The sequence below is a fragment of the Nicrophorus vespilloides genome, unplaced genomic scaffold (assembly GCF_001412225.1).
Source record: "Nicrophorus vespilloides isolate i.1.1-1 unplaced genomic scaffold, Nicve_v1.0, whole genome shotgun sequence".
Taxonomy (NCBI): Eukaryota; Metazoa; Arthropoda; class Insecta; order Coleoptera; family Silphidae; genus Nicrophorus; species Nicrophorus vespilloides.
In genome coordinates this window covers 1-68,690 of record NW_017095776.1, presented here as the reverse complement: position 1 = coordinate 68,690, position 68,690 = coordinate 1, and the positions used below count along the sequence as shown (strand labels likewise).

Genomic DNA, 68,690 nt, shown 5'->3' with positions numbered 1-68,690 from the left:
AGCCTTGTTCAAAAAGGTAGGTTGTTGCAAATGGCAGCAATTTTTTTACCGCCTCCTCGTGTGCAATTTTGAAAGCCTTTGCAGCCTTCGACAACCAAAAAAACGACTTTGCTTTGGTCTCAAATTTAATACAGTATTGGATGGAAGTTCAAGAATTGCCTCTGCCAAACCTGGAGGTTCTGCTGGTATGTTAGTAATTTCACATTTAAAAGGATCTACAACCCAAATCACAGTTTGCACATCAAGATCTGAAAAGTAGTCAGAGAACCGCTCTCTGAGTTTGGAAAGATGAAATTAGAAAAATTTCCATATTACCCAAAAAAATTTTTACCAAATTTTGGGTAATTTACCCCGGTTCCCCGACCGCTGCCTTATACCAACAGCTATTGCTATATCAGTGATTCCCAAATTGTGCCAAATTGACTTGGGGTGTCAAAATTCTGATATATTAAGGGCGCCGTTTGGGAACCACTGCCTTACATCATTTGGATTCAGTGACATTGCAGTCCCGATCATCTGCACATATCAGTTGGTACGATTGACACGAAATTTATGTCTCATGTCACGTATAGTGCGGATGCAACTTAACAGTTACACTTTGTGCACGGATCGAAAGTCGATTTGAATTGTACAGTTAACGTCCACCACACACTCTCGAAAACATGCACACTATATACTTATTGCTACCTTCCTTCCTCCCTCTTCTGTGTCGCCGTGCTCGCAAGTTTTCGCTCGATGGAACTTGAAACGGGTTTGGCCTGCCTGATTCAGATCTTGGTGCTTGCTGCCTTCTCCGACCGTGCTTCTTCGTGCTTTCCACTCCAACGAGGCTCGAGCAGAGCAAAGAAAGCAAAAAAAAAAAACAACAAAAGACCGCATCTTCCACCTCCTCTTCATCCACACGACCGACTACGCTTGTAACCAGTATTTGAAAGAGATTTCCGCAAAAGTTTAAAACAAATTGTAATATGTTTAGTTTAACACTATAAAAGTATTGAACGAATTATTATGATCGATATTATAATTGCATGGCGTTTATTTTGGAGAAATCGCGTGCGAAATTCAGCTCTCTTTATTGATTCATTTCTATTTTAAATATTCGCGGATTTTTCGTCTACCTTTATCCGTCGTCTCCTTCTCTTACACACACACACACACATCGCTTGTGTGCAAATGGATCTAGAAAACGGTGACCGAAGGTCGATTTATTTAGATCGGCTTAGTGAGTAAATGTATGGACTCTGACAACAGGATAAAGGGGGACAACGATTCGAAGGAACGTTCTATTTCCACGCCGCAGACAGGATACGTCGAATAATTCAGGACTAGACGCACACATTAACGAAATGACAAACAAACAAATAACAATACAGTAGGCATCGACGATCAAAGAGTGCAAGTGCTAAAAGAAATATAATAATATTGCATAATTTGAAGATTAGAAATAGTCCTTTAGAAAACGCAACATTACATCGTTTTGTTATTAATAGATTGAAGAATCATAAATAGAAATAATCGTTTATTTTGATTCTGAAAACGAAAATCGAATCGAGATACCGTTCCTAATTTTCCAAGAAACTGTTTATTTTGAAACCAAGACAACCAAAGTTCAAGCGATGTTAGTCACGATAACAAATAGAAAAAAGTCCACTAATGAAGCGTATAAATAAGTAGTACAAATACTCGCTGTTCCTTTCAACGAATGAATGCAAACACAGTGCAATGTTTATCCATTTTTTAAATTGATTATCATCACTACAAATTACAAACTAATTGCTTTATTCAATTAATTGAATTTTTTTTTTATTATTTCTACAAAGTCGAAATATTTCAGTTTACAAGTTAAATATGAAGAACATAATTTAGTTAATTTTTTGAGGCCTTTGCAGTCACTGAACTCGATCAAATTTCTACTGTTTTGTTGTTGCCCATTGAATAATGCATGATATTCTATTTGTTTTATTTTCCATTACGAATCTTTACCAGTCACGTTCGTTATTATCTAATCATTTCGCAAAACTTAATTGTTAATCATCTGAAAATTGTTAAATTTTACATACATTTAAACGAATAGATATTAATATTTAATGAAGCTGTTAAAGCTTAGCGTTTACGACCTAATGTTAACAGTTTTAATGAAGAAACGTCTATCGGCGATTACTCACTTTTACAAGTGTTTGCATTACTCACTCACGTAACTGTTGCTAAGTAATTTAATAAGTAAATGCAAGTGGGTACTCGGCAAATACTTGCGAACAATTGTGCGCAATGTCATAATTTACAAATGACGTTCAAAATTCGAAATAATCAAACGTTGGAATCTCTTCGATGCGGTCGGGAATACGAATGAAATCTCTATCTATATATCAGCGGTTCTTTGTATTGTTGTTTTCACGCATTGCGACTGCTTTTCGGTTTCCCCATTTCCTCTTTCCGCACCGGAGTAGTACCGTACATCGGTTCGCTTTTGTTTATCTGTTTCATTTTTGTTTCCGCCGCGGCGCGCGACATCCTGCTGCCACCGCTGACGCCAAATCGACGCAATTTCATCGAGACGTCGCAGTCCGAAGGTGGCGTCGCTTTGTGTATTCGTTTATTTTTTGCTCTGGCACGAACATCGATTGCGACCTTTTTTTTAGGGGGGCCGTTTTTGACCCTTGTTCATCATCGTCTTTCGTTATGTCTCACTGCAAAGTGGCCAAGTTAATTTGTGCCAATTAAGGTCGACGAAAAAGAAATGCCATCATCCTCCCATTCGCGACGCGGCGTGTGGGCTTTTTAAACTGGACTAATACTATTATATATACACTACCGAGTCACACACATATATATATAATAAAGTAAGAAGGTCTCATTGATGACCGGCGCTGCTGCACTGGTCATCATTTTTTAGTTAGTCAGTTAGTTAGTTTCTCTTTCGGTGGTTACGTGTACATCATATATCTTGTGTCCTTCTGCTGCGCGCTGTTCCGGCGAATATTATTGGAATACATCGCAGCCGATTGCCGAAGGTAAAAATAACTCGGAAATCTGGTTTCTCGTTTCCTCCAAACCGTGCCGATATTACCAATATGTACACATTAATAACTAACCGCGTCTTCTGTTTAAAATTTATCACTTATTAAACAATTACATATTATTTTCCAATTCTAATAAATTTTAAGTAGGCTGAATGTCGAATGTAATATTGCAATGAGATAATGAAACAAACGCAATCTCTTTTGTTTTTTTTTACTACTTAAGTCTTCGTTTGACTTAATAACGGACTTCTTGAGCACAGGAAGTCGGTATTTACAGCGAAAACAAGTTTGTTACGCATTTCCAAGAAGAAATACAATATAATATAGTTAAATAAAGACCATTTCTAAAAAGAAAACTACAATATATATATATAACAGTTTTCTATTCTTACAAACGCCTCATGACTCATACGACTATTAATCATTACTTAGATTAGGGGGATAAGAGACTCATTGACTGACCAAACTCCCTACTACTTAATAATAATAATATCTATATAATTCAGTATTTCCAGATAATTTTCACTTAATTAATCTAATCACAAATGAGTTTTAAAACGATAAAAATCAATAATAGCTTTTAGAATTTCAATCTTAACTGCAGTGAATTTATTTTGATGAGAGAAACACCTACAACTAGCACGAATAATTGATATAGTTGAGTTAATTAGATATCGCAGAAAGGATGTCAATTATGTCATGAGCGTTTCGTTTTATGAATATTCGCATACGGAATTAATTCCGGATTTGCATAAGCCCCGGCAATTAAATGCTGATCACATCGGAAGGCATGTTTCCGTTCGATGAGCAGTGCTCTTCAAGTCGGTGCTCCGAAAGAGAGGATAAGAGAATACTAACTATATGTACGAGCAGCTATGCGGCTTCGATTCAAATGCAATTGTCCAGAGTAGTTGTCCTTTAATGAGGAAGCTTTTTATCTGTCCCATTCCGTCGTCGTCTACCCACCTATCTCTCCATCTATCTTCCCCCCCCATCCGAACACTACCAATCGAAATTTGCGCTTTCTTGACCCAATTCACAGCAATTAATCAATAAGTCTCGTGTATCTTTTTTTTAATCCAATTAACTTATGCGACACAGACATAAAACTTAAGAACCTTTTTTCTTTTCTAAATAGTTAATAGTTAGAAGTTAATGGTAATTTTGGTATGATGGTATCCTCTGTTTATATTTATAATCATACATTCAATAGACCACGATTTTTTTTAATAACGAACATTACTCTTCGTAATTATCCATGTCTTCTAACTTTTATATTCAAATATTGAAATTGCATTGTAAGCTTACGAAACAGAAAGGCAAGGTGGTGAAATTAGATGTAAAGAAAGTCAACAATTCAAACTTATTAACAATTAAAGTAATGTATGTTTCTTAGATTCCGCATACGATTATTGAAACAGAAGTTAAGGGGTTTGCGTGACACAAAAGCGGCAGTAGAAATAATGCGCATGTCGAAGGTTTTCCCTAGATTTTCATGCGAGGGACGCATGAAAATAGTTCATTGCACTTGCGTCCGAATTCCAATCACAGATACATCCCGTTTTCCTGCACTTAAAGCCCAAGTCTACCAGATTAATTAATCCGACCGTCTGCGGCAAATCGAACAGAGCCAAAGTATTGACCTAGTTGTGCGCGCTTTTTGGCGAGGTCGCGATTTCCGCCAGCGAACCCTCCCTCCCCCTCTTTCATTTTCCATTCCGTTACAACAACAACAACACCCCCTATTGTCGAGGAAGCGCGCCGTTCTATCGATCCGACGACCGGGCGTCGCGACGACGCCGACGTCGGCTGATATCCGCCTCGACTCGGCCATCATCATCATCATCAACAAGTACCGCAGTTACACTCTTCGTGTGCTACATCCACCACCGCACAACCAACATCGACCTGCGACGAAACTCTTCCACTTCCTCCTAATACACCACCAACAAACAACCACCGTTATATAATAACAATGTGTTACGACGCGAACCACCTTGAAAAATTCTGTAAGTAGCTAACAAATCGCAACCATCATACAGTGAATCTTTTCGTTTCATCGAATTATAATTAATAAAAATCGATATTGCGGTTATCCTAGGAAGAAACTATAATAAATTTTAATACATATAGCTTTTGAATCGATTAGCGGATTGCTGCGGTCTCCGCGTTTGTTTTATTTTTTTTATGTGCAATGCGCCAATCGAAATTGTACTTTCTTTTATCCTTTTTTATGCATTGACCTACAATAAACAAATGTTAATAATTCATTTCTACTTTTAAACTTATTGTGTAATGTTCTGTTCTTATTTTAGCGTGTATATTTTTCAAATTGTTAGTGAAGCAATTGCGGTGGTCTTGATTTAATCGATAGTGCGGATGTCGAAGGTTGCACTTCAACAATTGTAACGATATTTAAAATACAAAACAAATCGGTCATTAGATGAACAAATCTAAGTTTATGTGTTCTTTTTATAAAAAAAAAATGAACAATTTCCACCTAACCAAATTGGGATGCGCAAAGAAATGACCTTAACGCAATGACCTTTTGCCCAAAAATAAAGAGTCTGAAAAGAAAACAAGCGTATTGCAGATATCGTTTGCTTCCACAATCGATTTCAGTTCAGTTTTTCGATTGTCCGATTTTAGTATTATTATATTTTAAAACTCGTTTTATAGTATTAATTAATATAAATTCTTAGAAGTGATCTCGGGACAAAAATAATAAAATTAAAAAAAAATCAAATGAATTGAAGTGGAAATAACGAACTAATCGAGGAGTCTTTGAAATCAATTGACGAACGAATCGCGCTGTCCTAGATTCTAAGTGAAAATTTACGGTTCGTCGCAACTTTACGTGTATAAGTATACTATATATATATATTTATTTCGCTGCGCTCTTTCGAAAACAACAGTTACGCAAGAGACGAAACAAAGCGGCCGCAGCCGGGAGGAGGCTGCGAAAGGTCAAAGAACCTGAAGAGAGGCCGACGCCGTTCGACGCTCGAATAACATATCGAGAGAAGAGACTAATTCGACATACATACCGACAATTGTAATTAAGATATATATGTAACAACATTACTTAATTCGTTGTCGTCTCTTTTGTAGTTGTAATAAATTTTAATTAACATTTCGTTTCTTTTTATTTGCAGGAGGCCATAAGGGCCAAATACTAGCAAAATGACAACGGACATAAGTCTCTCCCGCTGGGATCCGACTCTCCAGCAGGAGATCGTCGAAGAGTACGAATATGACGGAGGAAACTCCTCGTCCAGACTGTTCGAGAGGTCGCGTATCAAGGCTTTGGCCGATGAGCGCGAGAGCGTCCAGAAGAAGACCTTCCAGAAATGGGTCAACTCGCACCTGGTGCGGGTCAACTCACGCATCTCGGACCTCTACATCGATCTGCGCGACGGCAAACAGCTCATCAAACTCCTCGAAGTCCTCTCCGGTAAATAATTTGCACACCCACACACTCATATATAAGTCTACTACTTGTAGACAGACCGCATCACAACTTGACCTAAATATAGGACGTCAACCTATTTTATTTACATACTTTTTTTTCGTATTGATGCAACTTCTTGGAATTCAATTGTTGTTTCTTTATTTAGGTGAGAGACTTCCTAGGCCGACGAAAGGAAAAATGAGGATTCATTGTTTGGAAAACGTAGACAAAGCGTTGCAGTTCTTGAGGGATCAACGCGTGCATCTGGAGAACATGGGATCGCACGACATCGTCGACGGAAACTCCCGTCTATCCCTTGGTCTCATCTGGACCATCATCTTGCGTTTCCAAATCCAAGACATCACCATTGAAGAATCACCAAACCAAGAGACTAAATCCGCCAAGGACGCTCTTTTACTTTGGTAAGTTATTTCTTGAGATCTTTTACATAATTTATATTTTTGTACGATGAGTGCAGGTGCCAGATGAAAACGGCTGGTTATCATAATGTGAACGTGAGGAACTTTACGACTTCGTGGAGGGACGGTCTGGCCTTCAACGCCATCATCCACAAACACCGAGCCGACTTGATACAATTCGACAAATTGACGAAATCGAACGCCATGTTCAACCTGAACAACGCTTTTAACGTGGCCGAGGATAAGCTCGGTCTGACGAAGCTGCTTGATGCGGAGGACGTGTTCGTCGAGCAGCCGGACGAAAAGTCGATCATCACATACGTGGTCACGTACTACCACTACTTCAGCAAGATGAAGCAGGAGACTGTGCAGGGCAAGAGGATCGGCAAGGTGGTGGGCATCGCCATGGACAACGATAGGATGATCAGGGAGTACGAGTCGCTGACGAGCGACCTCCTCGCCTGGATCGAAAGCACCATCGCCACCCTGGGTAACAGGACGTTCGCGAACAGTTTGATCGGAGTGCAGCAGGAGCTGACCCAGTTCAGCACGTACAGAACTGTGGAGAAGCCGCCCAAGTTCGACGAAAAGGGCAACCTGGAGATCCTGCTCTTCACGCTTCAGTCGAAGATGCGCGCCAACAATCAGCGCGTGTACACGCCCAAGGAGGGCAAGATGATCGCCGACATCAACAAGGCATGGGACAGGCTGGAGAAGGCCGAGCACGAGCGGGAATTGGCTTTGCGCGAGGAATTGATCAGGCAGGAGAAACTCGAACAGCTGGCGGCCAGATTCAACAGGAAGGCCTCCATGCGCGAGACCTGGCTCAGCGAAAACCAAAGGTTGGTCTCTCAGGACAATTTCGGTCACGATTTGGCTGCCGTCGAGGCCGCTGCCAAGAAGCACGAGGCCATCGAAACGGACATCTTCGCTTACGAGGAGCGCGTCCAGGCAGTGGTTGCAGTCGCCTCGGAACTGTCCGCGGAGAACTACCACGACATGGAGCGCATCGGTCAGAGGAAGGACAACGTGCTCAGGTTGTGGAACTATCTATTGGAATTGCTGAGGGCCAGGAGGATGCGCTTGGAGTTGAGCCTCCAGTTGCAGCAAACCTTCCAGGAGATGCTGCACATCCTCGACTCCATGGACGAATTGAAGGCTCGTCTGCTCACCGACGACTACGGAAAGCATTTGATGGGAGTGGAAGACTTACTGCAAAAGCACAATCTGCTCGAAGCGGACATCAACATCTTGGGCGAGCGCGTCAAGGGCGTAGCCAGTCAATCTCAGCGCTTCCTCGACCTAGAGACCAACGAAGGTTACAAACCGTGCGAACCTAGCCTTGTGATCGATCGTGTCCAACAGCTGGAAGATGCCTACGGTGGACTCGTGCGTCTCGCTTTGGAGAGAAGAGCTCGTTTGGAAGAGTCCAAGACCTTGTGGCAGTTCTACTGGGATATGGCTGATGAGGACAACTGGATCAAGGAGAAGAGGGAAATCGTTTCGACCGCTGACATTGGTCACGATCTCACTACTGTTCATCTCCTACTCGTCAAGCACAAGGCGCTGGAGAACGAGATCTTAGCGCACGAGCCCCAATACAAGGCAGTTCTTACTGTTGGAGAGGAATTGATAGAACGCAATCACTTCGGAAGGGACCGCGTTCAACAACAATTGACCGATACCAAGCATTCCTGGAATCAGCTTCAAGACGCTACAGCGAACCGCAGGAAATGCCTCGAGGAGGCGGTAGACTTCCACCAATTGTTCGCCGATGCCGACGACATCGACATCTGGATGTTGGATACACTTCGTTTGGTGTCCAGCGAGGACGTGGGTAGAGATGAGGCCAACGCTCAGTCCCTGCTCAAGAAACACAAGGACGTTACCGAGGAGCTCAAGAATTACTCGTCGGTCATCAACGCGCTCCATCAACAAGCGCAGCAATTGGGATCAGAGTTATCGAACTCACCCGAAGTACAACAGAGATTGGAGTCGATCGATAACCGTTACAAGGAACTGATCGAATTGGCGAAATTGCGTAAACAACGTCTGTTGGATGCTCTTTCCCTCTACAAGCTCCTCTCGGAGAGCGACGGAGTCGAGCAATGGATCAGCGAGAAGGACAGGATGCTCCAGACGATGGTCCCAGCCAGGGACATCGAAGACGTGGAGATCATGAAGCATCGTTACGATGGTTTCGAGAAGGAGATGAATGCGAACGCCTCGAGGGTGGCCGTCGTCAACCAGTTGGCTCGCCAGCTGTTGCACGTCGAGCATCCGGACAGCGAACAGATCACTCAACGCCAGAACCAACTCAATCAGAAGTGGGCAGAACTCTGTGAAAAGGCCGAGAACAAGAAGGAGGAACTGAACCAGGCCCATGGCTTGCAGACATTCCACATCGAGTGTCGCGAGACGGTCACGTGGATCGAAGACAAGAAGAGAATTCTTCAGAGCACCGACAGCCTCGAAATGGATCTTACTGGTATCATGACATTGCAGAGGAGACTGTCTGGAATGGAACGCGACTTGGCCGCCATCCAGGCCAAACTAACTTCTTTACAGAAGGAAGCCGACGACATGGAGAAGGATCATCCAGAGGAGGCAGCCGTCATTCGCGAAAGGATCGTACAAATTCAAGTGAGCATACTAAAACAGCACAACTAACCAGTTGTTATATTGTTCATATATTTATATTCTCCTCTTTTTCATAGGTGATCTGGGAACAATTGACGCAAATGCTGAAAGAACGCGACGCCAAACTGGAAGAAGCCGGTGACCTTCACAGGTTCTTGCGCGATTTGGATCACTTCCAGGCATGGTTGTCCCGCACCCAAACCGACGTGGCCTCCGAAGACACTCCGGCCTCGCTTGCTGAAGCCGAGAAACTGTTGTCGCAACACCAGAGCATCCGCGAGGAGATCGACAACTACACCGATGATTACACAAAGATGATGGAGTATGGCGAAAGGATCACCGCTGAACCGGGAACCCAGGATGATCCTCAGTACATGTTCTTGAGGGAGCGTTTGAAGGCACTCAAGGACGGATGGGAAGAACTCACACAGATGTGGGAGAACAGGCAACAACTGCTCTCGCAATCGCTGAGCCTTCAACTGTTGAATCGCGATGCCAAGCAGGCTGAGGTCATCCTCACCCAACAGGAACACGCTCTCAACAAGGACGAAGTACCGGCCAATCTGGAACAGGCCGAGAACTTGCTGAAACGTCACGAAGCCTTCCTGACGACGATGGAAGCCAACGACGACAAGATCAACGGCGTCGTCCAATTCTCCAGAAGGTTGTGCGAGGAGAACCACTTTGCCGCTGACAGGATAGGCAAGAGGGCGGATGGTATCGACGAGCGCCGTCAGAATAACAAGGAACGCGCCATGGCCTTAATGGAGAAGCTCAAGGATCAACTGGACTTGCAGCAATACTTGCGCGACTGCGAGGAACTCAACGAATGGATCCAGGAGAAGCACATCACCGCTCAAGATGAGACATACAGATCCGCAAAGACCGTCCACTCGAAATGGACTCGCCATCAAGCGTTCGAAGCAGAAATCGCCGCCAACAAGGAGCGTTTGAACAATCTGCAAAAGGCCGGCCAAGAATTGGCCAAGGATAAACCAGAGTACGCCAGTGAAATCCAACCAAAGATACACGAGTTGGGTGACCAATTCCAGGTCTTGGAGACGACAACGCACGATAAGGGCGAGCGTCTGTTCGATGCCAACCGCGAAGTACTCATCCACCAGACCTGCGATGATATCGACTCCTGGATGAACGAGCTCGAGAAGCAGATCGAATCCGATGATACCGGAAACGATCTCGCATCGGTGAACATCCTCATGCAGAAGCAGCAGATGATCGAGACTCAAATGACCGTCAAGGCTAAGCAGGTGGGTGAGTTGGAGACCCAAGCCAAGCATTTGGAGAAGACGGTACCCGATGAAAAATTGGAGAGCATCAAATCGAAAAAGACTCACGTCGAGATGAGGTTCGAGCTATTGAAACAACCGCTCGTGGAGAGGCAACGCGCCCTGGAGAAGAAGAAAGAAGCATTCCAGTTCAGGCGCGACGTCGAGGATGAACTCTTGTGGAGTAGCGAGAAGATGCCGCAAGCGTTGTCCGACGAATACGGAACCAGTCTGTTCCACGTGAACATGCTCATCAAGAAGAACCAGAGTTTGCGCACGGAGATCGACAACCACGAGCCGAGGATCCACACCGTCTGCAACAATGGACAGAAACTTGTTGACGAGGGTCACGAGAGCGCCGACGAATTCAGCAAGTTGATCACCGAACTGCTGACAGCTTGGCAGCAGTTGAAGGACGCCCTGGAGAAGAGGCGCGAAAACTTGGTTCGCAACGAACGTGCCCAACAGTACCTCTTCGATGCAAGCGAAGCAGAGGCGTGGATGAGCGAACAGGAACTGTACATGATGGTTGAAGACAGAGGCAAGGATGAAACATCCGCCAGGAATCTGATGAAGAAACACGAAGGTCTTGAGGTCGCCGTCGAACAATACGCAGACACGATAAGGGCTCTGGGAGAGACGGTGAGGACTTTGGCAGCGGAAGGACATCCATTGGCCGAGCAGGTGGCAGTGAAACAATCGCAATTGGATAAATTGTATGCCGGACTCAAGGACTTGGCTGGTGAACGCAGGGCCAAGTTGGATGAAGCGTTGCAACTCTTCCTGTTGAACAGAGATGTCGGTGATTTGGAGCAATGGATCGCCGACAGAGAAGTGGTGGCTTCCTCTCACGAACTTGGACAGGACTACGACCACGTCACGCTCCTGTGGGAGAGGTTCAAGGAGTTCGCGAAGGACACCGAATCCGTTGGCAGGGAAAGAGTTGCGACAGCAAACGACGTCGCTGATCACCTAATCGCAACCGGCCACTCTGATTCCGCCACCGTTGCCGAATGGAAGGATGGTTTGAACGAGGCCTGGCAAGATTTGCTCGAGCTCATCGAAACACGTACCCAGATGTTGGCTGCTAGCAGAGAATTGCACAAGTTCTTCCACGACTGCAAGGATGTGTTAGGTCGCATCGTGGAGAAACATGTGGCGATGAGCGACGAGCTCGGCAGGGACGCCGGATCCGTGTCGGCACTCGTTAGGAAACACCAGAACTTCATGCAGGATCTGCAAACACTTCAGAGCCAAGTGCAACAGATTCAGGAAGAGAGCAGGAAGTTGCAGTCCGCGTACGCCGGAGATCGTGCCAGGGAAATCACGAACCGCGAGGCGGAGGTGGTCAGTGCCTGGATGAACCTTCAAGGCGCCTGCGAACAGCGAAAACTCAAGTTGGGAGACACCGGCGATCTTTTCAGGTTCTTCAACTTGGTCCGCACACTCATGCAATGGATGGACGATGTCGTAAGTGATTTTCAAATAATTCTGAAAATAAACGTAATATTAATATTAATAATAATAATCGTCTTCATAATCTCAGGTACGCCAAATGAACACCGGCGAGAAACCGAGGGATGTTAGCGGCGTGGAAACGCTGATGACAAACCACCAGAGTCTCAAGGCGGAAGTGGACGCTCGCGAAGACAACTTCACGGGATGCGTCTCGTTGGGCAAGGAATTGCTCTCGAGGGGTCACTACGCTAGCACGGAAATCAAAGAAAAATTGCTTGCCCTTAGCAATCAGAGAAACAGTCTGTTGCACAGATGGGAAGAGAGGTAATAATATTGATAACATCAAGTTCAATAATTATTAATACATCTGTTTTAAATCTTATCCTCGCAGATGGGAGAACTTGCAATTGATCTTGGAAGTGTACCAGTTCGCTCGCGATGCCGCCGTCGCTGAGGCCTGGCTCATCGCCCAAGAACCTTACCTGATGAGCACCGAATTGGGTCACACCATCGACGATGTAGAGAACCTGATCAAGAAACACGAAGCCTTCGAGAAGTCCGCCGCGGCACAGGAGGAGCGATTCGGCGCACTCGAAAAACTAACGACCGTAAGCTTTCAATATTTACAAATTGCTTTTGTTGTTTGTGTTACATAATTCTTGTAACTCTGTGTGGCTTGTTTTATTTGTAACTAATAGTTGTTTCGTGTCTTGTGACTACTTCATGTTCTGTGTTTTTGTAGTTAGAGCAGATTTCTTCCTCCAAAGGTGTTGGTAGATTAGTTTGGAAAAATTCTTCATCCCCGGTGCATGAATATGTTAACGATTGCAATGTAGACATCACACATATACCGTTCCCCTCACAACCACAAACGTTACCATCAATCAAAACAAGCAAAATCCCTATTCACAAAGTAGTGAAATCCATCATCCTAGATGTGGATCGCTTCTATAAGCCGCACGTCTCCTACCGTCGTATTTTCAACATGAAAGGTTGCAAGAAGGTAATCCCACTGAAGCACGCCAAGAAGCAGGCCAGTTTCCTCTATCCCAAGCAGAAGAACATCCCCAAATTGCGTTTGAAGAGCGACACAGACGCGAACATTAACAGTTCCAATTCCTCTAGGACGAGTAAATCTTTCCGTCGTAGCGTTTCGTGCATGGGCCACAACGACTACGAAAACTTGAAGCACTCTGCAGATTTGCGTACGATTTGCTCGAATTTCATAATCGTGGAAAAATGGGCGTGCACTGTAGAAATGGGCGGTGATAGTTTGAACCTCTTCGACTGCCTCATGTTTGATAATTCCTTCCTATCAAAATCCAACAACTTATCCATTAATCGCATGCACAATTACGGTCAGGTGAGGATTCAAGAAAAAGAATGCTTATCGCCGCTCTATATAAAAAATGTTGTATTTCGCTTACGAATTGTTTCGTGCTTATTCGTTATTCCACCACAATTTTAAATCTCGTACGATTCTACTAATATCGCTCTGATTTTCCCCACAGTTCGAATTGAAAGAAATGAAACGCCGCCGCGAAGAGGCAGAGGCCGAGGAATTGGCCAAACGTGAAGCCGAGGAGGAGGAGAAGAGGAAGGCGTTGGAGGCGGCGCAAGCTGCGGCCTCCCCAGAGGACAGACCCGACGCATCCACACCAGTTGAGGAAAGGCCAGGTAAGCCAAGAAAAAGATTGAAGCTGAAGAGGAAACTCTAGCAGTAAATTGACTATTTAATAATAATAATTATAATAATAATAATAACGAGTCGAAAAGACACAAGGAGAAAATGTTTCACAACGATTGTTCTTGCTTTTTACAAGCTGCTGTAACTACACAAAGGGTTTCGCTGAAAACCGAACCCTCCGCTGGTGAAGGTAAACAAACATTGAAAAAAAAAAGAAACGATCCTGCAAATGCGTCGATCTTATATAGATAGATCCACGTCTTTTGCAAATCCTTCTTTTCGTTTATTTATAATTTAATCGCAATATTTATGGTGATGGCTCTACTTCTCGCACACAACATTCCATTATTAATGCACCATTAATAATTTGTTTCTTTTAATTAAAAAAAAACAAACTTCCTTTCTAGCACATCTCTGATCTGCCTACACATACTAATAACTATGTGTACATATATTTCTTCCAGAATGTTCATGTTTCTCTGTATAATTATAATATAAAAATAATGCTTCTCTTATAGCGCGCACACATTTTCCATCGCCACAGCAAAAATTGCACAAGTATTTCATAAAACGTGTTATTTTGTTTACCTGTTATTCCATTTATCAAAAAAAACATTTGTTTGTAACAATTAGTTTACTGGTAAGTTATTTTCGTTGTTGTTTTTATTTTTTTGGCTATCGTAGATTTGGGAAATGTGTTTCGTTCCTGTCTATACTAGTACTTATTTTTTTTTGTTTGTTGTAACGGCACGTTTTGCATGAATAAAACTAACTACTACCCAACAATTCTTATGATAATTCACGATGAATCTCTTGCATATATCTCAATTGAGTATAGATATTTATAGTGAATTATTGGAGCTTTTGTTTCTGCGACTAATTCTTCTTATGTTCGTTGTTGTTCTTATTTACTTATCGGTTTAATTGATTGATTATCGGCGTGAAAGTGAAGAAACGTTTAAGAATTGAGTTGATTTATTGCATGATATTTGTTTGATTTGCTGCATGTGCATGCAGGTTTAGTACAAACTGGGCGGTCTCCGGCAACAACAACTACCACAACACCACAGACACAACAGACATCATCTACTACAACTACACCGAGTAGGCCGACGCAAAAGGCCCAAACTAGTGAGTAACTCGCAGCTGCAGCGAGATATTGAAAACAGTATATATTTTTAGTAGTCGTATAAGTGTGTGTTGTTGCATGATCCGTATTTTTTTTGTTTGTGTGTACCGTTGTTATTTTCGTTTTGTTTGTTTTGTTGTTGTTTTTTTTTTGCGCTTGACGTATTTTTTTCTGTTAATGTTTCTGTCTAAAGTGTCTCGCTCGACCGGGGTCGAAAAAGAACGTAGGAAGGACAGGTCACGTAGTAAGTCCCCGTTCCGTAGCTTCCGCTGGAAGAAGAGCCCCAAGGCTCATTTGGGTCACCATAGCGACGATGATGAATCACAATCAGGTAGAAAACTCACAAGAAAAGAAAACTTAATGTTCCCATTTAGAATATATTAGATGATGATGATGATGAAAGAGAGAGAAAGAAAAAAAAATGTTGTAGTGTATACCTTGCTAGAGCCATCGCTTGTATGTAAATCACATGTATTCATTTGTTCCGTTCCGTTTATGCGCGTTTGTTTTGCTGCTGCAAGAAGAGGTGGATGGATCTATTAATTTTGAATGTGTGTATGTGCGCAATGTAGAACGCAGTCCTTCGAGTGAGGAGATCACCGCTGAGGGTAACCTGGTGAGGAAGCACCAATGGGAGAGCACGACCGTCAAGGCAACCAACCGCTCCTGGGACAAGGTGTACTCCGTCCTCAAGGGCACCAACATGCATTTCTACAAGGATTCCAAGACAGCCAAGAGCACGCCCGATCAGACGTTCAAGGGAGAAGGACCGCTCTCGATGAGAGGCGCCGAAGCAGCCGTCGCTTCCGACTACAAGAAGAAGAAGCACGTCTTCAGACTGCGGTAAAATTCAACACCATCCTCCATCTTGAACCATCTTCAACTCTCTCCGTCTTTGCAGATTGGACAGCGGCGCGGAATTCCTGTTCCAAGGACACGACGACGCCGAGATGAACCAATGGATCGCCCGCATCCAGGCCGTTCAGGACAGCGACTTGGCCGGTCCATCACGCAGCCAAACGTTGCCAGCCTCCGCCCAGAAGGAGGACCCGAAGAGACGCAGCTTCTTCACACTTAAGAAGAAGTAAGTACAAACCTTAACAGTTATCATTTAAATCCAAAAATTTAATAATTTTCTTTTTCTTGCAGTTAAATTTGTTATTTAAAGAAAGAAAGAAAAAAAAACACGTAATGTAATTTAAATGAGAGATGGATAAAGCTTCTATAATATAATAAATTAAAGAGAAAAAAATATTAAATAATAAATACGAGAGATAAACAAATTAAGAATATTCTAATAATAATCGCCCTTTTTCGGATCGGAGCAGAACTTGAAGAATGTTTGATTAAGAGAAGAGGATAGTGATTGATGATGATGGTGACGATGAGAAGACGACGAAGACGTTGGAGGGCATTAATATTGAAATAACATAATATATTGATGAAGAGAAATGGAAAAAAAAGTATATGAATTAAGAAAGAGGAAGAAAAAGTTAAGGAAGTAAAGGAAAAAAGGAGAAAAAAAAGTATAATATAATATATTCACGTTCTATTTTATATATTATTTTTTAGCATATTTAATATATATTTTTATGTAGCTGCCGCACTACAGTAGTGGATGTATAGTTTTTATCAAGAGAATAATATTAACTATATACATATATTAAATATTATAAACGATGTGATTGACGCTAATTATTATTATTATTATTACTGTAATGATTATGATTATTATTATATATAAACAAAAAAAAAGAGGAAAGAAACCGAGGAAAGGAGACGAGAAGAAGAAAACAAGGAAGCGGTGGAAATTGTGTTCGCAATAATGTTTTATTTTATTAATATTATTTTTTATTTTATTTTTTTTTTGTCGTGTTTATGTAATAATATTTTCTATTTCCTTACATATATATTATATATGAATGTGTTTTTCTTTTCTGTTTTGTGTATAAGAAAAAAAAAGAAGGAATATCGAAGAAAACAAAACAAAAAAAAAAATCAAAAACAACACACAAACTGGAGATGAGAAGAAAGCTTCGCCCGCTTTTTTTTTGCTATGCTGCCAATACATAACATTTACTATTATTATTACTACATTATTATTATTGTTGTTGCTCTACTTACTCTACTACCACTACTGTCGAAACACGATACAAGAACAAAAATACACTCCCTAGTCCCGCCTTCCCAATGAATGAACTTTAAATCCAGCTCCAGAAACCCCTCTTTTTTTTTCCCTCTGCATTACGAATACAAGAGGAAAACGTGAAGAAAGCAAAACTTTCTTCATTTCTCTCTTGATTGTTTCGCTAATTTTATTATGCAGATTTTTACTTACGGCTATGATTCTTAGTGTGCTTTTATCCCTTCAAGAGAAAGCAGACAAAAGAGAGAGATCTATAAATATATATATATACATATATTAAGATATTTCAAATTAATAAACAATAACGTTTGTTTTTATTCATTACTTTGTTTCTTTTCCAAACCAAAGTAGATGATTTTTTTTTGTAGTGAAGATATTTGCAGAATGCACAGATGAAATAACTGCAGGTAAAGTATATGTAGCTTATATACGTGACGATGAACCTATTTTTGTTGCTAGATTAAAACGATAATAAAGATTCTGTAAACCTGGATTATAACAAATATAATGAAACGTAAATAACACAGTTTTGTATGGTGTACTGCAGGGAATTATACTTGGACCGATTCAATATCTCATTTACAAATAATATATCTTATCAACGTTAAAATAATTCCTTCTTATGAAGATGACCACTTTCATTTAATCTTGTGATAATCTAGAAGTGAAATTGCAAATGTAACAAACATACATACAGATCATCATGACTTTATGAGGCTCTAGGCGCAAACTGATTTGGAGGCCCCTTAATTTAAGAGGAACTATCTTACGCAATCATGAAGTGCAACAAAAGTTACACAAATTTTGGTGTAATTAAGAAAACTCGTCGGATCTCATGGAAACAGCGATTTTAAGAAAATCCAATTTCTGCAGCTCTTAGCAGGCGACTCGGCGATAGCACAAAGATGCCAGTAGGCTCGTTGGAAAAGGGAGACATTCAACTTTCATACGCGTGGTCGATGATGTAATTATCTTAAGGGGTTTTCGAGAAATTCACGAAAAACTGAAGAAAAAACGCAAAAATCGTCTATTCTCTGTTACGTAACTTTTGTTTCATAAAAAGTTGCGTAAGGATGGCGCCCATCTTACGTAATCATGAAATTAAAAAAAGTTACGACATTAAGAAAAAACGTGAAAACTCGTCGGATCTTAATGAAACAGCGATTTTAAGAAAATCCTATTCACTTTTTTCCAATTTCTGCAGCTCATAACAGGCGACTTCGCGACAACACGAAGATGCCAATAGGCTCGTTGGAAAAGTAAGGTATTCAGCTTTCAATTGACTGGTGAATCATGTAATTATCTTAAAGAGTTTGTCGAAAAAAATTACGAATATCTAAAAAAAAAACGGGAAAAACGTCGTTTTCCTGTTACGTTTTGTTTCATACAAAGTTGCGTAAGGATGGCGCAAATAATTTTTAAAAAAAATAGTATATCCGAAATTGTATTGCTGATAATTAATCTTGTTTAACATGATGATTTCATAAGAAGCAAAAAAGTGATTTTGGATATACTAGAATCATGCAATAACAAAGATATTTTGATATCAATTTTAAATGATGATTTGTTTTTATAAAATCAACAAAAGTAACGTCACTGTCACTCCAGATATCAAAAGATTAAATGAAAAAATGTACACTTCCACGAAAATATTTGTTTGTTTTCGCTTCATTGAATTGCCCAAATATTGACTTTCTACATTTGTCACTTACCGCCATAAAGATTATTATATTTTTTTTACGAGAATAGCAACAAAAATTTATAAATGTCATCATTAAATGTTTTGTTTTTTTTTTAAATTAACGATATAAACAAAAATAAGTCTACTTAAATGTACGCAAACACACTTTACAATAAAATAACGTTGCCATGGATATGTTTTAATGTTTAATTATCGCTAAGCGATTTAAAATTTTATTTTAAATATAATTAAAATAAAACCGACTAAATTTGAGGATAAGCAACAAAAAATGGAAATTCTCTTTTCCTGGTTAAATTAATTACCATGAAGACATTTCGCATTGTTTTTAATTGTTACGTGATTAAGTGCAATACACAATGGATACGATTGTTTATAATTATACTCGACGATAATCACGAACATTTCACATTATATTCTTTTGTTTTCATTTCAATGAGAGCACGCTCTGACCCCAGAATTCCATTTGTCCTTTGTAATCAGATTCAGTTCAGCAAAAAAAAAACAAAATAACGGGAACCTTCGAAGGTCAAAAACAGAATCTTTAAATAGCTTGGCGGCCCTATACAAATCATTTTGGACTTTTTTTAAAGATGAAAATCCAAGCTTTTCAACGCGCCCTTTTACAGCATCCTAGCCCTTCGGAATCCTGCGCAATCGATGTTCCAAGTTTGAAGTTTAAAATGTCAAAAACAAAATCATTGACATTCTATAGAAAAAATGTTAAAAACAAAATCACTAAATTGCTCATTTTAAAGATTGTTAGTAGTGGATTGAATAATGATAAATAGAAAACTTTCCATTAAATTCAAACCCAATCTATGCATTTAACAAGACGTTAAACAAAAACAATTCAAATAATAACAGTACATCGTTGAATATATATTCTAAAATTAAATTTTAATGAATGAATGCAAACACAAAAAAACTTTAGTGCAATTAGTGTTTAATTTTAACATTTGCCAAACATGCGATGCACTTTGGGCGCGGGTCCAAAAAGGTAGTGCACGTACGTTCGTAATTCCGTATTCCGCAAAAGTCGTATAAAATATAAATAAAGTTATGATCATGGCGGAATAAATATTTGTTTTTGAAAAAAAAGAAAACAAGGGAAAGCGAAACAAATATTTTCGTGACAATTGTGTTTGTACACTCGTCGCAGCCAATAAAATGCGCAGCGACCTAATTTCTACGTTAATTGATGACCGCAAATTGAATACAATTCACGTCAAAAACATTTTATGGATTCACCATATATCTAAATCCTAATACAATATATCGTAATTAGCTTGTTTTATAACTTGTGTTGCAGTTAATGGAACATTTGAATATATTGCTATAACAGAAGCCAAGTTTCGTGAATCCTAAATTGGACGGTTCCCTGGGGAGAAACCATACGAAAGCGAAACACGTCCTCCTCCGACGCATTGTGACCTCTCTCTCTCTGTGATATCTATATTATTATTGTCTTGGCATTGTCGCAAATATTTGTAAATAAAGATGAACAAAAGAAGTAAAAACAAGAAAAAGAAGGTCGGCGGGAAATACGAATTATCATCGAGCGATCCAAACCCATCACTAATTGTTTGTTCCCCATTGTTACGCACACCTGATAATAATTTAAAGTACGTACTTGTGTTCAATTTGTTATCAAAATCACGCGGGCAGATGCTTCCCTATTATAATGTTGTTTTTTTTTTGTATATATAGATATATATATTCGATGGTCGCAATGTGCGGATTGTCGCGTAGCGATCTAGTTATTGATTTGTTTGCGACTCGTTCAGTGTACTTTTCTTGGTGACTTACAGCTGGATAGTCGGACGGGAGGTCGTAGACTTTTAAACGGCACTTAAAAAATAAATAACTTAAAAATAGCGACGGTGCGCGCATATAAATAAAAAAAAGGAAACATTTTGAGAAGCAGAAATATATCAGTTCGACTGCAGCAGAGATGTCACGACTGGTAAAGAACTCGGTGCGTCTGTACTCGTCCTGCCTGCCGTTCCAGGTGGAGAGAGCCGGATTCTACGAGAAGGATGAGATCCTCGACCTGGTGCGAAAGAACTTAATGCGCGACGAACCGTTGATAAAATCGTTGAAAGTGGACGGAAGATCTCTGGAAGGGTTCTGCTCGAGGTTGCTTTGCGATGGGACCGTGCTGAAAGTTGAGGATCACGGGAGGATCGTAGCCGTGGGGATGTGTTCCACCAGGAGGCGCGGTGTAAGCAGTGCATTGAGCGAGGAGAGTAAGCGGGATTCGGAATTCGGGAAGATACTGCGATTACTCGCCAAGTTGGAGGTGAAGGCGGACGTGTTCGGAAAATACCCCGAGCTGGACACCTATCAGCACGGCGAGTTGGTTGCCGTCGACACGGAATACAGGGAAAGAGGTCTCTTCAAACTGATCGCGCTCAAGTTCGAGTGAGTATAAATTAAATGTATTTGTTACGCTATAACTTAATATAAATGTTTTATGTGTGTTTTTTTTTCGATAACAACAGGCAGATCGGAATCGATGACGGTTCCAAGCTGATCACCTCGGTGACCACGGGGAAGTACTCGAAGATGGGTTGTCTGCGGGTCGGTTGGCGCGAGGCCTCCACGATCCGCTACTCCGATTACACGGAAGACGGGAAGGTCGTCTTCGAGCCGGAATCCCCGCACACCGAGGCCTCCTGCATGATCAAGGTGCTTGCTTAAGCTTAAGACTCTACCTTCGACCGCTTCTCCGGCACGAAGTGCTGGTAGTAGCTGCGCGTGAAGTCCACCATCAGGTCCATCTGGCATTCGGGCACGTCGTCCACCTGCACCCCCGGATTCCCTGAGTACCTCGTGAAGGACGGCACCACCGTCTCGGGCGCCAGCACAGTGTTATCCTCGATGACGCAGCAATCCTTCAGCTGGCAACGTCGACCCTTCGACAAGCGAATAATTACTAATCCTGTGATCAGTGATTTAACATTCTACAAAGACTTGAAACGACTATATTTATAACTGTATTAACACCTTTGAGTCGCTTAAACTAATTGAAGTAGTCTGAAATATTTTTTTAAAGAAAATTTTAAATAAAAAGAAAAATTTTATACAATAGATAAAAAATTAAATATCTTTGATTGAAGATTTTCATGAAGCAATAAATAATCATTTATTTATACTTACAATTACACAATTCTTTCCAATATAAACGTAAGAGCCAACCATGGCTGCATTGACTATGGACTTCTCCCCGATGTAAACATGATCACCAATGTTTAAAGGAAAAAAGGCAACACTGCAAATAAAAAAAAAGCAATATTGTAAAAACAAAATTAAGAAATATCTAAAAAAAATCCTCACCCCTTGCTGAATTTCTTGTGGGCCGGTCGGATAACAACATCCTTACTTATAATGCAATACCTGCCAGTGCGAACATTGCCCAAATCACCTCTGATTATCGAATCCTGCTGCACGATCACCTTACCCTGAAGCACGATGTTCTGAGAACCGCACAGGATTGTTTGTCTGCTGACTTTGTTGCCCAGCGACTGAAAACAAAAACAATAATTTTAACCTAGGGTTGCGTTATTTTTTCTACGTATTAATTTCTACTTACCGTCTCCACGTACGAGCTCTTGTTGTATTCAATATCGCGCATTTCCATCGTAATTAAGGATTTATTAAAAGGGTTTTTTGATCACACGATAATCGAGGTAAGGATCAACACGATCCTTGTTTTGATGATGAAGACAAAATCCAACTGGATTCGACCAATCCCAGTTCAACAAACTGACGTTTAATGGATATGCAACACTATGTGCATCCAATCACGGAAGTTAGTGTGCTAAATGTTTCAAAGTTCAGATTAATTCAAATTCAAATATAGTTAGGACGCAATGAAACAATTTAATTAATTGAAGAAAATACATATTTATTGCCACTAATCTAGTGGTTTTATAGATTGTAACAACTAATTTTTAAAGCTATCAGCTATGTTTCAAAACATTGTTTGAAAGTTTAAGTGAAATCTAACTTAAAACATTGAAATAACATCTGTTTTTTATCATTAATTGGTGGAAATTAAGACTATAAGTTTGTAAATTCGCTACTAAGTACTAATTATTGCTTTGTGAGTGCTGAAATAAGAGTGCTGAGGGTGTTCTGACGGGGATGAGCTTGGTATCACCGTAGACGGATTTGACGACCCAATAGTCTCTTCCGTTGATGTTCTTCTTGATGCCGTTGGGGCTGTTTGCGAAGGGCGGATGGAACAACGCATGGTAAGGTGGAGGCGGCGGGTGCACGGCTCCATCCATCTCGTGCCACAATTTACCATTCACGTGGTTGTTATCTTCGAAGTTGGCAAACTCGAAGCCGGCCTTCCGGTTCCGTTTCGGTTTATTGTTGTTGTTATTGTTGTTGCTCTCTGTGAAGAGGTTCTGCAGCTTCGGTGTGCGCACCTTCAACTCGTTGGATTTGAAGTGAGCCACCGCCAATTCGATGAGGAAAACGGTCAGAGAAACAATGAAACCAGCGCCGACTATGACGTAGGTCATGAGGAGATCGGCGTTTCGCAGTTGTCTCTCATTCGAGCCGAGATCTAGAGGGCAGATCGCCGTGTTCGGCAGATCTTCGCGCAGTTTATACTTGATGATACCCGATTCAACCAAATGTTGAATACTGAAATTTAAAGCACAATCAATTGATTGATAATCAGAAAGTAAATTACGTACAGCTCGTTGAAGAGTTCGTAATATTTAAAATCCTTCTTGAAAGCGAAAGCTCGTGAAATCCTCAAGACGTCCCATTTCGTGATTACGAACGTGCATCTGTCGTTCTCTGCTATAGTTGGATCGGTGCGGTGCATGTAATCGTCGTACATCAAGTACTCAACGATCGGTTTCTCTCCGATGTACATGTAATTCCTCTTCAGAACCCAATTGGCCAGCATCTCTTCTCCAGATTCATCGGAGTATTCGCTTTTAGATCCGAGAAAAACGTTGCGAAACTCGTCGATCTGTGAAGAGAGGAAACGATTTTAGTACTCGATTGTGGTAAGAATGAAGCGAAGAAATAAACCTGCTTGATTGATTCCTCGATGGCGCTGCCTTTATGCGTGACCCAGGAATACTTCTTCGCTCCGATATCTTCAACTTTGTTCACTGGTAAAGTGAACTTGGATAAAGTCAGAAAGGCGGTAAGGTTGGCGGTGTAGAACGCCGTTAATATAGTGATGAATATCCACCAGGTTGCAAATAACAATCTCGAAGAATCTAAATTATTGAAGAATAAAGAGTTAAGGAAATTTGAAGTTGAAAAATTGTATTTTCTTACCAGTAATCGGTGAGAGTGTGCTACCCTGTTTCAGAAGAGCGCCGTACACGAACCAGACGCACGATGGTAGCGGATAGATCGGCGCTTTGTCCTCTTTGCACAGACGCGTTTGCAAAACAATGAGGAAATAGATAATAGGTCCAACGACAAGTAACGAGACGAGAATCAGAATCCACACGTCAAGGGTGAAAGGTGCCCAAAGACCTGAACCAGTCGCGGATTCCGGCGGTCTCTTCATCAGCACAACCCATTCGCCTTCATCCAATGCCCTCGAATAGTCGATGAAGTCCCAAAAAGCAGGCATCACCGGTAGAAAAGCAGCCGCAATATCAGCTTCCTACAAATACATTTAATTTACCCGCCGAAAACACAATTTTCATCATGAACAATAAGCGTTTATAACAATAATAATCATAATTTATGTCATATTTGACAGCTGTCAATTAAATAGTGTCAGTACAAATCATTAAATTGAATTTGTAAGGTATATAAAGATAACTAAATATTGAATAAACCAGGCGTATCCACAATTAATCGTACTTAAAACTTATTTTTATAATTATTTAATTAATATTTCTACATTTAATTCAATTACAAATCAATTAGTCGATCAATTTATCTGACACCTGTCAGTTAAACCGTAGCCACTTCGATAATTTTTCAGATTTAATATACGAGAAGTCTAATGAAAAACAAAAGAAGATATAAGTAATATATATATAATTATTTAACGACTGCATCCATAATTTAATATAAATATAATGAAATGAATTGTAAATGAAAACGCTTATATATTGTTTTTCTTTATCTAAACACAATGTAAATTTATCTGACACCTGTCAGTTTAGCCGTAGCCGCCTTGCTCGTTAAATTTATTATATATGAAGCATCTAATGAATAAACAAAAGAAAATACTTTTCATAGAATATTTACCCGGCGCATCCACAATTAATCATATAAATAAAAGTCGTTTCTTTATAATTATAAAATGTTTCTATAATTAAAGAAATGAATCGAAAATTTGTTATTGCTTTATCTAAAAACAATCTAAATTTATCTGACACCTATCATTTAATATACGAGAAGTCTAATGAAAAACAAAAGAAGATATAAGTAATATATATATATATAATAATTTATATATTTTTTTCTTTATCTAAACACAATGTAAATTTATCTGACATCTGTCAGTTTAGCGGTAGCCGCCTTGTCCGTTAAATTTATTATATATGAAGCATCTAATGAATAAACAAAATAAAATATTTTTTCAAATAATATTTACCCGGCGCATCCACAATTTATCATATAAATAAAAGTCATTTCTTTACGATTATAAAATGTTTCTATAATTAATGAAATGAATCGAAAAACAATGCATATTTATCTGACACCTGTCAGTTAAACCGTAGCCACCTTGCTCGTTAAATGTGAGGCGTCTAATGTAAAACAAAAGAATATTTATATAGAAAAAGCTGGAACTAACTAGACTGTAAAAGTAGAATCGAAAAACAAAACAAAAAAGAAGCAATAAATAGTTGATTGGATTCAGTTGTTTTATGGCAACGATTACCGTCGCATTATTTCCAGCGTGAAAATTACACTAAATCCTTGCCCCGCGCGTCCCTAACAATACGATTGTCGTTATGGGTATTTTTATTATATATATATCATATATCATATTTTTTTTATCATCACGGTATTTCCACTTTGAGGCTCTCGACTAATGTTCCTCGACGTTATTATACGGCCATCAATGAATTATAAATGAGGAGGCTTTGAGGCCACCGATTCCGAACGTATAAATACCAAAATTATAAAAAAAAATTAAAAAAACTAAACCAAAGGTGACAAAATTCGTAACGCGAGCGATAAACACGACTCACGTTGTGCTGGAACAATTATGCACGAAAAACAAATCAATTTTTCAACGAAAATATTCTCATTTCCCCAACGAATGTTAATGTATTTTTTTTTTCCTTCTTGTTGTTATTGTGTTACATAAATTCACGTATAATTATTTATAGGACACATACAAGCAAAGACACTCTAAAAAGGACAATAACAATAATAGAAAAAAACCTTAACGCCAAGCAGACCTGAATTATTTATGTAATATTTGTTTGAGTTAATTGCTGTTGTTGCCGAAGCCGTGGATTGCTTTGTGTTTGTATTGATGCACACGGTTTCCCGCTTACTTAAACACCAAATTATATAATAATAAATAATTTGAATCTTTGACATATGACATAATTTTGAAATGTGACAGATGTCACTGTCAAAAATCGTTGACTTTTTTATAACAATTATGTTTGTTATATTTATATATTTCTATTACCGCAGCACGCAATTCATTAATTTTGCAAAAAAATACAAACTTAAAAATACATTCCGATATATTTTAAATATTTATTAATTCTATTAAATAAATTGCGTGTTTACACCTATCATTTTTATTATCGTCAGATTGACGTTTACTTTTTTTTAACAAAATCGAAATATAATATTATTTTATTAATATTTTACTAATTTCAATCTCTCAAAATCTATGGGATTCTACTGAAACTAAAGCAAACATATTTAGATCTGTCATTTTCACAATCGTTAGAAATGTCATTAATGTTAAATTACGTGTTTACTTCTATCATTTTTATTTGAAACGTCAAATTGACGTTTACTTTTTATTATTTTTGTGTATGAAAAAAAGTTATTTGTACCGAAGCAAATATGTCCAATAATGTTAATTTGTAATATTTAATATATTTTACTAAGTTTAATCATTTAAAATCTGTTGGATTCTACTGAAATTTAAGCAAACATATTTAGATCTGTCATTTTCACAATCGTTAGAAATGTCATTAATGTTAAATTACGTCAATTTGACGTTTCAAATAGACGTTTACTTTTTATTATTTTTGTGTAAGAAAGAAAGTTATTTGTACCGAAGCAAATATGTCCAATAATATTAATTAGTAATATTTAATATATTTTACTAAGTTTAATCATTCAAAATCTATCGGTTTCTACTGAAATTTTAGATCTAACATTTTCGAAATCCTTGGAAATGTCACAATGACGTTTACAATAAAAATTACCATAGTTACATAATAAAATAATTGTTGTTTTGTACCTGACACCTGTCAGTTAAACCGTAGCCACCTTGATTATTTTTTCAAATTTAATGTATGAGGTGAATCACGTTACGAAATCTGAATTAAGGTGCGTAAATTTACGAAATCTGAAACATTGTTGCTTACCCCATGAATGAGCTGTGAGAATACCCCGTCTCCATCCTGTTCCAAGCTGTTCTGCCTAGGTTTGACCACTTCGTAGGTGAATCCGTACTTGTCCATCAAGATGTCTATGAACTGGAAAGCGGATCCGCGACCCACGAGAGTGTCATTAACGTATTCGGTGTAACTGAGTGGCTTGTTCTATACAAAAAAAAAAACAAAAAAAAAACAACAGCACTCAGAAACAATGTATTTTGCAGGCTTGATCGTTATTGTTGTTTGTAGAATCAATACCTCTGTAGTTGTGATCTTGAAATGTTCGTTCTTCAATTCCGACGCCAACTCTTTGAAGCGATCCTTCCGGGCCTGCGAAATTTCTGCCGAAAATCGAAGACACTAGATTATTAGTTACAAATTGATTTTTGTGCTTAAATAATGCAAAATATTGTGAAATTTTTATGAAATTATACAGGTTTTTTTTTTGCAATTGATATTTTATGTTTTATTTTCTTTGATTTGATTAAGAATTAGATTTTAAAAACAAAACCTTTGATTACATAATTTTAATGAACAAAATTTTAGAAAAAAAAAATCTTTATTGTTTTTGTATATACTAAAAAAAATGAGATTTTTTTTACCATTTGCTTCATCGTCCATATAATCCATATCCATGCAAGTGGCGTTCAAGCATAATCCCACCATAACCAAATCCACCAAACCCATCCTACCACCAAGAGAAGATCAACGGTTTCCTTAAGCTAATCGATTGCGAAGACCTCTTCTTCGCTGAGATTGATCTCGATGCGCGGTCTATGATAGTACTTGCGATATCCCATCATCGGAGATATGACGGTGCATACTGCAAATGACCGCTGTTGGCGATGGTTTCTGGACTGAGCCGAAGACGAGGAGGAGTTCCGAAGTTCACATGCGCTAACCACCTCATTCGCTTGCGTTTGCAACAAAAATACACACACCTACACGTATGTGACATGTGTTTGCCCGTGACCATATAACATCGAACAGAAAGAGAGGTCAGATTCAGTAAGTAAAAAAAAAATGATTGGAATATGGACGTTATATGAACAAAAAATCCATTAAAGGGCGGCTAGATTTTTCAATGACGCACCAGCACCAACAAACAAGACCTGTTATGTAATTGATGATCTAACTTGAACATTTTTCTATTATAGAATCTTGAAAACATAAATTTAATCTCGATGTTCGATTATTCACTTTTGACAGCCTAAAAAATGAAGACTTTGTATTTTTGAGTTGTTCATATATAATTGTTCAAATTTGATAGCTTATTACAAAAAAATGGTGAAAGTCACAGATCTGTCTGTACACTCATTTTAAAGTCTACAATTTTGACTTCAAGTAAAGTATCCAGTGTATTAATTAGCATTAATAGTTATTGAGTAATACTATAAAACGTAAATATATAACGATTCGAAATTATGACAGCTTATTTCAGCAAAACGATTAAAGCTACATATACATGTCTTATAGTAAATTGACTTAGACTTTAATTAGAGAATTCGATATCTAAATTAACTATAGTTGTTATCGATTAATATGATAAAATGAGAAGCTCCGCGTTAGCAATTGAGATTAATTGATCAATTCAGACAGCTTGTAACAGGAAAACGGGAATAGTTACAAATTTGACTAAAAACACATTTTAAAGCCTAAAGTTTTGGCTTTAATTACAATCAAGAACATATTAAGTAGCAATCGTGATTGTCGAGTTAATAGCAAAAAAAATGTGATAGTTTTTTTAGTATTAAAAATTAATCGTACAACTTTGACAGCTTATTACTGGAATATAAATACATCTTCATAAATACATCTTCAAGCCTAAAGTTTTAGCTTTATTTACAGTTATGAAAGTATTAAATAACATTCGTGGTTTTTGAGTAATAGCAGAAAATGTGAAGAGAATATTTCTTTGTTTTTAATAATTATTCAATTTTGACAACTTATTACTAGAAAACGAAAATAGTTACAAATTTGAATATAAACACATCTTCAAGCCTAAAGTTTTAGCTTTATTTACAGTTATGAAAGTATTAAATAACATTCGTGGTTTTTGAGTAATAGCAGAAAATGTGAAGACAATATTTCTTTGTTTTTAATAATTATTCAACTTTGACAACTTATTACTAGAAAACGAAAATAGTTACAAATTTGAATATAAATACATCTTCAATTCTAAAGTTTTAGCTTTATTTACAGTTATGAAAGTATTAAATAACATTCGTGGCTGTTGAGTAATAGCAGAAAAAGTGAAGACCATATTTTTATATTTTTAATAATCGTACAACTTTGACAGCTTATTACTGAAAAACGGCAATAGTTACAAATTTGAATATAAACACATCTTCAAGTCTAAAGATTTAGCTTTATTTACAGTTATGAAAGTAACAAATAATATTCGTGGTTGTTGAGTAATAGCAGAAAATTTGAAGACCATATTTTCATGTTTTTAATAATCATACAACTTTGATAGCTTATTACTGGAAAACGAGAAGAGCTTCAATTCATACTAAATACGCATTTTAAAGTGTTTAATTTAAGTTTTCAATATTTCAACTAACATTCGTGATTATCAAGTGATAACTTAAATCTAAGTTGTCCACACTTTAATAATACATTTAAAACTTATTAAAATCAAAGTTTTCCAACCACAAAATCCGAGTTTGTTATTTTTGAAATTTGATTACTGTGAATACAAACACACTTTCAGCTAACGAAAATTGATCGAAAATTAATGAAGAGTGGATGAAAAGCATTAGCGTTAAATGTGAATAAATATTTAATAGGACAAAGGAGGTAATTAATTGGATTATAATAACTTTAGCCATAGTGGTTCATCTAGTTGTTATATAGCCTAGAGAAGTGTTTCTCAACCTATGAGTTCGCGAAATGACAGCTGTCACCTTGTGTCAAAGCGAGGAAGTAATGAGATATTATTATCAATTGGGTTGCTATGCAACTATAAACAAATATGTTGTAAGACATTTGACGTAACCTAATACTTAACCTAATAATTTAATTTCTATGATCTAACCTAACCTAAATGCTGCTCAAATTTCGTTAAGGTTCTGACAAACTTATTTAAATATGAGAATTTGATGGATCAAACGATTAGCACCATTTGCACGTTGAATAATAGATGAAGGTACAGTGAAAATGAAACCAATTTATTACATCCACATTACGTAGAACGAATACGACGCGAGGTAATTGCGATGCAATCGTTCCGATAGAAATCTGAACGGTGTTCGGGGAGAATACACATTTTATCGGTCGAATAATTGTCCGTTTAGGGCCAATCAATCCGCAATAAAGACACAATCTAGATACCAAACGAACAATTGCGAGAATAACTGTAATTGATTTGTTTTTGTTGATAATCGTAATAGTTGTGGAATTGGATTGGGAACGGCGCGAGTGAGTCTAATGTAACCCATATTTTCGCGGCGTGCCAAGGGCGACCCAAAGGAGGGAAATCAATAAGGAAAAACGTTGTTATTATTATAATAATAAGGGTAAACAGAAGATGGAAAGTGTGTTTGCATACGATGCTCATATCGTATGCCCTTTTTTATTTCCCAACAAACGAGCTAACAATCCGACGGAGAGACAAACAAAATTCACAGATTAAACACGAATTACGTTTCGGAATTCGTTACATCCGTTACCACATATTTAACAGTCGAAGCACGTGTAATTTGTTTGTTTCTGTTTGGTTTTCACGAAAAAAAAAAACCCAATTTCAAACATTAATAAGCACATAAGATTAGAAGTTATAAAGTATTAGACTTAATCATCATTAAAAATGTAAATTTTCTTGTGTGAAATAAAACTCTTTGTTTTTGTATACAAAGAATGAATTTTAATCAATTATATATTTACCATTTTGTCCCATGTACTTCTGTCATCTTTCTGGAAACTTCATAATTTCCGTCTCATATAACTTCTGGTCATTATCAGATAAAAACTGAAGCAAATCCGATTTCAGGTCATCATAATTAGTGAAAGTTTTACCATTTAAAGAGTTTTGTAAACTTCGAAATAAATGGAAATCTGATGGTACAAGGTCAGAGCTCTATGGTTGGATGTGGCCTCACTTCCCAATCAAGTTCCAATAGGTTTTCCACGAATTACCAAAGATGTGAGAGAACTTGCATTCTTTTGATGAAACAATTCTGGCCATTTTTTTCTTTGATTGCTTCCACCAGTTTCATCAGTTGTTGACAGTAAACATGTTGTGTTCAACCATTAAGTTTGGGTGCCAATGAGGACAATGAGCAGAATAGACAGATCCCACGGAAGACAGTGACCGTTTGCAACGTTTCTTCGTATTTTCAACTAAAAACCAAACTGCAGAATAGACAGACTCCTCAAAACAGTGCCTTACTCTTTAAACTCCCATCCCGTTCGTATTAATAAGAATTAACTTTGTAAGTACAATTAGTATTTAGAAGCAGTCTCAGTAAAACCTTTAAAGATGAACATAGTCTTATAACAATCTTAATATGATGAGCATAGTCTCAGATGAATCTTAAATCTATCAAGTAACAAATAAAGTTATGTGAAACCAAACGAATTTCTTTAAATTCGCCACAACGACAACAGAAGTCCAGAAAACCATCCCTGGGACACGATAAAGATGTGAATTGTAATCACACCAGATTGATAACATGATCTTTTTTTGTTGCAATTTCGATCATCAGCTTCGTTTTGGTTTGTGATAGTTCATCACACTTGAATCATGATTATTTTCGTTTAAAAAAGTGTCGATTTCATTACATTTTATATAAATATTGCAAATATTGATTCGTTATGTTCAGTGAGACTTTTTTCAATTCATGTGAATATCAAGATTCTTAACAAATTCAAATTAATTTAAGTTCTTTTTATTTGTTGTGTGTGTGTGATACATTTAATCTATCTGCAATCTCCTACACAGTTATATAAAGATTTGATTCAGTTATGACTTTGATTTGGTCGTCGTAAACTTCAGAAAGTTGGTCAACTTTGAGTGAAAAATCTCGAAAACGGACGTTTTTAAACCAATTCTGACACGTGCATTCTGTTAAACAATTCACATATCGCTTCTTGCTTTTACGGAAATAGAAAATAAGTGGAAAATATCCGATTTTCATCTCTTGTCAAAATAACAAAATTACGCGTAGTTGGCTTCTATAGGAAGCTAAAAGTGACATTTTCACAAAAGACAAAAGAAAAAAATGATAACTTTTGACAGAAGTCATTTAAAACTAACATAATACTAAGAAGAACAACATAATACATTTGTCAACCCAATAATTAATAATTCAATATTATTTTCTATGATTCGACGTAATTTTAACGCGTAGTTGGCTTCTAAAGGAAGCTTAAAATGACATTTTCATAAATGACAAAAGAAAAAAATGATAACTTTTGACAAAAGTCGTTTAAAGCTAACATAATACTAAGAAGAACAAAATAATACATTTGTCAACCCAATAATTAAATATTATTTTCTATGATTCGACTTAAAATTACGCGTAGTTGACTTCTATAGGAAGCTAAAAGTGACATTTTCACAAATGACAAAAGAAAAAAATGATAACTTTTGACAGAAGTCATTTAAAACTAACATAATACTAAGAAGAACAACATAATACTATCTATCTGTCAATCAATAATTAACAATTATATATTATTTTCTATGATATTCGACTTATTTCGAAATAGAAACTCTGCTTGAAACTCGAGAATTGTATATTTGTATCATGATTATATAATATGATAATATTTCTTTGTGCGTTTTATGTAAAATATTGCAAAACAATGTATGTTGGTCGGCCTCAACGTCCCAGTTATAAAATACGTTGATCGTATGTAGATATGTGTCGTGAAAGAGGGAAAACGATAGTTTATTCAAGCCTCGCATGCGATATTTATGGATTCACAGGAAAACACTCATAATCTGAGTAAATACAATTTCGGATTGCATCGATGTGGGTAATAGCTTCTGAAAACGATTGATATTCTATTGAGCGCAATTAAATATTCTGTTTTCCTGTAAGATAGCTTTTACATTTTAACAAATATCTTAACAATCAACAAAGACATTTATCTCGAGAACGATTACAGCTAATTAAGAAACTAAGTATGTATTTGAAAATTGTAGCAAATAAACTAATTGTGCTGGTGTTTATGGAGCTTAATGATGCGTTACAGAGAAGATATACGAGCACATATAAATGTGCACAGTGGAGTTTTCTAAAATAAACCACAATGAAATACAAATAGTTTAGTTGATGACAGTTTAATGACTGGAACGTTTATAATTTATCAGTATGTAAATAAGGAATAGATTTCAAATAACTTTGTTAATTCAAATTCAATTAATTGTGAATTTATTGAAGGATGATTGAAATAGAAAAAGCTGAAATTTGATGGAATATCATGGTGTTAGTGAAATGAGGAATGGTTGGAATCTAGTGGGCTACGGTTTGCTATGGTAACAGCATGTATGTCTGTTTCATGTTTCTGTCGCTATCATCGCACGCACATGCATTTATGCAAATGAGCACGTGCTTGTGGTTGCATCCCAGATGCGGGCATGGCATGGCACAAACGGCACGCCGTTCGTTGCGTTTGAATGAATGATGCGACTATGATGGGAAGGAAAGAGGACTTCCTCGACGGAGATGCTCAGGTTGTTGTCGTCCTCTCGATTAACGAGCAGCAGGAGGAGGACTTTGACAGTTGTCGAGAGTGGTCACACGTGGTGGTTTATTGCACCGTTAGAGGGCCTAAAAATGTGTGCCCAGTATGTTTATAAAGTCGGCCCTTGAAGTTATTTATTTATTTATTACGGGGACGCACGTGATCGTACGGCGGCCGGAGCCACGAAGGAGTCCCCCAAGAGGAAGGAGCAGAGCTGGAGGAAGGTGCAGGAGGTACGCGCAGACGAGGAAAACCGATAATCGTAAGAGGTACACCAGTCAGAGGGAGAGCGACGAAGACGGAACGAGACGATACGACGGTGCGACGAAGACGGAACGAGACGGACGAGAGAAGAAGCAGCAACAATAATAATAATAGTTATTATCGTGGTGGTCAGGAGGAGTGAGAGAGACAGAGAGAGAGCCGTGCGAGGGGGTTGCCCGAAATTCGCCCCTATGGACGGTACAAGGATCGTCCTGCCGGACCCGAGCCCCACGTCGCATGGACCCCACACTATATTCCACAATAGACCTGCAGGAAAATAAGTAAGTCTAGCCAATAGGTCACCAATAGCAACCACCACGATTACATAAATAAACAAACAAACGCAAACGGGAAATACATGACCTACAAACATGAAAACCGTAATCCTGTTAAGGGGAAAATCGCGCTACCAGAGCCCGTAGCAGTAGTAGTAGTAGCTTCAGTTACCTTAACCCCCAAAAGCTAACGTCAAAACAGTGAAAATCTTCTTAATCGAACTCCAAAGATAACCGCAACCCTTTTCATCGAATTCTTACGTAAATCGCACGTTCAACGAAAGAGCGTTTCATGCAGTGCACCTAGTTTTTTCAAATATTTCAAAATTCTCGCGCACGTTTGGTTGCATACGTTCGTATGATCTGTCACCTTGACATGTTTACCTCGATGTGGGGAAATTCGCTGATAGCAGTCGCCTATCATTTCATAATATTTGTTTACCTCCTTGGATCCGATTTATTTACTCTATTTTCATGCACTCGCTGCAGCTGAACAAGTCATCCGCGAAGTTTGCTTGGATTTAAACCATAAGATTTCTTGTACATCATTACTGCACAATAGCATCAATTTAAAATAAATTAGATTTACTTTAACAAACGATACGTAACAACTTTAACGCAATAATAATAATATGTTTGGGATGTCCAACGAAAATCAAATAAACTATTTATTTATGCGAGGACTTGTGATTTTCAACATTTATTATTATAATAATAGAAAAATGATCCAGAAGAAGAATGCATTTTTTTTTAAATAACGTCGAATTAGTTTTGATTGTACAAATCATTGATCGGTTAGCGAATAAACCAGTTTTCTGGAAATAAACAAATTCTTGATTTTATGCGGTCGTCATTGAAACTGACCCCTTTGATCGTTTTACCAAAAAAATACATTCAATTTACATTGCAAAAGTCCAAAACGAAAACATTAGTTAATTATTTTGTACTCGTTTCAAGCTACATCTATGTTTATTGACTTCATTTCGTTAGGTAAACGTGCTTCAAATCAATTTTGTATTAGAAAATGTATGTTTTCATATGTATGTATGATTTACGTCTATATTTCAAAGAACCAGTTAAAATCATGAGTTAAATTTAATTGTCTCAGTTTAGCAATTTTACCAAAAACTAATTTGTTTGTAGGTTTTCTTTAAATTACTTTGCTTTCTGTACTTGAACAGTTCGACTTGACTTAAAGTAGTGATCTTGATTTTGTTTACTTTCGAAGTCATTAAAGTGTGTTTCATTCGGCTTGGCAATTTTCTTTGACCTAATACCTTGAGTGAGTTATAAATGCTCGTTTATTTATTGTTTTTTTTTTGTCTTTCATTCAATTTTGAATTTCGCGCGACTCGTATAAACATTTTCGTGATTGGTCGAAGGGTTCAGTGGTTGGGGTGGTGGACCGTCAGAGGGCCCCGCGATGCGTGGTGCCCAGAAGAGAGTATGTTTGTAAACTAGGGAGCCTGTGGAAATTCCTGAAAAACAAAACAAGCGCAACCGAAACGTCGAAGCTCTTCGTGCAACCTCCGCGCCTGATGCTGTTGCATAATCTGTGGAGAGAGAAAAGGGTCGGGGGGTTGCTGCTGCTGCGGCGGTGGTTGTTGGGCTGCAGCTACGGGGAGGACGTCCACGGGAAGCGCGTTTTCCCGACGGCGACGGTGGAAATGTGGAGCGCGTCAGAGTGACATGAGGGGTTAGGATTTCGACGCTGCCATCCGCACACAGAGCGAGAGGGGGCGAGTGCGTATTTGTTGTTGTCGTGTGAGACGGACAGAGGGATCTAATGCGAGAGCGAGCGAGAGGACACCAGGGATTCGGACAGTTGCCTCTCTCTCTCTCTCTCACTTCACACTCCTCATCCCCCGTTGTCATCGACGACGACGGGAAAACTTAACCTCCAAATATTCGCGTATCTGTGTTTTCCCGTTTCCGAGGTCCGAAGGAATTTTCATCAATGGACAGAGACGCTAAGTCCCGGACGCCGTGCGGCCCCGCATCCAACTGAGTCGCCCTCGCGATGCGACACCTTCCGCTCGTCTTTTTCAATGTTTTTTACTCATGTTTTTGTTTGTTTTAAATAACCTCCTGAGTGCAGTGCAGTGAGTGCGAGCGAGAAGGAGCGACGTGTAAGTTGTTTTGTTTCTGCTACAAATTTGAAATTACGCTGATTCCCATTCACCATGCATTCGCCTTATTCAGACCAATTCGAAAAGAAACGCCACCACCTGACAGAGTTGTACTCTCTCCCCCCACTTGTTCGATTCATCTCTACTGTTGTAACAACTTTACACTCCGAGTAAACAAACTTTGACAGATGTATTTAGGTTGTTTATTTCTGTAAATTAACCTCAACCAGTAATGATGTGGTGTTATACTTTTGTACTTGTTCTGATCAGACTGAGATTGTTATTGGAACGTTGTAACTTTCAGGGAATTTTCAATTGGAATAGATGCACTGCATACGAGGAGGGTCTGGATGTTAATTCGAAGAGACTCTAATTATGCAAAGCCTGGAGGCGGCATGTGAGGAGGGTGAAGCTAGCACATCGTCATCCTGCCAATGTGATCAAAAAAATAGTGCTGTTAATTTAAAAATGAATATGGTGTGCACACACTCGGTAAGGAAACTAGAAAACATATAAGATTTTATTAATTTTTATTTATTTTTGTATTACTTTTTCACATATTGATGGTTTGATTTTAGCGATCGTTTAAAAAGGCAAAAACCGCTCGTACTACCTCCCTGCCACTGCAGCCCAGCCAGGACTCTGTGCCAACGTCGAATATTCCTCCACCGAAGCCTCAATTTTGTATACACACAAAGCTGTTAGAGTTACATTTAGAAGAGTGTGCCAATGACCCAAATGCACTGAAAACTGTGAGTTTTTTTTTTCCTATTGAATTCATGCATACTGTAATGTGCGACTCCTCACGGTATAACTGTTCTTTTTATTTCTGCCCGTCCTCCTTCCATATTTTCGTAATCGTTTACAATACCTTAAACTTATTGTGAAAATGCTTTGACTTTGAAAATTCAGCTGCAAGATAAAGAAACAAGATGGGATTGTTTAATTGATTTCATGTCGCTTGCAGGGATTGAAACGGAATTCGCATCTATTGGAAAAGCTGGTAGCGAGAGAAAGACTGAATACATTAGTTCTAAACTTATATCCAGGTAATAAAGGTTACTCGCTGTCGTTTCCGATCGGACCGAACATACAGCTGAGCGCGGAGATGTGCAGCGGGGAGCCGGACACTGCCGACACGATACAAACAAAACTATGGCCTTATGAAGATGAGGAGCTGCTCAGGTACATTGACAATGAGGAACTGCCGGTGTTCTTCATCGACCTTCTGCTGCCGAACTACGGCTTCCTCTTTTACAATGGCTGCATCATTGCGGAAGTGCGTGACTATCGGCAGGCGTATCCCGCCTGCAAATGTGATATACACCACGTGCTTCTTAAACCGACACTCCAGGTAAGACTTTCACTTTCGAAAATCTATTCATTTTCATTGCGTCCTTATTTTCCAGAGCATATATGCTGATATTAACGAGATTACTGACGATAAAGTGGAATGGGGCGCGGAAGAGAAGCTGCAGCTGGAGAGTCAAATTCTTCTAGCGAGAAACCCGCAACTCTGTTTGGACCCGAAGAGCACGATAGCGTACGCAGCGACCAAGTTCAATCACAATAAGCAACTGTTGAACACGAAGCCACTGCGACGGGCGGCAAAGAGATACTCGCAGGTTGTGGTGAACAGGAAGAAGAGGCTTGTGCCGCACACACACAGGCCCGGCCTCGAACTGTACGACTTCCTGACGAGGACGCGCGGCAGGCTGAAACCGCCGAAGGCGAGAAAGCTGTTGCAGCACGAAGAGATCCGTCCCGCCCCGGTGCCGTCACTGGAACTGCCCCCTCTGAATCCGCCCACGCAGGGCGTTCACATCCCCGCCGATCGACTGGCCATGGAACAGAAGCCCTTTGACGAGAATAATGTCGTCAGCGATTGCTCGCCTAGGTTGGACGAGGTGTTCACCATAGAGCAGGACAACTACACGAAAGAGAAGGATAAGCAGATTCGTCGGATATATGTGATAAAGATTTCGATTCTGCAGCGGCCTTCTAACGAGGAATATCTGGGCGAACTGTACGTGGACCCCGATTACAAAGAGGGAGAGCGGAACGGCGTGGCGTGCACCTTCCCGCTGGGCACGCGCGTCCACGTCGAGAGATACCTGCAGCAGATCTTGGAAATTATCACCGAAGGTGGTAGGAAAATCGTGCGCGTGCATTACGTGAAGGTGGGTATCGATCGTTCTCGGGTCAGTATGATCAATCTAAAGAAGAACTGTGCTTTCCAGATGGGGAATCAACAGAATTCGCACGTGTGCTGCACTGCGTATCCGTGGGAATCGATCCGAGGTCTTCCCATACCGTTCTACAGTCCCACGCTGAATGGTACCGTTAACTCCGTGAGCATGCTGCATCAGCAACATCATCAACAGCAGCAACAACAACAACACCACCACCCACAGCAACAGCAACCACACCAAAGCACGCATCATCATGTGAACATGCAAAACTCTTCGGTTCCTCTTCTGGTTTGTATAATAATTTATTTCGATTGCTGATTGTATATTGTTTTGATTATTTGTAGCAAGCACAATTGCAATCGAACAACGCTCAAGTGAAGACAGCGGCGCAAACTCAAAACGAAGAAATAAATGCGCTAGCTACAATTCTCATGAATTCTTCACAGCAATTCCAGGCGGCGGGTAAGTGTTATTCCAATGCTTTTCCATAGCATTTCTTTTTTTTTTAATAATATTAATACTATATTTGATTTGCAGCTGCCAAACAACAGCAGGCTAAGTTGGCTGCGGCGCAGGCGGCGGCAGCGGCGGCGGCGGCTGCTGCAGCGAATAATAGTAACAATGCTGCGATCATAAACCTGTTGAATAGTTCGCCGGCGAGCAGTGTGAACAGTGAGGCGAGTGCGGTTGTTGTGAACGCCATAAACAATATGCTGCCGCAGCACGTGCAGACTATCAACCAGAAACTGCTTGGCAGGAAGATTACGTTGTCGAATGTACCGAACGCGCGAGTGATAAACCATGGGAATCTTATTGCAGTGAACAACAATAGCAGGGTGAGCCTGTCGGAACTGAATGCGCTTCAGCAGCAGCAGCAGTCGTCGCAGCAGCAACAACAACAACCTCAGACAATCACCTTGACGACAGCAAACAACGCCAACTTTGCGCATGCCATCTACTCGACGGTGCCGGTGAAGCAGCAGCAGCAGCAACAGGTGGGCGGTGGGCGTGTCATAGGGGACGGCGGCAAATCGGCTCTGTCCGCGTTGCTGGTTGGGACTCCTGCCGCCGATCGACCGGACATCATTGGGCCAAACACGAATTCTCTGCTGCTGGAGAAGCTGGCGGGTGCTAGCGCGAGCCCCAACCACGCCCAGAGCCCGCCCCAATTTATCTCCGGTTTGCAGAACGTGCAGGTGCAACTGCCCGGCTTCTCGCAACCTATCTCTCTATCCCTGAACGTCTCCTCTACGGGCAACATGGCCGGTCATCATCCCACAAGTCTTCTGGTCTCTGTGCCGGTGACAACAAGTACCTCCACGTTGACGACGGCCAGTCAACAGCCGCAGCCCAACAACGTTGCTTCCGCCTGCTCCTCGCTCACGCCCACCGTAGTCTTTGGATCCGGTAACATAGGTGAGATATTGTAGCTTGTCGAGATCGTCCTAGAAATTTCCCATTATTTCCTGAGCCATCGACATACGAATACGACGTGAACCACCTTTATAATTTGCAGCTCAATTAGTTTCGTCGGGCGTGAAGGGTCTCACGCAACAGGGGATCCGAAGCGTGTCGGCGTCCGGGGGCGGCGCATCGGTTGGATCGTCGGCAGCGGCGGGCGTGGCCATCGCACAGGGCGCTCAGTCTTTCCAGATAAAGGCGGCGCCCGTGCAACGGCCTCGAGTGCAGCAGCAGGCCGCGGCTGGCGGCGGCGGCGGCGTCGTCCAACAGAACATCGCCGCCGCCAGAACGATCCAACGGACGCCGATCACGATAAAGATGGCTGCCGCACCGCAGCCCACCCAATTCACCGATCTTCAATTGCACTTCGACAGGACATGATGTCTGCATGAGTACGCTACGTACGAAGTAAATATTTTCCCCCCTTATAAAAACTTCAATGAGAAAACAAAATCATGCATGCTTACCATCTTCATACCTTTTTTATATTCGTATATACTTATATGAAAAATAGATATATTTTTTTTTTGTTTTTCGATTATTTTAATTTTTCAAGTCAAAGATATACATATATATATTTTTTTCTTTCTGTACATACATAATACAAGTGATGCTGTGATTAGTACTATTATTACTATTAATTATTATTATTTTTGTTTTTTTTTTTATATATACATAATTTATTCATACAATTCTTTTTTTCGGGAATTCCTTGTTGCCCTCCTCTAGATATTTGAAACGCAGAAGAAACAGCAACGGTACCAACGATTATTAAGTCAGCAACTTGTGCAAAGAAGATAATAATAATAATGTAGAAACGAAGAAACAGGAACAGCTTGCTGAGAGAACTCAAACAATGCGAAATAATATTAACTATGTACATTTTTTTTTTACTATATTTTTTTATTGTTGTTTATTTCCTCTTCTCCTCCGTTCATGTAATGCTAGTCCTAGTGATTATTTGTTTTTTGTAATAATTTTATTTCTTACACACACACACACACACATTTATATATATATTATATTTGTATATTGACTATATTTATACGCATATACGTATATATATACATATGTATTTAGACAACAGTGTTAATTGGATAATTATTTTAATTAAGACATTGTAAAATAATACTGTAATATTTGTATTAGAAGAAGAATGGTCAAGAAGATGATGAAGAAAACAGAAACGATGATGATATGTAAAGAAACTGCCCTATATTAGAGTAGAGATATATATATATATTGTATTATATAATGTTGTAGCTAAATGAATTGGTAACGCCCATCGTCGTCGTGAGGTGGGCGGGGCGGAGGCGTGGCGACCCGCAACCGCCCGACGTGCACAAATCAGGGATATACAAAACTTTCTTTTAGGTATTCTATTTTGCGTGTAATAAGTTTAAAAAAAAAAACAACCGTTTCATAATATTTTCTCTCTATCTCGTTCATTTCGCGCGATTTTCATAATGTTTTTTCTTTCATTAAATATATATATATGAAATGATTACTTAAATAGCTGTAATTGTAATTATAGCGAACGTTTCATAAGACAGAGACAATTCTTAGGGTTACATAACTATAAACGATTGAGATACGGTACTTTTATCTGCAGGGAAATATATAAAAAAAAAAATGCTGAACACAATTGATATATATATATATATTCGTTGAAAACAAAAGAAAGAGAAAAAAACGCGTTTTTCGTTTGTCTTGTTTTCTTGCGCGAAGCCCGGCTCTAACTAAGTTTGGTTGAGGAAATTATTATTTTGAATCCAGTATTGTAGTGGAGAGATGCGTTTAGGTTATAAGTAGACGTTTTTTTTTTTGTTTTAAGATGTACATTTTCTTTGTTCTTGTTGTCAAGGTTACAAAGGTTATTTGGGCTTCCGGAAAGAAAACAAACGGAGGAGGAGGGCGCGAAATGAAGATGAAATCGAGATATGACGGAAAAACAGATGAAAAACGGATCGGCGGCCAACGTCGATTTTAGAGGCCTTACAATTATTATTTTCATCATCACACATAAAAAAAAACACAAATCTCCACCACCACACCCCCTCTTTTTGTACATACTGAAACACAATAATGACAAATATTAATTACGATAATTCAATAATTCTACTATTGATATAATGTGTAACGTATAATAATAACGATTAATGAAGATGTATCAATTTGATAATTCACACTGTACGAAACGCTGCGTGAATTTGCCCGAAGATGAATGGAATACTAGGAACATTTGTGATATTTTGTAGTAAATAGCACAAGAAATAAAAATAAATGAATATTCAAGAATTATGATTATATAAATGAATCCAACTTAATAGAAAGACGAAAAAGCTTTAAACTCTCAAATAATTGTAATAATCTAGTGATACAAAGTGACATTACAAAAGTTCAATTTATATTGTTGTTGTTGTTGTTCATCATTCGCGCTTCGCAACCAAAACAAAAGTTGATTTTCGTAGGGCAAATTCATTTGTTTCATTTAGCTCGGACCGTCGTTTCGATGTCGAACAGATGAAAATTAAGAAAAGAAGTCAATTTAACAAATTTTGTATTAGGATTTTTGTACTTTTATAATTCAAAAAGAAAAAAAAATTTGAAATAATCTTATTGTAAACAATTTTTAATTTGATTGTTTCGCTTCTCTTTTGTCCGCATTGTTACGTTGACCAATTGTGAATATGCAAGCGCTCGCGTAAAAGCGAATGCAAGAACTAAAGTTGTTGATAACTTTAAGCTTTAATTAAAGTTAAAACGATATTCGAAACTGCGGCCCGAAGATTTTGCCGATTTTGATGTACATTCAATATTTTTTTATTATGTTATTATGATTATGTCGAATTACGTAGGAGACGTCGCAATTGATCTCATCTGCACTATTGTCTCGTGCACTATCGTTCCTAAGGAGAAGAAAAAATAATGATGACTTTCGCATTGTGAATATGTTATAAAAACAAAACAAAAGGGGCTGCGCTTGCTAGATGTAATATGCACATTCTTCAAACAATATTAAAACAAAACACTAAGAGAAAAACGCCCACGCCTACTCGATTGATTCACGTTCAACTGAAATGAGTACAAAAAGAAATATTTTGTTTTTCTTCTTTTTTAAATATTTTATATATATATTTATAATTTCTGTTTCGTTTATTTGCAACGATCCGATTGAATTGGAAACGCAAAATTGATTGAGGAGAAACAAAATTGAGGAAATTTAGAGCAACAAAACAATGTGTGTTAGTGCAACTATTTTGTTTTTTTTTGCTATTCGATTCAAGTAATCCTTGCCAGCCGCAGCAGCAAAAAAAAAACGTTTCTTCCTTTTTCGAGTCACCAAGTGCATTGGATTCGGGTGAGAAGTCCACATCCCAAAGTTTTCTTACTGTTAAAATATTTACATATATATATATATTTAAAACAAAAAATAATAATACTTGTTTTCTTTGATCTAATGATAGTGAGTGGAAAAGAAATTGTACATAATTTGTAGTAGGTGGTGAAAAAAAAAAGAAGATAGGAAAATCATCAATCAATCAACCCCTAATCTCACCGTTAAAAGAAAAACAAACAAAACTTTGTAAAATATTTATTGATTTAGCGAAATTTGTAATAAGAGACAAGAAAAGGTAATTTAATAATTAATTAATATTAATTGCATATATATATATAATATATAAGTCGAGACACCTTTGTACATAATTATTAGTTATAATATTCACTCATTTGTTTTTTTATCTCTCATCCTTCCTTAATAAATTGTGTTTTGTTTTCTGTTAGTTTCTAAGCGACGCAAAATATTTATATTTTTCTACCGTTTCTTGTTTTTTTTTTCTCTCTCTCTATCTATCTCTTTAATTTAATTATTTATCATCGGTTGTGTTTCATTAATTAATTAATTATAATTTTTAATTACATCGGACCTGAACTTTTGATTCTTAAAGTGACTGATTAAAAAGTAATTTCAATTGTTCGTCATTCTTTTATTATTATTATTATTTTTGTTTTTCGTTGTTTTCTCAACGATCATCAAACTTCACACAAAAAAAAAACAAACAAATCAACCTCCTAGATTTATAAAGAAGCAATATCTTCGCAAGATCTTAGGCCGCAACCTTGGCCTCTCTCCTCTCGAAACAATAAAATCAAAAAGTGAATTTTTTCAATCAAGGCGCGGCTCTGCCACACATCACATTTTCTTAATTATTATTAATGTGTAAATATTAAGCTTTCCTTCTCTCTCTCTTTATTATATAGTTAAGCCTCTCTTCACAAAAGAAACACACTTAAATTATTTTCGTTTATTGTGATGATTGTAATGTAAGTAATAAATATATTTGTACATTGTGTAATAATAATTTAAAAAGAAAAAGAAGGAAAAAAAAAGTGGAGATTTAAAATGAAAAAAAAAACAAAGAAAAAGGTCTAGTGTGTATGTACATTTGTTATCTTATTATATACTATTAAATATTAATTGATATTTTTTTTTCTACACTTTTTCCTGCGACCTTTCTCTGACTTAAGTTAGAGACAACAACCTTAATCTCCTTGGTGACGCTTCATAATCCTAATAAATAAATTGTTTCTATGGAAACGAATTAAAGTGAATAGGCGATATTGATGATATCAATTCTTAATGTCATATTATGACAATCGGTGATTCTTTCAACAAAAAAAATCAAGTCACCGTTTGTCAAATTTGTGGTTGGGCTGGAAACGGATGGAATTCGTAAAGCAAATAGCCTCGAGGCTCTTTCGTCCCCAATTTTTTGGTTTTGTTTTCAGTTCTCTTTCTCGTAAACATTTATTATTTATCAATCTCATCGTTGGTCTCTTGCGTTGCGGTGTCGATGAGCTTGCCGAGAAGCTTCGCCCTCTCCATGCTCTGCTTGATGCAGTCCACCAGTTTCTCCTCGGTGATGGGACTGCCGCCCGGTTTCAGCACCGAGCACAGCTCGTCGTCTTTTATCACTATGGTGACGACACCGGTGCACAGATTCTCCTCCTCGGCGGTGGGATCGATCATGAGGACTGTCCTAAAAAGATTCCAAAGTTACATCAATGATTAATAATTGTATAATCGTTTTACTCGTCCAAGATAGCGAAAGTCGTGGAGACGGGAACGTTGTACAGCTTGAACGGTGTCCTTTCGTCCATCTGCAAGTTTTTACTATCCAGTTCCGCGTTGTATTCCACCTTCGGAAGAGACACTGAAATCGTGCATCAATTCAACTCGTTCTTTGCAATATTCAAATCGTCATTGTACCTGTTTTAAGGGCTGTGAAGAGGGCGAGCAGACAAGCGTCGATGATGGAACCGTCGTGATCTAGACACACCAGATCCGCGTACAGACACCAAGCCAATTTCTCCGTGGAAATGCAGAGATCCTGAAGGTTGATGCAACCGGAATTCTCGATGATGTCCGCTATGACCTTGGTCGCCACCTGCGCTTGATCACTGGGTGGACCGGGTTTGAATTTCGAGGAACATAAAGGCGGCAACTCCAGATTCGGAATGAGGAAGCCCTGCGTTGGAGTTTCCGTTTTCGGCTGGCAAAGCTCCTGCAATTTACAACAAACAATCTGTTATTTTTTTCTCAACTAATTGTATTTTCCCGCGAATTTTTATAACTAGTTTATATAAAACATATTATATGTAATTAAGTAAATATTGAAATAGTTGTTGAATAATTAAATTGATTTTTGAAAATGTTAATAAAGTGTGCCTTGAAGAAAACAAAAGAAACAATAAACAAATGTCAAGTAATTGTAATCCTTCCTTACCGCTTTGATTCCACATATTACTGTAGTTTTGCCAACTTTGGCAATAGCTGAGCCTTCGGCTGTAGAAACAGAGTTCGCATTGATAATGACTGGTCGGTACTTGGTCAGTTCCCTGCCATCCGGTCTGATGTCGTGGGCCAAGTAATCTCTGAAATACTTGATTGGATGGAGAGATCTGAAAGAAATAAATGAAATGCAATTAAGAGATCCCCAATTAATGAATTGCTGTGAAATGGCAAACTCACTTGTATTGCTTTGCCATCGTTTTCAATGGGAAACGGTAAATTTAGGAAATGATAGAACAACAGAAAAATTAAATAAATACAGAGGAGAAACAGGAAAATCTCATAACCTGAAAGGACATGTGTTTTTGTTTACGACTGTGAATAGCGACGTTGCGAATTCTACGACAATGACGGAAAGGGAAATCTCGCCGTCTGCGGAGACATGTGTTTATAGATCTTATGTGATTTCCTGGTTTTGGGGGGATGACCCTTCGAATTGTGAAGAATTACGCAAGATGTTCGCGCTTTGAAGAAAGAATGGATGAAAGAAAAGGGAGCGCCAGGTGATGGAGACAATGGGGATAGAAAAACGGAGGGAAAATAAATGGAGATCCGACAATGCCGTGGATATTGGCTTTTCTGACAGCTCGCCATGGCAACCGAGGTCGTAGGTGGGGGTTGTTATAACATTTTATACAAATACCACGAACATACATAAGTTTACTATATATATATATATATTTGGCGATTCCCGCTCTTTTTTTTTTATACAAATATTGATTGGCTTTTTTGACCGGAGAGAAGGTAAGAACATCTTTATTATTTTCGCTAATGAATCGATGCGTTTGATGTGATCATATTGGAAATGCATGGATTTCCATTCGGACGTCAGATTTAATTTTGTTGTTTTTTTTTTTGTTTTTGTTTTCCCGCTCTCTCTGTTCTTTTCTTAGGAAGTTCTTTTTGGTGGGGGTCACGTGTACAGGGTAGGAAGCGTTCCTATTGGTGGATTCGAGCGGCCGAAAATCGTTCAACGGTCACTCAGCTGTTGTCTTGGTTGTGCGTGATTCGTGTGGTCTTTACTTGCGTTCTGCGACCGTTGGCGGTGGCGAGAAACGAAACATCCTAGCTTCGCACCGCTTCCTTCCTTCCACACACATTCGTTTCTATACCGCCAAGCAAGCAAGGAAGAGCAGTTCCTCTTCCGAAGTCCTGCTGAGAGCATCTTCTTGTTGCTCCCCTCCGGCTCCTCTAAGTGATTGATTTATTTCCCCCCCGTTTTGTTTTTACCAGCCAACGTTTTTTTTTTTTGTCCCCCTCACACACACACATTTCCTCTTTCTGCACCACCCGGCGAAGTGAAGCGTACAGCTCTCACTTCCGCAGAACAGAAGATGGCTTCGTTTCAAATACATGAGGACCAGGAGAACCGCAACCGCGATTATGTTTCGGGAAAGCGGTGTACGCAGAAGAGAGCAGCGCTTAGCTCATCTTTGGCCAACATCCCCGACAGGATCACGATCAAGTCGCAAAAGGTTTGTACACCTATACCCAAACCCACACAATCTATGCACAGCGCTTATCTTGACAAAAAAAAAAAATTCTTTCATCTTTTTACAGCAACCATTGGGAATAAACAATGTTAATGTACTTAAGAAATCGGATGTGGACAAGTTGTTTAAGAAGAACGATGAGAATGTGTTCAAGCAGGCGGCCTGCAAGCAGCCGGTGCCAATTGTGCCTGTCGCACAGTTCCAGGCATTCAAAGTGTACGAGGATTCACAAGATGAACTTGTCAAGAAGGGGATAGAGATCCTCGAGAAGAAGCATGTTGAGGAGGTCTTCAAGAATGCCTACAAGGGCAACGAGGATCGCCTCATGACCAAGCAGGAAGCCCTCGAGTTGGCTGGGGCCCTGGAAGTGGAAAAGCCGCAGGTCATCGACTCCTTCATTGACTCCCCCATGAGCGTGGAGAAGCTCACCGATGAGAACTCTGAACTGCATCAGTTGTGCAAGAGCAGTAGGGACCTCTTCTTCCAGTTGGACGAGTACAGGGATGAGATCTTCAAATATTTATGTGAACAAGAAGTAAGAACCAAATGTTTGATTTATATATTTTTTAACTAAGCCTTAAAAATGATTGAATTCTATCCTGTTGAACACAAACTACTACTATCAACCTGGATTTAATTTAAAATATTTGAGAACTTTAATTTAAACTTGTTACTAATGTGCTTATTTTAATAGTCTTTTGAAAAGTGTCTGTTTCATATTGTGTTTGTTTCTTGTTTTTCGTAGAAAGAGCATCGTCCTAAGGCCAATTATATGCGTAAGCAGCCGGACATTTCACATAGCATGCGCACCATCCTCGTGGACTGGCTGGTGGAGGTAGCCGAAGAGTACAAACTGTATACGGAGACGCTCTATCTGGCCGTGAACTACATCGACAGATTCCTCAGCTTCATGTCGGTGGTCAGAGCAAAGTTGCAGCTCGTCGGTACCGCTGCCATGTTCATCGCGGCGTAAGTTCCATCTTCGATTGTTGTGTTTTTGGCTTTCACAAAGAATCGTTTATGTGCAGCAAATACGAGGAGATCTACCCACCGGACGTCGGCGAATTCGTCTACATCACCGACGACACCTACTCGAAGAAACAGGTGATCCGCATGGAGATGCTCATCTTGAAGGTGCTCGATTTTGACATCTCCGTCCCTACTGCTTACACTTTCATCACCGCCATGAGCATCGCCAACAAATTGTCCGACAAAGTGACCTTTTTGGCTCAAGTGAGTAAACATAATTTTACCGCATTACATTAATAATAACTTCTTCTGAAGTTAAGAACTTCTATTTAGCTACAGGAAGTTTAAGATTTCTTCTTTGGAATTTCTAGATCTAGTTTCAATGATTGTTCAGTGAAACTTGATTTACTCGCCGGAGTATTAGAAATGTTATTGATGTCCTTTTTTTTTCTTTCTTCCAATAGTATTTGAGTGAATTGGCGCTGCTGGAGGCCGAGCCAACGCTTGAGATAATGCCGTCCATGATGGCAGCCGCCGCCATCGCCGTGGCTAGACACACCGTCGGCGAGGAGGCGTGGAGCTCCGACCTGGAGGAGAACACCGGCTACAGTCTGGAGTCGTTGAAACGCGCCGGCGAGTTCCTCGTCGGAATGCACAAGAAGGCACCCGGTCTGACCCAGCAGGCCATCCAGGACAAGTACAAGGTCGGCAAGTACCTGCACGTCTCAACCATAGCCGCTCGCGACGAGCCCATCAAGTTCGACTGAGGCAGCAAGAAAGACGCTACGTCGATGATTATGTTTATATACATACGTACATCTACGTAAACGATCGTAACAATAATTTCTTAATTATTCACTTAGTTTTAATGTGGGACAACTTAAGTGCCTTTATTATTTAGATTTAATTATTTTAAAGTACGTATTTTTTTATTACTAGTTGTTTTGATTTCAAGGAGAGAAAATGTGAAAGAAAGGATTAATGAGAGCGATTGATGATGATGATGACGATGATGACGGAACGACTACGGATCGCCGTTTTCTTTTCTTTCTTCTTTTCGAAAAAATATTCTCTCCGTGACACGACGAAGCGCGCTCGCAAATCTTATGATTTAGATGTAGGTTTTTTTTTTTAATTTTATTAAAAGAAGAGACTCTCCGGACGAAGACGATGGGATTTCCAAAGTGTGTACAGTATTTTTTTTTTTTCCTGCATATAACGTTTTCGTTTATTTACTTACTATATACTATATATTATTATTATTTTTTTTTAATCTGTTCAATGTAAGACTTCTCCACTTAAATTTGCCATACTTAAGCTTAATATATATATTTTTTATTTTAAAATACGTTTTGTTGAGTTGAGTGTATGTATGTATCGCTGAAAAAACTGATCCAATTTGCCAATTATTTTGTAACTTTTAGTCCTTAATCTCTCTTTTTATTTTAATTTTTTGTGTTGTACAGTAATTTATTTTCTCTATATTTTTTTTTGTTCTCTTTGTGTAGGTAATGTATTTTCTTTTGTGTTTCTCCGCTCGCCTTCGTTTTTGCTCCTCCACTTCAAGGGGAACCGACTTCTTCAACTTTGAGAGAAAGCAAAATAACGCTAATATATATCTTAATTATTTATACGACAGTTCTAAAGTGCACTTTTGAGATCGACAATAATTTTTTTTGGAATCATGTTTCGGTTCTCCCACGTTTCTTCTAATCTTATTATTATTATTTTTTTTAACTCGATGACATTTCTTTTTTTTTTTGAAATCTCTTGAATTCGCTGATTTCCAGCTGAATTAGCTAGAAAGTGTTTAGTTTTTATATAATATATATATATATAAATATTTATGAAGATATTTTTGTAATTGAGAAAAAGGAAAAACCGATATATTTTTTTGTATGCAATGATTACGTTAATATTTTGTACAATTCTAAGACGATATTATTATTATTTTCTTTTTTATATTATTTAACATTTTAGTTACGTTTTTTTTACTTACTTACTATTACTTCTTTCTCACAATGTTCGTTTGTTCTGTTTCTTGTCGCAGATGTTCTCGCGAAATCCTTATATCACTTGATCGTCTCTATTATATTAATAGTTTTTTTTAATGACGATGGAATACGTAAACAGTAGTCAGGTTGCTGCTTTGTGCGTTTCTTTTGGCGAAAGAAACCACTTCAAGCGTAGGCTAATTCACTTATTATATTGTCCCTCCTCTCATCATACTTGTTTCTACATCTGTGTTGTTTAATTGAAATGTTTAATATATACACGAATAAACAAAATATCACCCAATTATCTACGCGTCACTTGCCAAGTACATCACATCCCGTACATCACAATTGAAAACTTGGTTGCGTTCAACAAAAACATCCAATCGGATACTTCAACAATTCAAATGTCACTTAATTATTAGATCAATTTATCGTTACAACAATTAAACAACAAAACAATAATTGTTTTTAAACACAATATTTGATGAAGATCACTCAAGTTTCTTACAACTATTTTTGAAATTTCTAATTTGAATCCAATATCGAAACGAGAAAAAGTTTTCAAAATTTTGAACTGGCTCCATCTGACGGCGATTGCGTTTTGAAATTTTTCCGAATACAGATAGTAAAAGTGAATATTAACAAAATAAAATCCTTTCATTTTCGTCAATGAATTGCTGTAAATTAAGTAAATATGTAATATTAGTAAACTTCTTAAAAGAATTAAAAAATTCAAATTGTTGATTGCGCAAGTCTACCAACCTTTTGGTTACCAAACAATAAAAAACACCAAATTCCTCCAGAATCCCCGGTACGTTTCTGTTTATTTTCGTTGTGTGTGTTTCCGAATACAGTTAGTAAAAGTGAGTATTAACAAAATAAAATCATTTCATTTTCCTCAATGAATTGCTGAAAATTAAGTAAATATGTAATATCAGTAACACAATAGTAAACTTTTTAAAAGAATTCAAAAATTCAAATTGTTGATTGCGCAAATCTACCAACCTTTTCGTTACAAAATGAAATAACACCAAATTCCTCGAGAATCCCCGGTACGTTTCTGTTTATTTTCGTTGTGTGTGTTTCATATTACAGTTAGTAAAAGTGAGTAATAACAAAATAAAATCCTTTTATTTTCCTTAACGAATTGCTGTAAATTAGTAAATTTCTTAAAATAATTCAAAAATTCAAATTGTTGATTGCGCAAATCTACCAACCTTTTCGTTACAAAATGAAATAACACCTAATTCCTCGAGAATGCCGGTACGTTTCTGTTTATTTTCGTTGTGTGTGTGTGTTTCCGAATACAGTTAGTAAAAGTGAGTATTAACAAAATAAAATCCTTTCATTTTCCTCAACGAATTGCTGCACATTAGTTTACTTCTTAAAATAATTCAAAAATTCAAATTGTTGATTGCGCATATTTACCAACCTCTTCGTTACCAAAAAAAACACCAAATTCCTCCAGAATCCCCGATACGTTTCTGTTTATTTTCATTGTGTGTGTGTGTGCGTCAGAAAAGATCGGTGTTTATTATTTACGTTTGGTTTGTCGTTTTCCCGTTCTTCTCTCGTTTCCCAAGAAAAAAGGCGAGAGAGATGCGTTCGTGAGGAGATGTAACAGCAGTTGGCTCGTCGGGCCGTGCTCCACTCTCTTCTGTGCAACTCCACGCAATTTCTTCGCGATTCTCGTCGCTTCGTGGATGGCAGCAGTTTCAGGTTAGGAATCCGCTTGTTGTTGTCGTCCCATTCGTTATCATGCATTTGTTGTCGAGCGGTGCGCGTTTCAATTGTTATCGTTTCATTTCGAATTCGCAGCGCCAACGGTGAACCACCGGTCCGGGAAGCATGAAACGCAACCTGAAGAAGCTGCTCAAGTATCTCGCCCTCACCGGCACCACAATCCTCTTCACAGTCCTGCTCTTCCGACTGGTCAGGGGGCCCAAGTTCAGCAAATCTATTCCACCACCTGCACCCCATGCCGCACCACAGATCGACAAGATCCAGAGGGTGAGTACCAACTCATGAGAACAGATTTCATACTCGATTTCAATAATATAAATACATTTTTTGTCTATTTGGTGCAAAGTTCAATTGGAGCGAATGGAAAAGTAATTCTAATTAATGCATGACATTGAATGCATGCAACTACAAACTACTTTCCGCATTAATGTTTCCCATTTTTGTTTTTTTTTTCAACACTATCTGCATCATAAAATAACAGACAAACAAAAGAAAATGCATTTGTTTATTGGAAATTGCATTTTAAACATGATAGCATTGCAATTTACGCGTACGTGTTTAAAGTACACGAGAATTGTTATTCAACAATTGCTGTTTTTTTCCCTCCCTATATTATCGCAAATACTTGCATTGGAATTACAGCTATTTGCTTTACTTGCACAATACACTTTGATTGGAATTACAGCTATTCCAGTAGCCAAGGATACGCAAAAACAAGTGAAAACCAATCAGTTAACTGTACTGCAGTTCCATCTTTTATTACTTTTTCAAAAACATCTTATTCACCCAAAAATAAACGAATTAATGCTAGAAAATTGTGTTAAGTTTTCATGTTAAGCAATTATCTTTTCAATAATTATAATTTGTGTGTTGCGGTTTTCGATAAAACGACGTGATTTCCATGAAAATATGAAATATAATCATGTTAGATTAGTTTCTTTTATCTCATCTCACAGTTATAATTAATAACTTCATCAAAATTGCAAACACTTTCGGTTAATGTTTCGTAATCTTTGGTGATTTCAATAAGCTATGGTCTACGAAACGAAATTCTCTGTACGTACGCGTTACACTTTTCTTATCTACAAAATAGTGATGGCAACTTATGTGGGATCATTCGATTAGATTATTGTTCTATTTGAGCAGTTGCAACAATTTCCATTTGCTCCGATTTTTTATTGTTGTTCGCGCGCCGCCAATTCGGAATAATATTCAAGGCGATCGAAGGTTTTTCAACTTTCTCCTTCATTTGTATATTTGCGCGGGTTTTACTTGCAGTCGATTCTCTCGAGACGGAGACGGAAATAACAAAAAAAAATAAATAAAGGACGATTCAATCGATTCGCTCGTCTTCATTTGCAATTTGTCTGCTCGAATTAAAAAAAGAAGAAAACAAATTGAGATTTAATCATATTTTTGTTATTGTAACATCAATTTATAATTGAGTTATTTGTTGATTTGTAAAGACACAATAAATAACGTTTATTTCTGTAAATTTCAATGTGTAAATATTACTCATTTGCCTGTAATTCGCGTTCAAAAATAATAGATAGAAGACCGATATAAAAATTAGATATTTGAGGAATGCTGTGCAAAGTAATGAAAAAGTGTCTTCACATTTTAGAGATTTTGCCAGAAATCATGATGAATTTCATATTTTCACATTATAACAGTTTTGCTAGTTCTACTTTATAAAAACACCATTTTTGGTCACGTAGTATGTACCTTTTCAGGTAGTTGAAATAACTGGTCCAGAACTCGTCCGTTCCCTTCTCGTCCGATCTAATGTTTCTGTCATACCATAATTTTAATAACGCAAATATTTTCATATTAAGAAGCAATGAATTCTTTAAATTATTATCAATGATTTCTGTTTCAGGCTATAGTGGATAACGAGAAGATCGACTGGCACGACTATGAGGCGATCAGCAGAGATCTGCATAGGACAGGTAAGAGCAGACAGTCGGATTTGGGATGTTTTGTGAATCAGATTAATGGATTGTTTTTCTTTTCTTCTTCTGTTCCTGTTAAGGTCGAGGCGAGCAAGGCAAACCCGCTGCGCTCGATGCCGGCGAGAAGCACGACTACGAATCACTGTTCAAGGTGAATGGATTCAATGCTGCAATCAGTGATAAAATTGCGCTGAACCGATCACTGCCCGACATTAGGAATCCAGGGTGCGTCACAATTATAATATTTGCACATATAACACTTAGATACGACCCCCATGACATTTCGCATCACTGCATACCGATTTCCGCTTTCTCCGCACATTCTCGCATGCTTCCTGCGTGACAACCACTATAGAGGGCTCAGTAAACTACTTTGAAATTATCCATGAACATTCACTTTTCTTGGAGCAAAACTTTTCCGTTAATTTTCATTTTTTTTTTAAATTATTCTAAAAATAGTGGGTTTTCAATGTTTATTTACAAATTACTCTTTTTTAATAAGCAAGTGAAACAGAAATATCTACAAAAACAATGATTATCAGTGTTTTGAAAGATAATTGAAATAAATTTCATGTTTTTTACATTATATCGGTATCATTTTATGTTTGTTGTGAGCCGCCCTCAAACGATATCGTGTGCGTTTTATTTAAAAAGAGAAAAGCGGAAATTGTTGCTCATGTTTATAATTAGCGAACGCTTCAAACTTAGACAACGAATGTTTGCAGTAAATTGAAGCGAGACGATTTTTATTGCATGGTCTCTCTTTCCGTGTGAATCGTTATTTGGTAATCAACGCTTAAACGGGACACGCATCCTATGTAGATAATATGGATATCATTTAGTATCTTATTAAATTCGGCTGTTAAATTTTAATATGAAGATGGTTATTGTATAATGTTATTTTATTGTTGTTGTGGATGATTTAGATGCAAAGCCAAGAAGTATTTGAAACACTTGGACACTGTGAGTGTGATCGTGCCGTTCCACAATGAGCACTGGACCACTCTTCTGAGGACGGCGACCAGCGTCATCAATAGATCGCCTGTACATCTTCTCAAAGAGATCATCCTTGTCGATGATTTCAGCTCAAAAGGTGATGTATATCCTTGTTGTTTAAATCGTTAATTAATTTATCGATTTATCATTTGCAGAATTTAGCAAGGGGAAGCTGGATGAATATGTTGCGAAGCATCTGCAGAAAACTAAGGTGATCCATCTGCCGGAGAGGTCGGGACTGATAAGGGCCAGGTTGGCTGGAGCCAAAGCAGCTGTCGGGGATGTTCTCATCTTTCTAGACTCGCATACAGAATGCAACGTGAATTGGCTTCCTCCTCTATTAGAACCAATTGCTCAGAACTACAAGACTTGCGTGTGCCCTTTCATCGATGTCATTCAGTATGAAACCTTCGAGTATAGGGCGCAGGATAACGGGGCTAGGGGTGCTTTCGATTGGCAATTTTATTACAAGCGGTTGCCTCTGCTGCCCGAAGACCTGGAGCATCCCACGGAACCGTTTAGGTAAATCTGGATAAACACTCGATCAATGTATGATGTAATAATGATTTTGTTGTACAGGAGCCCGGTGATGGCCGGCGGATTGTTCGCCATCAGTACGAAATTCTTTTGGGAGCTGGGCGGTTACGACGAGGGTTTGGATATTTGGGGCGGAGAACAGTACGAGCTCAGCTTTAAGATTTGGATGTGCGGCGGTCAAATGTACGATGCACCTTGCTCGAGGATTGGGCACATTTATAGGAAGTACGCTCCGTTTAAGAATCCTGGAGTCGGAGATTTCGTTAATCGAGTACGTTTCTACTTTTATGGAAGCAATTTGTTTATACAAATTATCTTTTGTAGAATTATAAGCGGGTAGCCGTGGTGTGGATGGACGAATACGCAGAGTATCTGTACAAGAGGAAACCAACCCTGAGAACCATGGATCCGGGTAATGTTACAAAGCAGCTTGCGTTGAGGAAGGATCTGCATTGCAAGACCTTCAAGTGGTTCATGGAGAACGTCGCCTTCGACTTGCCATTGAAATATCCATTCATCGAACCTGAAGACTTTGCCAGAGGAGAGGTAAAATAATAGAGAATAAAAATAACAAAATTGGATGGCAACATTGATGTGTTTCAGATTCGTAACTTGGCCGCCCCAGAGTTGTGCGTGGACACCAACTTCAAAATCAGAGATTCCGCCGTGGACTTGAACGAGTGCATCAAAGGCACCAAAAGGAAAGGTGAACAGGAGTTCAGGTTTACGTGGCACAAGGATATAAGGCCGAAGGATAAGACCATATGTTTGGATGTCTCCGATGTGAAGGATAGAGCGAAAGTGCTGCTCTTCCCATGCCACGGAGCTAAAGGAAATCAACTCTGGAAATACGAAGCTGTAAATTCTCGACAAATTTTCACTACATTCATGTTAATTCATTGTTTCGATTATAGGATAAGCAGTGGCTGATCCACGGTCAAAACCCCAGATGCTTGGACTGCGATCCCGGCCAGAAGAAGTTGTTCGTATCGAAATGTGATGAGAACTCGATGACGCAGAAATGGCGCATCGAGCATGTGAATTTAACGATGCTTGCCAATTGGGAGAACATTGGTCCCCCATAAGAAACATATCAGTATTTTACAAAGAGACTTATTCGAAGAGGAATTATTTTCTAAATGTAACGAAGAGGTAAAAAATTCAATTAATTTTCGTCATTCTGAACTGTGATATTTCAAAAAAAGGAAAACAAAACAATGAAACAAGAGGAATTCTTCGTTAAAACAAGATGTAATAAGTATATATTTGCCATTATTTTATAAGGAATAAAATTCAATAAGGAACGTACATTTATTTTCCATTTCGAAAACTATAGTAGTTGGCATTGTTGATTGATTGTTGAACAGTTGAAAATGTTTAGTGACGTCGAACTTCAGAAAATTTGAGTTCAAGAACGTAGAGTGGTGTGATTTACAGAGCTTCGATTAATCAATGCTTGTAAACTGTTGGGGTAAGATAAATTACTTTGTATAATTGTAAATATTAGCAAAACGGGCGGTTTTTCCACTTTGTAAAAAGTTATAGAAATATTTTAATTTCGCTAGTTGTGATGGTTGCCTAATGTGTTAAATGTGTTGCCTATATCGGTTAATTACTTTTACCAATCGTGTATCTTTTTTGTATTCTTCCGATCTTCTTATGATGTTTGTCTTCAATTTATTATTTATTTTAATGTATTTGCAAAATATTTCTAGTGTGGGTTTTAAAAGGAAATCCGCAACCACAATGTTTCGTACGCAACTTGGAATGCATCAGAGGTTGCGAGTATAAATGTCATGAGTTTGTTATTGTGTCGTGTCATTGGTAAGCCGGTGATCAGATTTGTGTATCCTGCGAATAGTTTGCTGAATCTATCGAGGATGACGCACTCGGAGATGTCGAACTCGTGCTTGCAGGCGAAGCTTCTGGAGAGATCCAAGAAGTTGGCGCCCTCTTTATCGTCGGAAAGCAAGTACAAAGGTCAGGCTGGGAAGGTAGGCGTCTTCGGCGGGTCGTTCGAATACACCGGAGCGCCGTACTTTGCGTCCATCGCAGCGCTGAAGGTCGGCGCCGACCTGTCGCACGTCTTCTGCACGAGGGAAGCGGCCGGCCCCATCAAATGCTACAGCCCAGAGCTGATAGTCCATCCGCTGCTCGACGATGGGGAGAAGCAGTTCGGAAGGATCCAAGAATGGTTGGATAAGTTCGATGTGATCCTCATCGGGCCGGGATTGGGTAGGAAGGCGGAGACGTTCCGCGTGATCGAACTGATAATAAACTATTGGCGACAGAAGCGTAAGCCGATGGTCATCGATGCGGACGGTCTCTTCCTGATCACGCAGAAGCCGTCGCTGCTGGAGAACTTCGAAGCGGACGTGATCCTCACTCCGAACAAGATGGAATTCGCTCGCCTGTTAAAGTTGGATCATCCCGACGAGTTGCCCGCCGCCGATCCGCATCGGTTCATGAGGGACGCGAAATGGGGAAGTCGCGTATCTGTACTGGTCAAAGGCCATCTGGATGAGATGATCGATTGCGAGAGGAGGATGAGTTTCTGCGATTTGGGTGGATCGGGAAGGCGATGCGGCGGACAGGGCGACATCCTTGCCGGCTCCATATCGGTCTTCCTCTTCTGGGCAAGGCAGTTCGAGGAGGACAGGAGCTTTGTGGCGGCTTACGCCGCATGCAAATTGGTCAGGGAGTGCAACTCCAGGGGATTCGCAAAGAAGGGTCGTAGCTTGGTTTCCACAGATATGCTCGAAGAGATACACCCGGTTTTCCATGATAACTTCGAAGTCGATAGAAATTGATTCTCTCTGACATCTTGTATATTTTTTTAAATTGTAATATAGTTTATTTTCAAGCAAATAACTTTATTTAACCACACTTAAATACTTGAACATTGAAGAGATTGTTGAGTAGATTTATAGGTAACACTAATTTGGTATCAGCATCTGTTTTCATTGGGGAATTCTTGTGAAAAACCTTTACTTTCTATTGTACTTGCTAATTGGAATGACTGGAAAATCTTTGTAAAAAGAAATACAATTTGGTATTTCACTTTTCTTTTTTAATTTCTCGAAAACTAATGATTTTCTTTTTATAATCTTATTGCACGTTATATATTTCGAGTTTATTTTTAATTGTTTCTAAGTAGTTTTTGGGTACGTGTCCTTGAAAACTGTCCAAGATGTTTGTTAATGGAGAATATTAACTAGCAAATTATGTCGCCCAATTTATGGGTCCGGTTTATTATTGCGTCCGGAATAGTGCTGTGTAGAGAGGAGAGGAGAGGATGAGTAGAGAGTTTCACCCTATTGAGACCTTTGGAATTTATCGACAACAGATTTAGATCCCATAATTCCAGATGGGATTTCATAAAGTTTACCAATCCAAACGCTATCTGCGCGCGGCAATCCGCCGCCCGCACCCAAAACCCTTCCGCCTGTCCCACCAGATCATCATCATCATCATCATCACTCGACATTCAAATTGATTTGACCGGTTAATTATTATATTATACAAAAAACCACAACGCACGTCTCCGTGTGCAAACTCGATAAAACTGTTGTACTTTTATTTCGCGTGTGCAGATTCGGGTTATAAAATTGCAGGAGATATCGTTTCCCTTCGCGAATGCGGAGCGGCGAGCTCGTGCATCGCAATGGTTTATTATTGGGAGCTTCGGGAGCGCAGTTTTTCTCGCGATAATCATTTCAAATTTCATATATATCGCGGCAATAAAACGTGACACCGGTTATGTTTCTTTAAGGCGCACTTTGCAAAATCCAATTACATTTTTAGCAAGCAATTACACAGTTTGTTGCCCCACATTTATTGAATACATATCTAATCTTGTGGACGTTTTTATTAGAAAGGTTTACAACATTATTATGTGTCTAGAAATAATAAAATATCGTAAAGTGAGAATGTTTTCAATGAAATTCGTTAAGCGAGAACTGTTTGAAATTTGAAAACTTCAGTTTACGTTAATTAGTATACTTGATAATGTCATAGGTTAAGTGAGTACGGTGCAATGAGATTGAGGTAATAAAATTTGAATTATGTTTGGAAGTAAAATCGAGATTAAGGGATTTCTTTAATGCTTCTCTCTGCAGATGAAATGAGTCGATGTTCTCTTCATTTCTTTATGGCAATCGCAGCTCGGAAGTTTAGGACGCCGAAGGGAGTAAGCCGGAGCGAATGAAAATAATTGGTTCGGTCGTAAAGATAATTAATAGAGACGGCGGTGATGATAACAATAAAAAAAATAATCGGGCATTAATACTAAATGCGGGAATACGCAAACAGTGTAACGATAAAAGCTCGCATTTGCAGCTCTTCCGCAGAGAAAACGCGTACGAAATGATGAAAGAACTATAAAAAAAAGTAATGATAAAAGTAAAGTAAACAAAGCGCACGAACAATTAAATCAAAATTCATGCGAACTTCTGCTCCGGTTGTGGGCGCGGACTTAATTAATCCGTCTGCAATTAAACTTTAACGTGAACTTTAACCGAGCCACAAAGTAAACGAAGACCGCGCATAAAGCAATGTCCTTCTCCAGAATTCTTCTCGCGTTTCAGCGTTTGCGCAAGTTTTGTAATGCTTTGCTGGGAGTGCGTTTATTACACTTCAGTTTAATATCAACATTACAAATATTACAGAACATATATAATTTTCGATGTGAATGATCGTCTAATTGGAATATTATTGATTTATTCGTTAGTCTAGTTATAATTTCGTCCTATTGGAATAAAGTAGAGTAGTTTTGTTGTAATTTATAGCCACTTACTTTCATTCCAATCAATGTATAGTGACTACGTGGTTTGAAAAATCAATCAATGTATATTTTTTTTATATTTTATGAAGTGCGGCGGATATATCCGCCCTAATCTTTGTGCTTGGTTACTGTGATGACGCATTCATCGAATTTAAGTTCCAAGTGAGGCGCCACTAGTCTGTTTCATTGTTTTTGATTGAGCTTTGATGTTAGTTCTGTAGAAGTAGCAGTAGTCTCTCAAAAAGCAGTTGAAAATGCGACCTCCGTCCGCAAAGGGCTAGTTTCTTGCAATTTTTGGAATTACCTAACCTTTACTTAACCTAAATCAAATGAAATGAAACAACTTTGATGTTAGTTCTGTAGAAGCAGCAGTAGTCTCTCAAAAAGCAGTTGAAAATGCGACTACCGTCCGTGAAGGGTTAGTTTCTTGCAAATTTTTGGAATTACCTAACCTAACCTTTACTTAACCTAAATCAAATGAAATGAAACAATTTTATTGTTAGTTCTGTAGAAGCAGCAGTAGTCTCTCAAAAAGCAGTTGAAAATGCGACCTCCGTCCGCAAAGGGCTAGTTTCTTGCAATTTTTGGAATTACCTAACCTAACCTTTACTTAACCTAAATCAAATGAAATGAAGCAACTTTGATGTTAGTTCTGTAGAAGCAGCAGTAGTCTCTCAAAAAGCAGTTGAAAATGTGACCTCTGTCCGCAAAGGGTTAGTTTCTTGCAATTTTTTGGAATAACCTAACCTAACATTTACTTAACCTAAATCAAATGAAATGAAACAAAGGTTAAAATGAAATCGATGAGCATAAACTGGAATCTGTGTTAATATCTTTTTAATTGAAGCTAAATTGATTGATGCGAACGTGTAATTATCGTTTAGGATTTCAATTCCTTTCCGGGCTGCATTCTTTGTGTGAGTGTGTGTGTAATTGTTTCAGCAATACGTGAGATTGCTTTTAATGGCGAACGTTAACGTTATCTGATATATCTCTGGCAGATTAAACTTTTCCTCCTCGCTCCGGGTTTTCCTCGTCCACTTTTCCGCTTTTCCACTCCATCCACTCTCTGCGCCCACCGTTTCCACCCTTTTTCCACCCCCTCTCTCACTAATGCCGAATCAATGTGTTTTCCCGCAATCGAAACAAAACATTGGAAACTGCTTAAGGATTTCCATTAACAACACTCTTGAGAGAGAGTTTTTTTTTCTACTTCTTCACTCTCTCCCGCACCCATTTTCATTTTCCCTTCGTGCCTTCCTCCATTTACGGAAAAAATATCCGGAGGAAATTCGTTTTTCACAGCCTCGTTTAGGATTTTTTTTTACCCCAAATGTGTTGCCTCTATTTTTCTACTGTTTTATGTACGGCCATGTCCAAAGTCAAGAAACGTATGTATGGAAATCGCATTGAATATTTCAACATTTACAGAAAACGAAATGTTTTCCATTTAGTTTATTGATGACTGATACATTATTGAATCTTTGTAAGGTTTAAATAGACGTGCGGTGAATATAAGACGAGCGGCGGATATATCCGCCCCGAGAAATTCTCTTTTTTTTACTCCATCCATCCATAATGCAATTTAAACTGACGATAATTTTTTAAAGTGTTGCATTTTGTGATGCATTTTTAACGCGCGTTCAGATTGGAAGCAACAAGTGGCAACTTTTGTAACGTCACATGCAATTTAATCAACGAGAGATGCACAATACACATAACACACTCAGCAATCATAATTTATATAGTCGTTTTGACTAAGTTCGACTAAATTGCCTGTAATAATTGTTTAATTAAATATAAGCAAGTAGAGTTGAAAGTTATCTTTGAGATGATGGAAAATCCGAATGTATTATATATAATATGATGCCAGCCAGCGTTGATGTTCGGTATTCAAAGTGCTACTATATCTCCTTTATGTTTGTTCGTGTAAACTCTTGCGGTTTTGCGAAGTTGCTGCAACCACCTGGCCGGAATCCAGGCGTCTTCGAGAGCACCGTAATTTTCGCATATCATCGATTTCGCAACAAAAGGCTATCCTGGAAAATTGCTGGAATTAATTTCCTAATAAAACTGTATATCTGCAGTGCGTTGAAAACTATGCCTCGACATTATGAAATTGCAAATATTGAATATTTAACTAGTTGAAGAAAAAAAGCTACAGGAAATTAATTGAAAGTTTTTTTTTTGCGACGCGATTAAGTCACTTCCGCAGTTTTGCGAAGCGGATTACATGCACTATTTAAGAGATTCATCAAAGCCGATTACGTCAGAAGGAACGGAGAACCTGCTGGCCTCGCGATCAGAGTCGAGCCCTTTTCTCTCAAGTTTCGAACGCAATCGAGCGAACGCGAACTCAACTTTATTCACTCATGTGATTATAATTATGCAAGTCTTTCGTTTTACACTTGGAACTCTTGTTAAACAGGCGGAAATTTTATTAAGAAATTTTCCTTAATTCAGTAAAAATTAATGAATATTGAACTAAATTATCAAATATAGTAATTTTGGTTTGGTTAGTTAGTTACGTTAGTTTAGTTACTATGGTTACTTAAAGTAATTTTTGTTTATGTTAGGTTACGTTAAAAACATTTGAAATAACATACATTACTTTTTAGATTAGTTAACATTTCGTAGCAGTTAGTACAAGTTGCATTTGGTTAGTTAGTTACGTTAGTTTACGTTACTATAGTTACTAAAAGTAACTTTTGTTTGGTTGTTTAGGTTAGGTTACGTTAAAAACATTTGAAATAATATACATTACTTTTTAGATTAGTTAACATTTCGTAGCAGTTAGTACAAGTTGCATTTGGTTAGTCAGTTACGTTAGTTTACGTTACTATAGTTACTAAAAGTAACTTTTGTTTAGTTGTTTAGGTTACGTTAAAAACATTTGAAATAATATACATTAATTTTTAGATTATATAACATTTCGTAGCAGTTAGTACAAGTTGCATTTGGGTAGTTACGTTAAGTTAGTTTACGTTACTATAGTTACTTAAAGTAACTTTTGTTTGGTTGTTTAGGTTAGGTTATGTTAAAAACATTTGAAATAATATACATTATATCATCAGGTAATCTAAAAGTTAAATAGTCTATAAGCTACTATTTGTTACATCTTTTAGTATACGTTTATTTCTACGTATTTCTGTAAGGACTTAGTATAAATTCAAGTATTAAAGTGTGCAGGCAACGCGGAAGTCCTTTAGGACTATTTAGAACGCGAATGAAATCTTTTTAAACTGTTCATAAATAAAACCCATATTTACGTCTCCATTATACAGAAATTTATAGTTGGTGCTTAAAAAGCAACGAAATATACTTTATTTATTTTGTAAATGTTTTTGTTTATGCTTTGTTTTTTTTACAGAGTTGTGTAATACAATACACTTGAAGTTTGTTTGGCATCGAGACAACGGAAAATTCGTGACTCGAGGAAAAATTATAGCTGCGAAGTTGGCGGGAGCAGAAACAAGTGAGTTAAGTTTTCGGAGCGTTTGCGTTATTATACGTAAGCGATCGGCGCTGTTTGTTTTCCATTTTCCGGGGGGGCAAGAAGCTAACGAATCGCGAGTGCTTCTGCCTCTATTCTGATTGTTTTCCTCTTCCACGCTGCGGTTCTATTGTTCTTATCCCGTTTTGTTGCTGCTGTTGTTGTTTTATCTCTAAATCATTGCGCGTGCGAGCGGCGGGAAAAGTTGTTTTTCCTCGTAGACGCGCGCGTTCTCTCCCGTTCGCTCGCGTTTTCCCGACGTCGCGGTATCAGTCAGTCGGTGATTTCCCGCAGCCGGAAAAGCGCGCACACGCGATCCGCCGTCCAGACCAGACCAGGACTGAATAGATCGCGTGAGTTTTCCGCGTAAAAATCTTCCCCCATCAACCGGCACGAAAGTGTTGCGTAAGGTTCGGACCGCCGAACGAGACGAAAGAAACAGATTGAATAAAGGAAAAGAAAAATACAATAAAACGACAAATAGTCAACAAACGAATCGGTGCTAAGGTTCTTCGTGGTCTCTCGCAACAAGTAAGTTTTTTTTAACAGTCGTTTCCTTGGAATGTCTTGAAGTCAATGAACCATGGCGCATCTCCCGCAAGCTTTTTTTTTTAGTTGTTGATTACAATTAATTCGATTTGTATTTAGAAAAATCATATAAACTTTTCTAAGCGTTTCCCAATACAATGTTTTCTAAATTGATTTAATATTATTTGAACAATGACAACAATTACAACTTTTGTAATTCTTTATTAATATTAATTAGTATGTAAATACTTTTATGAACAATTTCAGTCTTCGAAAAGCAAAAGAACTACATTTTAGTCGTTATTTTGAAAGTTAGTTACATTCAATTCGGATCAATACGACAGTTAATTACCATCTAGCAATAAAGCCAAGGTTACGTAATAACCGTGTGGAATTGACATAGCTAATAAAAAGTTGATTTAGTGGTTTTGGAGCGTGATTATGGAATTCAAGGCTAGTCTGCTAGTATTTTGTAGCAGTTGCGATATTTCTATAAATTTTAATGTTTCACTTGTTTCAAATTAATCATTTGTTTTTCTATACATAGTCGCAGTTTTAAATATCTTAATTGAACTTTCAGATAATATTAATGATGGTGTATGTGTATAGTATAGAAAGTACATGTATTTATATAATTTGAATATTTCACTATTTGTATTTCATGCGAGGCATAAAAATAATTCCTGTAAAAGCAGTAACTGTAAATATAGTGACATACATTTATTTAAGTTGGCATACATGGTAATATATTATGCAATTTCAGTTGACAGTGTCAACTCACAAGTTGAGATATATTGTAGTGGTATTACTTATTGCAGGGTTTCCAAAACTTTTCTTGCAACGGATAATAAATCCTGAAATTATTAATAAAATTTAAAAAAAATGAGAAAAAACATTCATTATTTATTTGGTATTTTATTAAGCTTTGCACGTAACACTTATTAAGTTTCCACACAACAGAATTTGGGATTTCCCTGATTTACTGTATAGTAGTTGGCACGCCTGTTATTTATATTTGTACTTTGTATTTGTTAAATTGATATGGAAATGATTTTAGTCTGCAATTTGCTAATAGAAAATTTCTGAAGATTCATCCACTTTATAATTGCTTTATGGATGTGCTAGCATTACAGATGCACTCACAATGTGTTATAAACAATTTCGTTAATGGAAGATGACTACTCGAATGCGGATAGAGTAAGGATAAGTCGGTGGAAAAGTTTCAGTTTTAATTGCGAACGCTGCGGGTTGACACGAAAGTTTATATAATTTTAATAAGTTTTCCTTGAATTTGATCTATACGTATAAAATAAATAATGATACTAAAGTTGCCGAACTTCCGATCCGGGTGGAAATTGTTTGGTATATAGAATAGCGAGAAGAGATATCGGGGGTTTTCTTCGTTCGAGTGGACAAAATAATATTTAAAATACGAATTGAATTCGATTAAAGTTTAATTTATTAGTTTAGTGCGCGCGCGTTCGGAAGTTGCTGGAAACTAAGTAATTAAGCGCCCGGAAAATTACGGAGAGCCGTCGAAAGTGTTTTAATTTATTTGCGCCCGTTGTTTTGGCCCGTCGCAGAAGAATGGAAAGTTCGAACGGATGGCTGGCACTCCGTTTCGCAAGTTCTATTGAACTTAGTTGTATCTTATAACAAACTTGCTTCGCACTAGTTCAACTTGATATTATTTTAATCTAACCTAACCCAACTTAATTTCAAGTGAACTTATATAACCAACAATTACATAACCTTAGAGAACAAAAACATTGAATTAAAGTAACCTATCTTAATTTAATTTGATATAACCTAACCTAACTTATCATGACCTAACCTGATTAAATTTGACGTAACGTAGCTCAACTTAATCAGTTCCTAACCTATCTTTATATAACCTACAAATAATCAAGTTGATATAGCATTATCATCACGTAGAGACGGTATCGGATGAATTAACTGAGCGGCGACGAGTTCGAGCTGACGTGTAATTTTCGAGGAAGGAATATCATTTTGTAGCGAGTCTGCGATAATAATAATAAGGAGAAGACACAGTGGGACGTTATCTCTTAACGAAGGCGATTATATTCTTTTAAAACTGATATTAATTAAAAGAGATAAATGATGTTTGTCTTCGTTCCCCCTATTCGAGTGGAGCCGTTGCAGGAAGATGGAAAGTGAGAAAGCGAGAGAACAGTGCTGGCTGCTCCAATTTCAATGGGAGGGCTCCGAGGGACAAGAGATTCCCTCAACGATTCATAGCTCAGACATAATTAAAGTCTCGGCCAACAACAGGTCGTGTGCGAGATCTCTCGTAGCAGGAAGATGGAGAGTGAAAGGGAGATGAATCAGGACTATACCTGGACTATAATGGGATGAAGAGAGAGAGAGACAAAAGATGTGGGAAAAGAGGATTCGAAATAGGGAAAAAAAAGAGGAAGAAATATATTAAATTAAATCTGTGTACGAGATAAATCTCGGTATTTAAGGACGAGAAAATCTGTTGTATCCAAGGCAGCGATGAAATTGTCTTCTTTTGCGAGGATGGAAAAGGTGAAATGAAAATGTGCGCCGTAATTTATTTAGGGATGGCTGTGACGACTTTGTTTCAACATATTAGTTGTAACTAGTGCAAATAGAAGTTATACAGTTGTTAAAAACGATATTTTTATATAGTTTCTTATATTTATGTATTACAATCTTGAGTTGGGCCTCTCAAATGCTAAATCCGCCACTGATTGTTGCATTAACGAATGTTTCCCAAATCCATTACAAATATCAAAATATCTGAATAATTGATGTTATCAATGCAGATTACAATGTCTTGATGTCACATGATCGATTTCAGAGTTTTTTTTGTATATTTCAAAATTGTTGGTCCGATGTTCTATTGTATTGTATATATAATTGTATTTGTTTTTTTTTCACACGAAATTAATTAAACCGGAATTCAAACTAGCGCATTCAAAAAGAGGATATTGAAATTAAAATCTGCGTGCGTTTTCAATTAAACCCAAAGCCACCGTCGATATTTAATTTATTCGCTTGTTCGTGACTGAAAACTGTCCATCGTCCGACGCGATACTTCTCCTATTCTTGTCGTCTGTTTTTCCATAATATTAAAATTGTACTACATTAACGTGTTTGTTGGTATTTGCTGTAATAGACATTTACATTAACTCGTTGTATAATCTAAGAGTTTCAGAAGTACGTTTCAACATTCGTATACAAATGATATTAATTATAATTCTAAACTTTCGAGACGTTTGGAACATGCAAGTTAATAACTAGTCTTTAAATTATTTATTCTGAAATTTCTTATATATTGTGAAGTGAAGAGTAATTGTTGTTTGAAGTAAATATTTGCTATGGATAATTAATTCGGGTGAAGATAAATCTGTTTCAATGTTGTAACAGTATCTATCCTAATTTGTCGATATAATAATAATGTATAGATGAAGAGAGGCTTTTAAGGGTTTAGAAAATGAGGGGGGGCCGCTGCCGCCCCTTATAAATTGAGGGCAAACGTTGGCTCTGTGGCAAGCCAACATAACTAGTTAATAATTTAACTTTGAGTCGCCTTGGGGAGAAATAAGTTGTTGAGTGTATATGTATATTGTTATAACTCTGTATGAATCAAAATCGAGTATTCTTATTTGATATAGACGTAAAACAAATGAATTTAAATGAGCGTCACCACTTACTACGTGAATAAAAAAAATCGATATTCTATTGTTTAGAGCAGCGGTCGGGGAACCGGGGTAAATTACCCAAAATGGGGTAAAAATGAAATTTTTTTTGGGTAATAGGGAAATTTTTC

The 68,690-nt window shown here is 38.1% G+C and overlaps 9 protein-coding genes across 17 annotated transcripts; 6 read left to right on the top strand and 3 right to left on the bottom strand.

Annotated features, from left to right (window-relative positions):
• The first annotated feature begins 4,687 nt into the window (after positions 1-4,687).
• Positions 4,688-16,269, top strand: LOC108563050 (spectrin beta chain). Of its 7 annotated transcripts, XM_017921607.1 has the most exons (15): positions 4,719-5,029; positions 6,176-6,474; positions 6,638-6,893; positions 6,950-9,533; positions 9,608-12,286; positions 12,363-12,598; positions 12,666-12,882; positions 13,017-13,637; positions 13,786-13,951; positions 14,098-14,151; positions 14,979-15,092; positions 15,284-15,421; positions 15,663-15,933; positions 15,992-16,174; positions 16,240-16,269. In XM_017921607.1, the coding sequence occupies exons 2-15, from the start codon at positions 6,204-6,206 to the stop codon at positions 16,241-16,243; spliced, it is 7,794 nt and encodes a 2,597-aa protein (XP_017777096.1). In that variant the 5' UTR covers positions 4,719-5,029; positions 6,176-6,203; the 3' UTR covers positions 16,244-16,269. The 7 variants fall into 7 exon arrangements, with proteins under 7 accessions (XP_017777112.1, XP_017777096.1, XP_017777104.1 ...); XM_017921623.1 differs by lacking the exon at positions 15,284-15,421 and having other exon boundaries at positions 4,688-5,029; XM_017921615.1 differs by lacking the exon at positions 14,098-14,151 and having other exon boundaries at positions 4,720-5,029.
• Positions 16,270-20,189: 3,920 nt separating this feature from the next.
• On the top strand, positions 20,190-21,654 carry LOC108563126 (dopamine N-acetyltransferase-like). Its single transcript, XM_017921719.1, has 2 exons — positions 20,190-21,359; positions 21,440-21,654. Exons 1-2 carry the CDS (start codon positions 20,890-20,892, stop codon positions 21,636-21,638), a joined length of 669 nt encoding a protein of 222 aa, XP_017777208.1. The 5' UTR covers positions 20,190-20,889; the 3' UTR covers positions 21,639-21,654.
• Positions 21,618-22,693, bottom strand: LOC108563134 (dynactin subunit 5). The gene is made up of 4 exons (XM_017921729.1): positions 22,531-22,693; positions 22,275-22,462; positions 22,098-22,209; positions 21,618-21,853 (listed from the first exon to the last, which is right to left on the bottom strand). Exons 1-4 carry the CDS (start codon positions 22,576-22,578, stop codon positions 21,641-21,643), a joined length of 561 nt encoding a protein of 186 aa, XP_017777218.1. The 5' UTR covers positions 22,579-22,693; the 3' UTR covers positions 21,618-21,640.
• A 336-nt stretch (positions 22,694-23,029) lies between these two features.
• On the bottom strand, positions 23,030-28,353 carry LOC108563036 (glutamate receptor ionotropic, delta-1). Its single transcript, XM_017921582.1, has 7 exons — positions 28,117-28,353; positions 27,773-27,855; positions 27,503-27,679; positions 24,249-24,585; positions 23,994-24,187; positions 23,648-23,931; positions 23,030-23,594 (listed from the first exon to the last, which is right to left on the bottom strand). The coding sequence occupies exons 1-7, from the start codon at positions 28,199-28,201 to the stop codon at positions 23,030-23,032; spliced, it is 1,725 nt and encodes a 574-aa protein (XP_017777071.1). The 5' UTR covers positions 28,202-28,353.
• Positions 28,354-34,002: 5,649 nt separating this feature from the next.
• LOC108563109 (transcription factor SPT20 homolog) lies at positions 34,003-41,528 on the top strand. Of its 3 annotated transcripts, XM_017921707.1 has the most exons (10): positions 34,003-34,752; positions 37,180-37,367; positions 37,454-37,627; positions 37,843-38,229; positions 38,285-39,055; positions 39,116-39,355; positions 39,412-39,529; positions 39,605-40,483; positions 40,584-40,936; positions 41,258-41,528. In XM_017921707.1, the coding sequence occupies exons 2-9, from the start codon at positions 37,251-37,253 to the stop codon at positions 40,907-40,909; spliced, it is 3,012 nt and encodes a 1,003-aa protein (XP_017777196.1). In that variant the 5' UTR covers positions 34,003-34,752; positions 37,180-37,250; the 3' UTR covers positions 40,910-40,936; positions 41,258-41,528. The 3 variants fall into 3 exon arrangements, with proteins under 3 accessions (XP_017777196.1, XP_017777181.1, XP_017777189.1); XM_017921692.1 differs by lacking the exon at positions 41,258-41,528 and having other exon boundaries at positions 34,004-34,752; positions 40,584-40,999; XM_017921700.1 differs by lacking the exons at positions 34,003-34,752; positions 41,258-41,528 and adding an exon at positions 36,172-36,875 and having other exon boundaries at positions 40,584-40,999.
• A 3,398-nt stretch (positions 41,529-44,926) lies between these two features.
• Positions 44,927-46,735, bottom strand: LOC108563099 (exosome complex component RRP43-like). Its single transcript, XM_017921681.1, has 5 exons — positions 46,563-46,735; positions 46,318-46,492; positions 45,801-46,095; positions 45,624-45,744; positions 44,927-45,570 (listed from the first exon to the last, which is right to left on the bottom strand). The coding sequence occupies exons 1-5, from the start codon at positions 46,577-46,579 to the stop codon at positions 45,342-45,344; spliced, it is 837 nt and encodes a 278-aa protein (XP_017777170.1). The 5' UTR covers positions 46,580-46,735; the 3' UTR covers positions 44,927-45,341.
• A 322-nt stretch (positions 46,736-47,057) lies between these two features.
• On the top strand, positions 47,058-50,190 carry LOC108563087 (G2/mitotic-specific cyclin-A). The gene is made up of 6 exons (XM_017921670.1): positions 47,058-47,126; positions 47,276-47,857; positions 47,943-48,410; positions 48,621-48,844; positions 48,904-49,108; positions 49,309-50,190. Exons 2-6 carry the CDS (start codon positions 47,717-47,719, stop codon positions 49,609-49,611), a joined length of 1,341 nt encoding a protein of 446 aa, XP_017777159.1. The 5' UTR covers positions 47,058-47,126; positions 47,276-47,716; the 3' UTR covers positions 49,612-50,190.
• A 2,145-nt stretch (positions 50,191-52,335) lies between these two features.
• On the top strand, positions 52,336-57,368 carry LOC108563143 (polypeptide N-acetylgalactosaminyltransferase-like 6). Its single transcript, XM_017921741.1, has 10 exons — positions 52,336-52,560; positions 52,660-52,851; positions 54,464-54,533; positions 54,617-54,761; positions 55,463-55,629; positions 55,688-56,054; positions 56,112-56,340; positions 56,394-56,615; positions 56,673-56,927; positions 56,984-57,368. The coding sequence occupies exons 2-10, from the start codon at positions 52,690-52,692 to the stop codon at positions 57,152-57,154; spliced, it is 1,788 nt and encodes a 595-aa protein (XP_017777230.1). The 5' UTR covers positions 52,336-52,560; positions 52,660-52,689; the 3' UTR covers positions 57,155-57,368.
• Positions 57,369-57,799: 431 nt separating this feature from the next.
• On the top strand, positions 57,800-59,060 carry LOC108563047 (ATP-dependent (S)-NAD(P)H-hydrate dehydratase). Its single transcript, XM_017921595.1, has one exon. It carries the CDS (start codon positions 57,866-57,868, stop codon positions 58,877-58,879), a length of 1,014 nt encoding a protein of 337 aa, XP_017777084.1. The 5' UTR covers positions 57,800-57,865; the 3' UTR covers positions 58,880-59,060.
• Positions 59,061-68,690: the final 9,630 nt, after the last annotated feature.

What these genes read in the sequence shown, in the direction of transcription:
- LOC108563143 (XM_017921741.1), top strand. Translation starts at nt 52,690, where the DNA reads ATGAAACGCAACCTGAAGAAGCTGCTCAAGTATCTCGCCCTCACCGGC. An exon ending in CAGAGATCTGCATAGGACAG is followed by an intron (nt 54,534 to 54,616) that starts GTAAGAGCAGAC and finishes GTTCCTGTTAAG; the next exon opens with GTCGAGGCGAGCAAGGCAAA. An exon ending in CGATGATTTCAGCTCAAAAG is followed by an intron (nt 55,630 to 55,687) that starts GTGATGTATATC and finishes TATCATTTGCAG; the next exon opens with AATTTAGCAAGGGGAAGCTG.
- LOC108563109 (XM_017921707.1), top strand. Translation starts at nt 37,251, where the DNA reads ATGCAAAGCCTGGAGGCGGCATGTGAGGAGGGTGAAGCTAGCACATCG. An exon ending in ACTCTTCGGTTCCTCTTCTG is followed by an intron (nt 39,356 to 39,411) that starts GTTTGTATAATA and finishes GATTATTTGTAG; the next exon opens with CAAGCACAATTGCAATCGAA. An exon ending in CTTTGGATCCGGTAACATAG is followed by an intron (nt 40,484 to 40,583) that starts GTGAGATATTGT and finishes TATAATTTGCAG; the next exon opens with CTCAATTAGTTTCGTCGGGC.
- LOC108563036 (XM_017921582.1), bottom strand. Translation starts at nt 28,201, where the DNA reads ATGGGTTTGGTGGATTTGGTTATGGTGGGATTATGCTTGAACGCCACT. An exon ending in TATGGACGATGAAGCAAATG is followed by an intron (nt 27,856 to 28,116) that starts GTAAAAAAAATC and finishes GATTTTCGGCAG; the next exon opens with AAATTTCGCAGGCCCGGAAG. An exon ending in CACACTCTCACCGATTACTG is followed by an intron (nt 24,188 to 24,248) that starts GTAAGAAAATAC and finishes TCAATAATTTAG; the next exon opens with ATTCTTCGAGATTGTTATTT.
- LOC108563050 (XM_017921607.1), top strand. Translation starts at nt 6,204, where the DNA reads ATGACAACGGACATAAGTCTCTCCCGCTGGGATCCGACTCTCCAGCAG. An exon ending in TGCAATGGATGGACGATGTC is followed by an intron (nt 12,287 to 12,362) that starts GTAAGTGATTTT and finishes TCATAATCTCAG; the next exon opens with GTACGCCAAATGAACACCGG. An exon ending in GACGCAAAAGGCCCAAACTA is followed by an intron (nt 15,093 to 15,283) that starts GTGAGTAACTCG and finishes TTCTGTCTAAAG; the next exon opens with TGTCTCGCTCGACCGGGGTC.
- LOC108563134 (XM_017921729.1), bottom strand. Translation starts at nt 22,578, where the DNA reads ATGGAAATGCGCGATATTGAATACAACAAGAGCTCGTACGTGGAGACG. An exon ending in AGAGCTCGTACGTGGAGACG is followed by an intron (nt 22,463 to 22,530) that starts GTAAGTAGAAAT and finishes TTTTGTTTTCAG; the next exon opens with TCGCTGGGCAACAAAGTCAG. An exon ending in CACAAGAAATTCAGCAAGGG is followed by an intron (nt 22,210 to 22,274) that starts GTGAGGATTTTT and finishes TTTTATTTGCAG; the next exon opens with TGTTGCCTTTTTTCCTTTAA.
- LOC108563126 (XM_017921719.1), top strand. Translation starts at nt 20,890, where the DNA reads ATGTCACGACTGGTAAAGAACTCGGTGCGTCTGTACTCGTCCTGCCTG. An exon ending in CTGATCGCGCTCAAGTTCGA is followed by an intron (nt 21,360 to 21,439) that starts GTGAGTATAAAT and finishes CGATAACAACAG; the next exon opens with GCAGATCGGAATCGATGACG.
- LOC108563047 (XM_017921595.1), top strand. Translation starts at nt 57,866, where the DNA reads ATGAGTTTGTTATTGTGTCGTGTCATTGGTAAGCCGGTGATCAGATTT.
- LOC108563099 (XM_017921681.1), bottom strand. An exon ending in TAATATGTGGAATCAAAGCG is followed by an intron (nt 46,096 to 46,317) that starts GTAAGGAAGGAT and finishes TGTAAATTGCAG; the next exon opens with GAGCTTTGCCAGCCGAAAAC. An exon ending in CTTCACAGCCCTTAAAACAG is followed by an intron (nt 45,745 to 45,800) that starts GTACAATGACGA and finishes GCACGATTTCAG; the next exon opens with TGTCTCTTCCGAAGGTGGAA.
- LOC108563087 (XM_017921670.1), top strand. Translation starts at nt 47,717, where the DNA reads ATGGCTTCGTTTCAAATACATGAGGACCAGGAGAACCGCAACCGCGAT. An exon ending in AATATTTATGTGAACAAGAA is followed by an intron (nt 48,411 to 48,620) that starts GTAAGAACCAAA and finishes TGTTTTTCGTAG; the next exon opens with AAAGAGCATCGTCCTAAGGC. An exon ending in AAGTGACCTTTTTGGCTCAA is followed by an intron (nt 49,109 to 49,308) that starts GTGAGTAAACAT and finishes TTCTTCCAATAG; the next exon opens with TATTTGAGTGAATTGGCGCT.